We start from the raw sequence: 72,089 nt of genomic DNA, 5'->3' as shown, positions 1-72,089 counted from the left end.
CCACTGACTCAGCACTGTAATTAAAGTTAATAAGGAGCACCTTTGCTTCTGAGCTGTAGAACTGTTTGTTCAAGATATGGGCCATATCCATTGGTTTGAATAGGGAGCGCAAGTGTACGAACTGATCGCTCTCCCGGAAACACGAAAAGTTGAAAACACATAGTCTTTGCTCGGGGAGTGGCTCGGTGAGTGGCTCTACGAACATTGCGATTCTGATGTTAAAAGGATCAATAATGTGCGCATGAGAGCAAGCTAGAAATGTTTGGGGGAAAATAAAAAAATTCCGAAAACCAGAAAAAAATGACTTGAGGTGAATGGGGCGTCTGAGGCGCGACCCGGCACTCAGAGGGCCATAGATGAAATTCTGTAAGTCTCTGTTTTATTTTAGTTGCACTTTACGAAACACGACGAGCGTGGCTACAAACGTGCCAAAAAACATGCATACATTTTAAATATTCTGGCCGTGAGGACGATTCGTTCAGAGAACTTCATTACTTTAAGAACAAGTCTCCCACACTCTAGCTACACTCTAGGACTGGTTTTCCCGCCAAAAATATCCCCAAAATACCCCAAAACACTCTACCTTTGGACTGCGATTGTGGAAGAACGGTATGACGTTTTCGAATACCGTTTGAACCACGATGAAGTCCAAAAGCGTGTGAGCGTTTTTCAAGTTTGAATCGCGTTCCTACGTAAATGTATGCCAGAGTAATGAGGCTATAAAGTTTAGTGAAAAAGTAAAAATGTTAAAGTCAGATCCCATTCATTCTCTATGGGATGAAAGATTTATGAATAAAGTTAAATATTTCAAACAGTATAAACTTTTTTTCAAAATTATTAAAACAACAATGAAACTTCAAACCTCGCTGAACATTTCAAAGTTGGAACGAGGTTTTTATGTGAAAGTATGAAAGACATATAAGAGCACAAAGAATGTGCGCCAGAAAAGTGGGCACTTTTCTACATAGACTCCCATTCTAAGGAGGAAAAATAAAAGTTTAAAAGTTAAATATTTCCAAAAATATGAAATATTTTGAAAAGAAAAATACAAGCAACCATCACTGTAGAAAGCTGAACATGTTGAAGTTGGAACGAAGTTTCTAGCACAAAGTTTGAGGGAGTTGAAATCCGTCGAAGAAAGTGGTCGGACCCTTGGAAGTTATAAAGTTATAAATATAAACTGGGGTATAACAAGCTGGACTCGCCTTCAGCGAGCCCACAATAAATATAAACTGGGGTATAACAAGCTGGACTCGCCTTCAGCGAGCCCACAATAAAGTTACCCTAGAACTATAGTGTGGTTGCCCTGTAAGGGCAACCACACTAACTAGAAAAATATTGTTCCTTCGAAACAATTGTGGGCTCGCTTCAAGCCAGAAAACAATGGCTATAAAAGCACAAAATGTCAAGATCGCAGGCAGTGCTCTCTTTGACGTTACTGACGTCAAAGATTGGTCCATTTTGTTCCAAAAATGTGTTATGCAAAAGTTGACCCGCTGGTGGCGCTATAACAGGCCAATGTGAGAAGGTTGGTATCTGTTCCTTGACCTATTGGGAATGTGCTTGCAAGATTTCACGCACATCCCAGGCTGTGTTCATGATTTGAGGTGTTTTTGGCTTTGGACACTTTATCGCTGCTTGCAGCTATATTTATTATTATTATTATTTTTATTTTGTGTGTGTGTGTGCACTTCATAGGCATATTAGATAAAGGTCCTTAGATTGTGTGTAGAATGTTTCATGCAAATTGCTAAAAAAAATCTTAACGGGTTTAAGCGTTTCACAAACTGCTCAAAATGATATAGCGCCCCCCTTTGGCCAATTGGGGTATGATTGGTTTTAGTGATATTTGGAATAACACTCTACATCTTTGCCAAATGCCATGAACATGCTACTTTGTATGTATGATTTAGAGGCAGAAGAATAATTTGCATAAAAATGCAATATTCATTGAATTATTTAAAAAAGCATGTTTCAATTTTAAAGAAATCCGATCTGACAGATCTTTAGATATTGGTCCAAAGTTCACGTAAAAAAAGTTTTGTGCATGTGACGCGAAAATTTCAGAATAAAAGCCGGTTTACGCGTTTTACAAACTGCTCAAATTGGCAGAAAATCTAAGGGCGGAGCTTACTTAACAACGACACAGATGTCTTCCGCTTGAGTCAAAGCACGCGTGTAACAAGTTGCATGTCTTCAAACGAAACGAGTCAAGACTTATGCCCGTTTGAAGTTTGAATTTTCAAACGCTTCGTATAGTGCCCCCCTTTGGCCAATTGGAATAAGATTGGTTTCAGTGATATTTGGACTAACCCTCTACATGTTTGCCAAATGCCATGAAAGTAACACTTTGCATGTTTGATTTAGAGGCAGAATAATAATTTGCATAAAACCGCAATATGAATTGAATTATTAAAAATTAATGGTTTAACGTACAAACTTCTCACCACATAGACTGTATAGGTATTGGTCCAAAGTTCATGTGAAAAAAGTGTTGTGCAATTGACGCGAAAATCCCAGGAGGAGATAGATTTTTACTGTTTTTCATATAATTCCGAATTGTGGGAGACCTAAAGGTCAGAGGTCAAAAGTTAGAGGGTAAAAGTTGTTCGGCATGAGGAGACGCATAAGTGTATACAGGTTTCATGGCTTTACCTCAAACACAGCATGAGCTATACCTGTTCAAAGTTCGCACTTTCGAAGGCTTCCAACAGCGCCACCATTTGGCCGATTGCTGTATAAAATAATAGCACACGTCGCCACTGTAGGCTGAACACATTGATGTTTTTATTTTCATTTTCTCACTAAGTATGTAGGAGTAGAAAGGTGCCAAAGTATTGAGGAGAACTTACTAGATAAATAAACTAGAAAATGTGCAATTTGGGAAATTGCGAGTGTGGTTGCCCGACCCGCCCCGGCACGAAACGGTTCACTCCTGAGATTGCTTGTGTTTCGTTTTGGGAGGGTCGTTCCCCCTGAAAAAAACACGTTTTGGCACGAAACGGTTACGTTTTGCAGGTTTGTGGCGCCCCCTATGGGTCGAAGTGGAAATGCTTTTGGGGATTTGTTGAATATCCCACCCGCGACTTGTGGTTAAAATTTGATGTTGACTGGACGTTTAGTTCGTGATTTATGGGTATTGCTTGCAAAACGGGCCCCTCCCGCTAAATTTGCAAGCCTGTTACAGACGAACGGTATGGACTATCGAAATATCGCTTGAGTATGTTCATCGCATGGGTCCAGAGATCATGTGTACCGATTTTTGTGACATTTGGAGAAAATATGTAGGAAAAGGAGCAAAAAGTGTGTTTTGAAGAAAATTCAAAATGGCGGAAAATCTATCCTGACGCAAATGGGCGTGGCCTATATGGGGAGATGCGTCATGACCCAAGGAATCCAGGGAAAAAATAATTTTAATTTTCCGACCTACGGTTCAAGAGTTATAGGGCAAAACGTAAAGTGGGGTGTTATAGCGCCACCATGTGGCCGAATGATGTAATTATTTTTTAATTAATTCTTAAAATTATTATGAATCTCCTCTCCAAGTTTTGAAACTTTAGACCCTATGGTTTAAGAGAGAGAAAATAATTGAATGTGAGTTTTTGCTATTCCCATTATAAGTCAATGGGGGAAATTAATTCACTAATAAATTCATATCAATTAAACGATACAACCTTTCTCTTAGAAAAATGATAGCACACGATTCCCGATGAAGCCGGTCGATTTGACATATGGCGCGAGTGTGTGGCGCAAAAACTGTGGGCCGTGAAACGCGCCGAAAAAAAGTTTATCCCCCAAAGAATAAAAACTAGAAAATTTGCAATTTGGGAAATTGCGAGTGTGGTTGCCGCCCCGCCCCGGCGCGAGCGGCGGGTGACGCGCCTCCCTGATAACGTTTGTGTTTCGTTTTGAGAGGGTCGTCCACCCTGAAAAAACGCGTTTTGGACCGAAACGGTTACGTTTTGCATGGTTGTGGCGCCCCCTAAGGGTCGAAGTGGAAATGCTTTTGGGGATTTGTTGAATATCCCACCCGCACCTTTGTTTGACCCGATGGCAGTGCCTCTGGTGTTGTAATTGTGGACATCCTTAACGTTTTTAAAGTATTTTGTCAGGTACATGGGTATGTTAATGGTAGAAAAGGTGGCGTTGGGATCCTGCGTTCTTGATGTAAGGATATGGTTTCTTGTGCTCCTATACATATTATCATGCATTCACCAGTTAAAGTTACTTTCCATCCCTCATATACTATGTGCACAGTGCACAACCCATAACCCACACACTGCACACGGCGGGGATGCACCTCCGGGACCCCGAGGAAAACGCTGGGGCCCGAGGGAGAGGACGTGGGGACGGATACCGTCGGGGCCGTGCGACGCGCGATTAGAAAAGGTGCCGTTGGGATCCTGCGTTCTTGATGTAAGGATATGGTTTCTTGTTTTAAAGAAATAGGCTCCTCCTACAAGTTCCGCAAGGCGATTAAGTTGTCGCGTCTCTCCCGAGATCGTTTGTTTCGTTTTGAGAGGGTCGTTCCCCCTGAAAAACACGTTTTGGCATGAAACGGTTACGTTTTGCGCGTTTGTGGCGCCCCCTAAGGGTCGAAGTGGAAATGCTTTTGGGGATTTGTTGAATATCCCACCCGCGACTTGTGGTTAAAATTTGGTGTTGACTGGATGTTTCGTTTGTGATTTATGGCTATTTTTGGCGAAACGGGCCCCTCTCGCTAACTTCGTAAGCCTGTTCCGGACGAACGGTATGGACTATCGAAATATCGCTTGAATATGTTTATCGCATGGGTCCATAGATCATGTGTACCGATTTTTATGACATTTGGAGAAAATATGTGGGAAAAGGAGCAAAAAGTGTGTTTTGAAGAAAATTCAAAATGGCGGAAAATCTATCCTGACAAAAATGGGCGTGGCCTATATGGGGAGATGTGTCATGACCCAAGGAATCCAGGGAAAAAATAATTTTAATTTTCCGACCTACGGTTCAAGAGTTATAAGCCAAAACGTAAAGTGAGCTGGTATAGCGCCACCATGAGGCCGACTGATGTAATTATTTTTTAATAAATCCTTGTAGTTATTATGAACCTTCCCTCCAAGTGTTGTAACTGTAGGCCTTACCATTTCTGAGAGAAAAATACTGGAATGGGAGAATATTAGAGAATTAATTTTTCCCATTGACTTATAATGGGATACTAATAAATTAATATCAATTAAACTATACAACCTATCTCTTAGAAAAGTAATAGCACACTATTCCCGATGAAGCCGGTCGATTTGACATATGGTGCGAGTGTGTGGTGCAAAAACTGTGGGCGGTGAAGCGCGCCGAATGTGTTTAATCGCCTGGAGCGATTAAACACTAGAAAATGTGCAATTTGGGAAATTGCGAGTGTGGTTGCCTGCCCCGCCCCGGCGCGAGTCGCGGGGATGCGCCGCCGGGACCCCGAGCAAAACGCGGGGGTCCGAGGGAGACGACGTGGGGACGGATAGCGTCGGGGCCGCGCGACGCGCGATTAGAAAAGGTGCCGGTCGGATCCTGCGTTCCTGAAGTAAGGATATGTTTTCTTGTTTTTAAGAAATAGGCTCCTCCCACGAGTTCCGCAAGGCGATTACGTTGTCGCGTCGCTCCCGAGATCGTTTGTGTTTCGTTTTGAGAGGGTCGTTCCCCCTGAGAAACGCGTTTTGGCATGAAATGGTTACGTTTTGCGCGTTTGTGGCGCCCCCTATGGGTCGAAGTGGAAATGCTTTTGGGTATATGTTCAGTATAGCGCCCGCCACTTGTGGTTAAAATTTGGTGTTGACTGGATGTTTCGTTTGTGATTTATGGCTACTTCTTACAAAACGGGCTCCTCACGCTAACTTTGGAAGCCTGTTACGGAAGAACGGTATGGACTAGCAAAATATCGTTTGAATATGTTTATTGCATGTGTCCAGAGATCTTGTGTACCGATTTTTGTGACATTTGGAGAAAATATGTGGAAAAAAGAGCAAAAAGTGTGTTTTGAAGAAAATTCAAAATGGCGGAAAATCCCTCCTGACGCAAATGGGCGCGGCCTATATGGGGAGATGCGTCATGATCCAAGGAATCCAGGGAAAAAGGAATTTTAATTTTTTGACCTACGGTTCAAGAGTTATTAGCCAAAACGTAAAGTGAGCTGGTATAGCGCCACCATGAGGCCGACTGATGTAATTATTTTGCAATAAATCCTTGTCGTTATTATAAACCTTCCCTCCAAGTGTTGTAACTGTAGGCCTTACCATTTCTGAGAGAAAAATACTGGAATGGGAGAATATTAGTGAATACATTTTTCCCATTGACTTATAATGGGATACTAATAAATTAATATCAATTAAACTATAAAACCTATCTCTTAGAAAAGTAATAGCACACGATTCCCGATGAAGCCGATCGATTTGACATATGGTGCGAGTGTGTGGTGCAAAAACTGTGGGCGGTGAAGCGCGCCGAATGTGTTTAATCGCCTGGAGCAATTAAACACTAGAAAATGTGCAATTTGTGAAATTGCGAGTGTGGTTGCCCGCCCCGCCCCGGCGCGAGCAGTGGGGCGCGCCGCCGGGACCCTGTGGAAAATGCAGGGGTCGGAGGGAGACGACGTCGGGACGGATACCATCGGGGCCGTTGAAAAGGTGCCGGTCGGATCCTGAGTTCGTGATGTAAGGATATGGTTTCTTGTTTTTAAGAAATAGGCTCCTCCCACAAATTTTGCAAGGTGATTATGTTGTCACGTCTCTCTCGGGATCGTTTGCATTTTGTTTTGAGATGGTCGTTCATCCTGAAAAACGCATTTTGGCACAAAACGGTTACGTTTTGCGCATTTGTAGCGCCCCCTATGGGTCGAAGTGGAAATGCTTTTGGGAATTCGTTGAGTATCCCACCCCTGACTTGTGGTTAAAATTTGGTGTTGATTGGATGTTTTGTTCGCAATTTATGGCTATTTTTTGCTAAATAGGCCCCTCCCACTAAATTTGGAAGGCTGTTACGGAGAAACGGTATGGACTATTAAAATATCGTTTGAATATGTTTATCGCATGAGTCCATAGATCATGTGTACCGATTTTTGTGACATTTGGAGAAAATATGTAGGAAAAGGAGCAAAAAGTGTGTTTTGAAGAAAATTCAAAATGGCGGAAAATCTATCCTGACGCAAATGGGCGTGGCCTATATGAGGAGATGCGTCATGACCCAAGGAATCCAGGGAAAAGGGAATTTTAAATTTCCGACCTACGGTTCAAGAGTTACAGGCCGAAACGTAAAGTGGGCTGTTATAGCGCCACCATGAGGCCGAATGATGTAATTATTTTTCAGTTAATCCTTGCCTGCATTATGAACCTCCTCTCCAAGTTTTGAAACTGTAGCCCCAATGGTTTGTGAGAGAAAAATAATTGAATGTGAGTTTTTGTGATTCCCATTATAAGTCAATGGGGAAAATTAATTCACTAATAAATTCATATCAATTAAAGGATACAACCTTTCTCTTAGCAAAATGATAGCACACGATTCCCGATGAAGCCGGTCGATTTGACATATGGCGCGAGTGTGTGGCGCAAAAACTGTGGGACGTGAAAGGCGTCAAAATAAAGTTTATCCCCCAAAGAAAGAAGAACTAGAAAATGTGCAATTTGGGAAATTGCGAGTGTGGTTGCCTGCCCCGCCCCGGCGCGAGTCGTGGGGATGCGCCGCCGGGACCCTGAGCAAAACGCAGGGGTCCGAGGGAGACGACGTCGGGACGGATAGAGGCGGGGCCGCGTGACGCGCGATTAGAAAAGGTGCCGGTCGGATCCTGCGTTCCTGAAGTAAGGATATGGTTTCTTGTTTTTAAGAAATAGGCTCCTCCCACGAGTTCCGCAAGGCGATTACGTTGTCGCGTCGCTCCCGAGATCGTTTGTGTTTCGTTTTGAGAGGGTCGTTCCCCCTGAAAAACGCGTTTTGGCATGAAACGGTTACGTTTTGCGCGTTTGTGGCGCCCCCTATGGGTCGAAGTGGAAATGCTTTTGGGGTTTTGTTGAATATCCCACCCGCGACTTGTGGTTAATATTTTGTGTTGACTGGATGTTTCGTTTGTGATTTATGGCTGATTTTTGCGAAACGGGCCCCTCCCGCTAAATTTGGAAGCCTGTTACGGACGAACGGTATGGACTATCGAAATATCGCTTGAATATGTTTATCGCATGGGTCCAGAGATCAACTGTACCGATTTTTGTGACATTTGGAGAAAATATGTGGGAAAAGGAGCAAAAAGTGTGTTTTGAAGAAAATTCAAAATGGCGGAAAATCTATCCTGACGCAAATGGGCGTGGCCTATATGCGGAGATGCGTCATGACCCAAGGAATCCAGGGAAAAAATACTTTTAATTTTCCGACCTACGGTTCAAGAGTTACAGGCCGAAACGTAAAGTGGACTGTTATAGCGCCACCATGAGGCCGACTGATGTAATTATTTTTTAATAAATCCTTGTAGTTATTATGAACCTTCCCTCCAAGTGTTGTAACTGTAGGCCTTACCATTTCTGAGAGAAAAATACTGGAATGGGAGAATATTAGTGAATTAATTTTCCCCATTGACTTATAATGGGATACTAATAAATTAATATCAATTAAACTATACAACCTATCTCTTAGAAAAGTAATAGCACACTATTCCCGATGAAGCCGGTCGATTTGACATATGGTGCGAGTGTGTGGTGCAAAAACTGAGGGCGGTGAAGCGCGCCGAATGTGTTTAATCGCCTGGAGCGATTAAACACTAGAAAATTTGCAATTTGTGAAATTGCGAGTGTGGTTGCCCGACCCGCCCCGGCGCGAGCCGCGGGGATGCGCCTCCGGGACCCCGAGGAAAATGCCGGGGCCCGAGGGAGAGGACGTCGGGAAGGATACCGTCGGGGCCGTGCGACGCGCGATTAGAAAAGGTGCCGGTCGGATCCTGCGTTCCTGAAGTAAGGATATGGTTTCTTGTTTTTAAGAAATAGGCTCCTCCCACGAGTTCCGCAAGGCGATTACGTTGTCGCGTCGCTCCCGAGATCGTTTGTGTTTCGTTTTGAGAGGGTCGTTCCCCCTGAAAAACGCGTTTTGGCATGAAACGGTTACGTTTTGCGCGTTTGTGGCGCCCCCTATGGGTCGAAGTGGAAATGCTTTTGGGTATATGTTCAGTATAGCGCCCGCCACTTGTGGTTAAAATTTGGTGTTGACTGGATGTTTCGTTTGTGATTTATGGCTACTTCTTACAAAACGGGCTACTCCCGCTAACTTTTGAACCCTGTTACGGAAGAACAGTATGGACTATCGAAATATCGTTTGAATATGTTTATCGCATGAGTCCATAGATCATGTGTACCGATTTTTGTGACATTTGGAGAAAATATGTAGGAAAAGGAGCAAAAAGTGTGTTTTGAAGAAAATTCAAAATGGCGGAAAATCTATCCTGACGCAAATGGGCGGGGCCTATATGGGGAGATGCGTCATGACCCAAGGAATCCAGGGAAAAAGGAATTTTAATTTTTTGACCTACGGTTCAAGAGTTATAAGCCAAATTGTATAGTGAGCTGGTATAGCGCCACCATGAGGCCGACTGATGTAATTATTTTTTTAATAAATCCTTGTAGTTATTATGAACCTTCCCTCCAAGTGTTGTAACTGTAGGCCTTACCATTTCTGAGAGAAAAATACTGGAATGGGAGAATATTAGAGAATTAATTTTTCCCATTGACTTATAATGGGATACTAATAAATTAATATCAATTAAACTATACAACCTATCTCTTAGAAAAGTAATAGCACACGATTCCCGATGAAGCCGGTCGATTTGACATATGGCGCGAGTGAGTGGTGCAAAAACTGTGGGCGGTGAAGCGCGCCGAATGTGTTTAATCGCCTGGAGCAATTAAACACTAGAAAATGTGCAATTTGTGAAATTGCGAGTGTGGTTGCCGCCCCGCCCCGGCGCGAGCGGCGGGTGACGCGCCTCCCTGAGAACGTTTGTGTTTCGTTTTGAGAGGGTCGTCCACCCTGAAAAACGCGTTTTGGACCGAAACGGTTACGTTTTGCATGGTTGTGGCGCCCCCTATGGGTCGAAGTGGAAATGTTTTTGGGGATTCGTTCAGTATACCACCCGCCACTTGTGGTTAAAATTTGGCGTTGACTGTATGTTTCGTTTGTGATTTATGGCTATTTATTGCAAAACGGGCCCCTCCCGCTAACTTTGGAACCCTGTTACGGACAAACGGTACGGACTATCAACATATCGCTTGACTTTCTTTATCGCATGGGTCCAGAGATCATGTGTACCGATTTTTGTGACATTTGGAGAAAATATGTAGGAAAAGGAGCAAAAAGTGTGTTTTGAAGAAAATTCAAAATTGCGGAAAAATCAATCCCGGCGCAAATGGGCGGGGCCTATATGGGGAGATGCGTCATGACCCAAGGAATCCAGGGAAAAAGGAATTTTAATTTTTTGACCTACGGTTCAAGAGTTATAAGCCAAAACGTAAAGTGAGCTGGTATAGCGCCACCATGAGGCCGACTGATGTAATTATTTTTTAATAAATCCTTGTAGTTATTATGAATCTTCCCTCCAAGTGTTGTAACTGTAGGCCTTACCATTTCTGAGAGAAAAATACTGGAATGGGAGAATATTAGTGAATTAATTTTTCCCATTGACTTATAATGGGATACTAATAAATTAATATCAATTAAACTATACAACCTATCTCTTAGAAAAGTAATAGCACACGATTCCCGATGAAGCCGGTCGATTTGACATATGGCGCGAGTGTGTGGTGCAAAAACTGTGGGCGGTGAAGCGCGCCGAATGTGTTTAATCGCCCGAGAGCGATTAAACACTAGAAAATTTGCAATTTGGGAAATTGCGAGTGTGGTTGCCTGCCCCGCCCCGGCGCGAGTCGCGGGGATGCGCCGCCGGGACCCCGAGCAAAACGCGGGGGTCCGAGGGAGACGACGTCGGGACGGATAGCGCGGGGGCCGTGCGACGCGCGATTAGAAACGGTGCCGGTCGGATCCTGCGTTCCTGAAGTAAGGATACGGTTTCTTGTTTTTAAGAAATAGGCTCCTCCCACGACTTCCGCAAGGCGATTACGTTGTCGCGTCGCTCCCGAGATCGTTTGTGTTTCGTTTTGAGAGGGTCGTTCCCCCTGAAAAACGCGTTTTGGCACGAAACGGTTACGTTTAGCGCGTTTGTGGCGCCCCCTAAGGGTCGAAGTGGAAATGCTTTTGGGGATTTGTTGAATATCCCACCCGCGAGTTGTGGTTAAAATTTGGTGTTGACTGGATGTTTCGTTTGTGATTTATGGCTGATTTTTGCAAAACGGGCCCGTCGCGCTATCTTTGGAACCCTGTTACGGACAAACGGTACGGACTATCAACATATCGCTTGGCTTTGTTTATCGCATGGGTCCAGAGATCATGTGTACCGATTTTTTTGACATTTGGAGAAAATATGTAGGAAAAGGAGCAAAAAGTGTGTTTTGAAGAAAATTCAAAATTGCGGAAAAATCAATCCTGGCGCAAATGGGCGGGGCCTATATGGGGAGATGCGTCATGACCCAAGGAATCCAGGGAAAAAGGAATTTTAATTTTTTGACCTACGGTTCAAGAGTTATAAGCCAAAACGTAAAGTGAGCTGGTATAGCGCCACCATGAGGCCGACTGATGTAATTATTTTTTAATAAATCCTTGTAGTTATTATGAACGTTCCCTCCAAGTGTTGTAACTGTAGGCCTTACCATTTCTGAGAGAAAAATACTGGAATGGGAGAATATTAGTGAATTAATTTTTCCCATTGACTTATAATGGGATACTAATAAATTAATATCAATTAAACTATACAACCTATCTCTTAGAAAAGTAATAGCACACGATTCCCGATGAAGCCAGTCGATTTGACATATGGCGCGAGTGTGTGGTGCAAAAACTGTGGGCGGTGAAGCGCGCCGAATGTGTTTAATCGCCCGAGAGCGATTAAACACTAGAAAATGTGCAATTTGGGAAATTGCGAGTGTGGTTGCCTGCCCTGCCCCGGCGCGAGTCGTGGGGATGCGCCGCCGGGACCCTGAGCAAAACGCAGGGTTCCGAGGAAGACGACGTCGGGACGGATAGCGTCGGGGCCGTGTGACGCGCGATTAGAAAAGGTGCCGGTCGGATCCTGCGTTCCCAAAGTAAGGATATGGTTTCTTGTTTTTAAGAAATAGGCTCCTCCCACGAGTTCCGCAAGGCGATTACGTTGTCGCGTCGCTCCCGAGATCGTTTGTGTTTCGTTTTGAGAGGGTTGTTCCCCCTGAAAAAAGCGTTTTGGCCTGAAACGGTTACGTTTTGTGCGTTTGTGGCGCCCCCTAAGGGTCGAAGTGGAAATGCTTTTGGGGATTTGTTGAATATCCCACCCGCAACTTGTGGTTAAAATTTGGTGTTGACTGGATGTTTCGTTTATGATTTATGGCTATTTTTGTGAAAACGGGCCCCTCTCGCTAACTTTGGAAGCGTGTTCCGGACGAACGGTATGGACTATCGAAATATCGCTTGAATATGTTTATCGCGTGGGTTCAGAGATCTTGTGTACCGATTTTTGTGACATTTGGAGAAAATATGTGGGAAAAGGAGCAAAAAGTGTGTTTTGAAGAAAATTCAAAATGGCGGAAAATCTATCCTGACGCAAATGGGCGTGGCCTATATGGAGAGATGCGTCATGACCCAAGGAATCCAGGGAAAAAATAATTTTAATTTTCCGACCTACGGTTCAAGAGTTATAGGGCAAAACGTAAAGTGGGGTGTTATAGCGCCACCATGTGGCCGAATGATGTAATTATTTTTTAATTAATTCTTAAAGTTATTATGAATCTCCTCTCCAAGTTTTGAAACTTTAGACCCTATGGTTTAAGAGAGAGAAAATAATTGAATGTGAGTTTTTGCTATTCCCATTATAAGTCAATGGGGGAAATTAATTCACTAATAAATTCATATCAATTAAACGATACAACTTTTCTCTTATCGCAATAATAGCACTCGATTCCCGATGAAGCCGGTCGATTTGACATATGGCGCGAGTGTGTGGCGCAAAAACTGTGGGCCGTGAAACGCGCCGAAAAAAAGTTTATCTAGAAAGAAATAAATAAAGTTTCCCTAGAACTATAGTGTGTTGCCCTGTAAGGGCAACCACACTAACTAGAAAATGTGCAATTTGGGAAATTGCGAGTGTGGTTGCTCGCCCCGCCCCCCTCCCACGAGTTTTGCAAGACGATTATGTTGTCACGTCGCTCCCGAGATCGTTTGTCTTTCGTTTTGAGAGGGTTGAAAAACGCGTTTTGGCCTGAAACGGTTACGTTTTGTGCGTTTGTGGCGCCCCCTAAGGGTCGAAGTGGAAATGCTTTTGGGGATTTGTTGAATGTCCCACCCGCAACTTGTGGTTAAAATTTGGTGTTGACTGGATGTTTCGTTTATGATTTATGGCTATTTTTGGAAAAACGGGCCCCTCTCGCTAACTTCGGAAGCGTGTTCCGGACGAACGGTATGGACTATCGAAATATCGCTTGGTTATGTTTATCGTGTGGGTTCAGAGATCTTGTGTACCGATTTTTGTGACGTTTGGAGAAAATATGTGGGAAAAGAGGCAAAAAGTGTGTTTTGAAGAAAATTCAAAATGGCGGAAAATCTATCCTGACGCAAATGGGCGTGGCCTATATGGGGAGATGCGTCATGACCCAAGGAATCCAGGGAAAAAATAATTTTAATTTTCCGACCTACGGTTCAAGAGTTATAGGGCAAAACGTAAAGTGGGGTGTTATAGCGCCACCATGTGGCCGAATGATGTAATTATTTTTTAATTAATTCTTAAAATTATTATGAATCTCCTCTCCAAGTTTTGAAACTTTAGACCCTATGGTTTAAGAGAGAGAAAATAATTCAATGTGAGTTTTTGCTATTCCCATTATAAGTCAATGGGGGAAATTAATTCACTAATAAATTCATATCAATTAAACGATACAACTTTTCTCTTATCGCAATAATAGCACTCGATTCCCGATGAAGCCGGTCGATTTGACATATGGCGCGAGTGTGTGGCGCAAAAACTGCGGGCCGTGAAACGCGCCGAAAAATAGTTTATCTATAAAGAATAAAGTTTCCCTAGGACTATAGTGTGTTGCCCTGTAAGGGCAACCACACTAACTAGAAAATTTGCAATTTGGGAAATTGCGAGTGTGGTTGCCTTCCCTGCCCCGGCGCGAGTCGCGGGTACGCGCCTCCGGGACCCCGAGCAAAACGCAGGGGTCCGAGGGAGACGACGTCGGGACGGATAGCGTCGGGGCCGTGCGACGCGCGATTAGAAAAGGTGCCGGTCGGATCCTGTGTTCCTGAAGTAAGGATATGGTTTCTTGTTTTTAAGAAATAGGCTCCTCCCACGAGTTCCGCAAGGCGATTACGTTGTCACGTCGCTCCCGAGATCGTTTGTGTTTCGTTTTGAGAGGGTCGTTCCCCCTGAAAAACACGTTTTGGCGTGAAACGGTCACGTTTTGCGCGTTTGTGGCGCCCCCTATGGGTCGAAGTGGAAATGCTTTTGGGTATATGTTCAGTATAGCACCCGCCACTTGTGGTTTAAATTTGGTGTTGACTGGATGTTTCATTTGTGATTTATGGCTACTTCTTACAAAACGGGCTCCTCCCGCTAACTTTGGAACCCTGTTACGGAAGAACGGTATGGACTATCAAAATATCGTTTGAATACGTTTATCGCATGATTCCATAGATCATGTGTACCGATTTTTGTGACATTTGGAGAAAATATGTAGGAAAAGGAGCAAAAAGTGTGTTTTGAAGAAAATTCAAAATGGCGGAAAATCTATCCAGACGCAAATGGGCGGGGCCTATATGAGGAGATGCGTCATGACCCAAGGAATCCAGGGAAAAAGGAATTTTAATTTTTTGACCTACGGTTCAAGAGTTATAAGCCAAAACGTAAAGTGAGCTGGTATAGTGCCACCATGAGGCCGACTGATGTAATTATTTTTTAATAAATCCTTGTAGTTATTATGAACCTTCCCTCCAAGTGTTGTAACTGTAGGCCTTACCATTTCTGAGAGAAAAATACTGGAATGGGAGAATATTAGAGAATTAATTTTTCCCATTGACTTATAATGGGATACTAATAAATTAATATCAATTAAACTATACAACCTATCTCTTAGAAAAGTAATAGCACACGATTCCCGATGAAGCCGGTCGATTTGACATATGGCGCGAGTGAGTGGTGCAAAAACTGTGGGCGGTGAAGCGCGCCGAATGTGTTTAATCGCCTGGAGCGATTAAACACTAGAAAATGTGCAATTTGGGAAATTGCGAGTGTGGTTGCCTTCCCTGCCCCGGCGCGAGTCGTGGGGATGCGCCGCCGGGACCCTGAGCAAAACGCAGGGGTCCGAGGGAGACGACGTTGGGACGGATAGCGGCGGGCCCGTGCGACGCGCGATTCGAAAAGGCGCCGTTGGGATCCTGCGTTCTTGATGTAAGGATATGTTTTTTTGTTTTTAAGAAATAGGCTCCTCCCACGAGTTTGGCCAGGCGATTGCGTTGTCACGTCGCATCCGAGATCGCTTGTGTTTCGTTTTGAGAGGGTCGTTCCCCCTGAAAAACGCGTTTTGGCACGAAACGGTTACGTTTTGCGCGTCTGTGGCGCCCCCTAAGGGTCGAAGTGGAAATGCTTCTGGGGATTTGTTGAATATCCCACCCGCAACTTGTGGTTAAAATTTGGTGTTGACTGGATGTTTCGTTTCTGATTTATGACTATTTTTGGCGAAACGGGCCCCTCTTGCTAACTTCGTAAGCCTGTTCCGGACGAACGGTATGGACTATCAAAATATCGCTTGAATATGTTTATTGCATGGGTCCAGAGATCCTGTGTACCAATTTTTGTGACATTTGGAGAAAATATGTAGGAAAAGGAGCAAAAAGTGTGTTTTGAAGAAAATTCAAAATGGCGGAAAATCTATCCTGACGCAAATGGGCGTGGCCTATATCGGGAGATGCGTCATGACCCAAGGAATCCAGGGAAAAAATAATTTTAATTTTCCGACCTACGGTTCAAGAGTTACAGGCCAAAACGTAAAGTGGGCTGTTATAGCGCCACCATGTGGCCGACTGATGTAATTTTTTTTAAATTAATTCTTACAATTATTATGAATCTCCTCTCCAAGTTTTGAAACTGTAGACCCTATGGTTTGCGAGGGAAAAATAATTGAATGTGAGTTTTTTCGATTCCCATTATAAGTCAATGGGGAAAATTAATTCACTAATAAATTAATATCAATTAAACTATACAACTTTTCTCTTAGAAAAGTAATAGCACACTATTCCCGATCAAGCCGGTCGATTTGACATATGGCTCGAGTGTGTGGCGCAAAAACTGTGGGAGGAGATTCGCGCCGAAAAAAAGGTTACACTAGAAGTCAAGAATAATAATAAACTAGAAGAGAAAATTTCTAAGAAATTTTAAGTGTGCCTGCAGCTCGCTAAGTCTGTGCAACCTTGTGTAGCGGTTGGTGTTAGCATTAGCGTTATTTCATTTGACGCAACCCGCGTGTCTGTATGACAAACGGTTCACGAGATCAAGGGTCACTTCCTGTTTGGTGAGGGGCACTTCCTGTTTGGCGAAATAGGCCCCAATTAAGGTCATGGACGATTAATGAATTAAAGCTGCAAGCAGCGATGACCAGGCCCTCGCAGCTCTACCCACGTCACAAGGCCAGCAGCCAATCAGAAACCAAACAGGAAGTCAGCCATTTCGACTAATTAGTGGCGTTTTGGAGCATTTTTGGCCGTTATCACGGGTCGCACTTTAACGACAGTTTTTTGAGAAAAAATTGTTTTGTGAGAAAAAAAAATTGAGAAAAAAACTTTTGAGAAAAAGAAATTTTGAAAAAAAAATTGTGAGAAAAAAATAATTTTGAGAAAACAATTTTGAGAAAAAAGAATTTTGAGAAAAAAAAAATGTTGAGAAAAAATAAATTGAGAAAAAAAAATTTTGAGAAAAAAAAAATTGAGAAAAAATTTGAGAAAAAAAAATTTGAGAAAAAAAATTTTTGAGAAAAAAAATTTGAGAAAAAAAAATTTGAGAAAAAAAAAATTTTGAGAAAAAAAAATTGAGAAAAAAAAAATTTTGAGAAAAAAAATTTTTGAGAAAAAAAAAATTTGAGAAAAAAAAATTTGAGAAAAAAAATTTTTGAGAAAAAAAAAATTTTGAGAAAAAAAAATTTGAGAAAAAAAAATTTGAGAAAAAAAAAATTGAGAAAAAAAAAATTTGAGAAAAAAAAATTTGAGAAAAAAAGAAAAGGTATGACACCAGCCGCAAGTCTGTACGACAAACGGTTCATGAGTTATAGAGGCACTTCCTGTTTGGTGAAGGGCACTTCCTGTTAAAGAGGGGGCGAGGCTTAATCAATTACAGCTCATCCCTATTGGTCGGAAAAAGACCAAAGTTGTGTGAGCATTTTACATTTTAAATGACGTTGCTAGGCAAAAGTATGGCAGAGTTATGTGGCGCCAAAGTTTCTGGTTTTTTTTCGGAGTCCCCCATTCAAAGTCAATGGAGTTTTTGGGCGTTGTTTTTTGCGAATTACATCGCAATCGTAAAGCGGATCGGAAAGAAAAGTAATAGCACACCATTCCCGGCCGAGCCGCACATTTTGATGTATATATTGCGGGGGTGGCGTAAATCGTGCGGCAGTTATTACGTGCTGAAGTTTCCCCCATTCTAAGTCAATGGGGTTTTTTGGCGTCGTTTTTTGCGAATTACGTCGCAATGGTAATGCGGATCGGAAAGAAAAGTAATAGCACACCATTCCCGGCCGAGCCGCACGTTTTGATGTATATATTGCGGCGGTGGCGTAAATTGTGCGGCAGTTATTACGTGCAGAAATTCGTGGCGAAAGACTTAATTAATGACTTAATGACTTAAGTATGGCGGATTACAATAAGTGTTTTGCTATTGCATAGCAGGCACACTTAATAAAGTTTCCCTAGAACTATAGTGTGTTGCCCTGTTAGGGCAACCACACTAACTAGAAAATTTGCAATTTGGGAAATTGCGAGTGTGGTTGCCCGCCCCGCCGCCCCCTATGGGTCGAAGTGGAAATGCTTTTGGGGATTTGTTGAATATCCCACCCGCAACTTGTGGTTAAAAGTTGGTGTTGACTGGATGTTTCGTTTGTGATTTATGGCTACTTCTTACAAAACGGGCTCCTCCCGCTAACTTCGGAACCCTGTTACGGAAGAACGGTATGGACTATCGAAATATCGTTTGAATATGTTTATCGCATGAGTCCATAGATCATGTGTACCGATTTTTGTGACATTTGGAGAAAATATGTAGGAAAAGGAGCAAAAAGTGTGTTTTGAAGAAAATTCAAAATGGCGGAAAATCTATCCTGACGCAAATGGGCGTGGCCTATAAGAGGAGATGCGTCATGACCCAAGGAATCCAGGGAAAAAGGAATTTTAATTTTCCGACCTACGGTTCAAGAGTTACAGACCGAAACGTAAAGTGGGCTGTTATAGCGCCACCATGAGGCTGACTGACAATATTATTTTTTATTTATTCCTTGAACTGATTATGCATCTCCTCTCCAAGTGTTGAAACTGTAGCCCCTATGGTTTGCAAGAAAAAAAATAATTGAACGTGAGTTTTTGCTATTCCCATTATAAGTCAATGGGTTTGGCCTGAAACGGTTACGTTTTGCGCATTTGTGGCGCCCCCTAAGGGTCGAAGTGGAAATGCTTTTAGGGATTTGTTGAATATCCCACCCGCGACTTGTGGTTAAAATTTTGTGTTGACTGGATGTTTCGTTTCTGATTTATGGCTACTTCTTACAAAACGGTCTCCTCCCGCTAACTTTGGAACCCTGTTACGGAAGAACGGTATGGACTATCGAAATATCGCTTGAATATGTTTATCGCATGGGTTCAGAGATCATGTGTACCAATTTTTGTGACATTTGGAGAAAATATGTAGGAAAAGGAGCAAAAAGTGTGTTTTGAAGAAAATTCAAAATGGCGGAAAATCTATCCTGACGCAAATGGGCGTGGCCTATATAGGGAGATGCGTCATGACCCAAGGAATCCAGGGAAAAAATAATTTTAATTTTCCGACCTACGGTTCAAGAGTTACAGGCCGAAACGTAAAGTGGGCTGTTATAGCGCCACCATGTGGCCGAATGATGTAATTATTTTTTAATTAATTCTTAAAATTATTATGAATCTCCTCTCCAAGTTTTGAAACTTTAGACCCTATGGTTTAAGAGAGAGAAAATAATTGAATGTGAGTTTTTGCTATTCCCATTATAAGTCAATGGGGGAAATTAATTCACTAATAAATTCATATCAATTAAACGATACAACTTTTCTCTTATCGCAATAATAGCACTCGATTCCCGATGAAGCCGGTCGATTTGACATATGGCGCGAGTGTGTGGCGCAAAAACTGCGGGCCGTGAAACGCGCCGAAAAATAGTTTATCTATAAAGAATAAAGTTTCCCTAGGACTATAGTGTGTTGCCCTGTAAGGGCAACCACACTAACTAGAAAATGTGCAATTTGGGAAATTGCGAGTGTGGTTGCCTTCCCTGCCCCGGCGCGAGTCGTGGGGATGCGCCGCCGGGACCCTGAGCAAAACGCAGGGGTCCGAGGGAGACGACGTTGGGACGGATAGCGGCGGGCCCGTGCGACGCGCGATTCGAAAAGGCGCCGTTGGGATCCTGCGTTCTTGATGTAAGGATATGTTTTTTTGTTTTTAAGAAATAGGCTCCTCCCACGAGTTTGGCCAGGCGATTGCGTTGTCACGTCGCATCCGAGATCGCTTGTGTTTCGTTTTGAGAGGGTCGTTCCCCCTGAAAAACGCGTTTTGGCACGAAACGGTTACGTTTTGCGCGTCTGTGGCGCCCCCTAAGGGTCGAAGTGGAAATGCTTTTGGGGATTTGTTGAATATCCCACCCGCAATTTGTGGTTAAAATTTGGTGTTGACTGGATGTTTCGTTTGTGATTTATGGCTATTTTTGGCGAAACGGGCCCCTCTCGCTAACTTCGTAAGCCTGTTCCGGACGAACGGTATGGACTATCGAAATATCGCTTGAATATGTTCATCGCATGGGTCCAGAGATCATGTGTACTGATTTTTGTGACATTTGGAGAAAATATGTGGGAAAAGGAGCAAAAAGTGTGTTTTGAAGAAAATTCAAAATGGCGGAAAATCTATCCTGACGCAAATGGGCGTGGCCTATATGGGGAGATGCGTCATGACCCAAGGAATCCAGGGAAAAAATAATTTTAATTTTCCGACCTACGGTTCAAGAGTTACAGGCCGAAACGTAAAGTGGGCTGTTATAGCGCCACCATGAGGCCGAGTAATGTATTTATAATTTGATTAATTCTTGCAATAATTATGAATCTCCTCTCCAAGTTTTGAAACTGTAGCTCCTATTGTTTGCGAGAGAAAAATAATCTAATGTGAGTTTTTGCAATTCCCATTATAAGTCAATGGGGAAAATTAATTCACTAATAAATTAATATCAATTAAACGATACAACTTTTCTCTTAGAAAAGTAATAGCACACGATTCCCGATTAAGCCGGTCGATTTGACATATGGCGCGAGTGTGTGGCGCAAAAACTGTGGGAGGAGATTCGCGCCAAACTTTTGGTTACACTAGTCAAGAATAATAATAAAGTTACCCTAGAACTATAGTGTGGTTGCCCTTAGGCAACCACACTAACTAGAAAATGTGCAATTTGGGAAATTGCGAGTGTGGTTGCCTGCCCCGCCCCGGCGCGAGTCGTGGGGATGCGCCGCCGGGACCCTGAGCAAAACGCAGGGGTCCGAGGGAGACGACGTCGGGACGGATAGAGTCGGGGCCGCGTGACGCGCGATTAGAAAAGGTGCCGGTCGGATCCTGCGTTCCTGAAGTAAGGATATGGTTTCTTGTTTTTAAGAAATAGGCTCCTCCCACGAGTTCCGCAAGGTGATTACGTTGTCGCGTCGCTCCCGAGATCGTTTGTGTTTCGTTTTGAGAGGGTCGTTCCCCATGAAAAACGCGTTTTGGCATGAAACGGTTACGTTTTGCGCGTCTGTGGCGCACCCTAAGGGTCGAAGTGGAAATGCTTTTGGGGATTTGTTGAATATCCCACCCGCGACTTGTGATTAAAATTTGGTGTTGAATGGATGTTTCGTTTGTGATTTATGGCTATTTTTTGCGAAACGAGACCCTCCCGTTAAATTTGGAAGCCTGTTACGGGCCAACGGTATGGACTATCGAAATATCGCTTGACTGTCTTCATCGCATGTGTCCAGAGATCTTGTGTACCGATTTTTGTGACATTTGGAGAAAATATGTGGAAAAAAGAGCAAAAAGTGTGTTTTGAAGAAAATTCAAAATGGCGGAAAATCCCTCCTGACGCAAATGGGCGGGGCCTATATGGGGAGATGCGTCATGACCCAAGGAATCCAGGGGAAAAGGAATTTTAATTTTTTGACCTACGGTTCAAGAGTTATAAGCCAAAACGTAAAGTGAGCTGGTATAGCGCCACCATGAGGCCGACTGATGTAATTATTTTTTAATAAATCCTTGTAGTTATTATGAACCTTCCCTCCAAGTGTTGTAACTGTAGGCCTTACCATTTCTGAGAGAAAAATACTGAAATGGGAGAATATTAGTGAATTAATTTTCCCCATTGACTTATAATGGGATGCTAATAAATTAATATCAATTAAACTATACAACCTATCTCTTAGAAAAGTAATAGCACACTATTCCCGATGAAGCTGGTCGATTTGACATATGGTGCGAGTGTGTGGTGCAAAAACTGTGGGCGGTGAAGCGCGCCGAATGTGTTTAATCGCCTGGAGCAATTAAACACTAGAAAATGTGCAATTTGGGAAATTGCGAGTGTGGTTGCCTGCCCTGCCCCGGCGCGAGTCGTGGGAATGCACCGCCGGGACCCTGAGCGACGTCGGGACGGATACCGTCAGGGCCTATTCTAAAAGGTGCTGTTCGGATCCTGCGTTTGTGATGTAAGGATACGGCGTCTTGTTTTTAAGAAATAGGCTCCTCCCACATGTTTCGCCAAGCAATTACGTTGTCCTGTCGCTCCCGAGATCCTTTGTGTTTCGTTTTGAGAGGGACGTTCCCCCTGAAAAACGCGTTTTGTACCGAAACGGTTACGTTTTGCATGGTTGTGGCGCCCCCTATGGGTCGAAGTGGAAATGTTTTTGGGGATTCGTTCAGTATACCACCCGGCACTTGTGGTTAAAATTTGGCGTTGACTGTATGTTTCGTTTGTGATTTATGGCTATTTATTGCAAAACGGGCCCCTCCCGCTAACTTTGGAACCCTGTTACGGACAAACGGTACGGACTATCAACATATCGCTTGGCTTTGTTTATCGCATGGGTCCAGAGATCATGTGTACCGATTTTTGTGACATTTGGAGAAAATATGTAGGAAAAGGAGCAAAAAGTGTGTTTTGAAGAAAATTCAAAATTGCGGAAAAATCAATCCTGGCGCAAATGGGCGTGGCCTATATGGGGAGATGCGTCATGACCCAAGGAATCCAGGGAAAAAGGAATTTTAATTTTTTGACCTACGGTTCAAGAGTTATGAGCCAAAACGTAAAGTGAGCTGGTATAGCGCCACCATGAGGCCGACTGATGTAATTATTTTTTAATAAATCCTTGTAGTTATTATGAACCTTCCCTCCAAGTGTTGTAACTGTAGGCCTTACCATTTCTGAGAGAAAAATACTGGAATGGGAGAATATTAGTGAATTAATTTTTCCCATTGACTTATAATGGGATACTAATAAATTAATATCAATTAAACGATAAAACATTTCTCTTAGAAAAGTAATAGCACACGATTCCCGATGAAGCCGGTCGATTTGACATATGGTGCGAGTGTGTGGTGCAAAAACTGTGGGCGGTGAAGCGCGCCGAATGTGTTTAATCGCCCGAGAGCGATTAAACACGAGTGTGGTTGCCTGCCCTGCCGCCCCCTATGGGTCGAAGTGGAAATGATTTTGGGGATTTGTTGAATATCCCACCCGTGACTTGTGGTTAAAATTTGGTGTTGACTGGATGTTTTATTTGTGATTTATGGCTATTTATTGCGAAACGGGCCCCTTCCGCTAAATTTGGAAGCCTGTTACGGACGAACGGTATGGACTATCGAAATATCGCTTGAATATGTTTATCGCATGGGTCCAGAGATCTTGTGTACCGATTTTTGTGACATTTGGAGAAAATTTGTGGGAAAAGGAGCAAAAAGTGTGTTTTGAAGAAAATTCAAAATGGCGGAAAATCTATCCTGACGCAAATGGGCGTGGCCTATATGGGGAGATGCGTCATGACCCAAGGAATCCAGGGAAAAAATAATTTTAATTTTCCGACCTACGGTTCAAGAGTTATAGGGCAAAACGTAAAGTGGGGTGTTATAGTGCCACCATGTGGCCGAATGATGTAATTATTTTTTAATTAATTCTTAAAATTATTATGAATCTCCTCTCCAAGTTTTGAAACTTTAGACCCTATGGTTTAAGAGAGAGAAAATAATTGAATGTGAGTTTTTGCTATTCCCATTATAAGTCAATGGGGGAAATTAATTCACTAATAAATTCATATCAATTAAACGATACAACTTTTCTGTTATCGCAATAATAGCACTCGATTCCCGATGAAGCCGGTCGATTTGACATATGGCGCGAGTGTGTGGCGAAAAAACTGTGGGCCGTGAAACGCGCCGAAAAAAAGTTTATCTAGAAAGAAATAAATAAAGTTTCCCTAGAACTATAGTGTGTTGCCCTGTAAGGGCAACCACACTAACTAGAAAATTTGCAATTTGGGAAATTGCGAGTGTGGTTGCCTGACTCACCTGGACGCGAGTTGCGGGGTGTGCTGGCGGGACCCCAGGAAAATGGTTTATCTTGTGCAGTAGTTCAGTGGAACAGTTGGTTTAATAGATATCAAAATACATTCTTATCAAAGCAACCTTTCTGAACCTTAATCTTTAGAGATTAGCACAATATGATTTGATATTGTGTGATGTTGAAAATACTTTGTATAGAGTACATAATCTGCATAAAATTCTACATGCATTAAAACTCTGAACTCTGACTGGGGGGCTTTGGTAAAGAGGTGGATTAATGTAGTCTAATCATCGTCCTAACAATGGCCTGCAAATCAAAATATGAATGTTTGATGGCATGTCATTAAAATCTATCTTGACATGGCACACTGACTGACCATTACAAAAAGGTGGCAGTAGCCTGTCAATATAGGGCTATGTTTTCCCCACACTTGTATTATATTATGTCTAATTATGACTAAGATTCAGCACCTTTTATTTGCCTGGGCTGAGAATAGATATAAAATACCCTGTATTGCACTTGGGAACGTCTCACCTTATAATACAAGTGGAGCCAATGTTGAAACATGTCAAAGAGTTTAGTGGCTGTGTTGAAGCCATACCATTTGTATGCTGTATGATCGATACTGCTCAGCATGTCAGGCACATTATTGAATGGTGTCAAAATGACAATGCAAAACTATTGTTCAGGCTACTTTGTGACAAACTTTATCAGAGAGGTTGGATCCTTGTTGATCGCTTCACCATCTTGCACACAGTACACGGATTGAAGTCCATCCAGCAGGGATTGAAGTCCATCCAGAGAGCATGGATTAGTCAGGACACCATCAATACAAGTTTTGACTCTTGCAAGGATCAAACAGTTATGTGGAACCATGTAAAATACATTATAACACCAGATTGTAGAGGCAAGAATAATTGGAAGTTAACAAACCTTTAAACTGAATGTTCATGGGCTTGTGTATAATGGATTTATTCAAAAGAATCACTTTTTGTTCAAGTGGTGAATAACAATTCTGATTGTGGATAGTAATTCAAAAACCCAAAACACATCTGTATTCATAGTAAATGTCAGACTAAATAGATTACTAAACATATAGATTAACTTTCAAAACAGATTCACTTTTCAAACACATGGTAAAAAGAATAAGAGACACAAACACAGTAGCAGATATAGTTTAAAATGTTTATTAACAAACTGTTATTAGTACCTTTACTTTATGCAACACCATAAATATCTGTGCTATTATAATCAATGGTTAGTGGTTATGATTTTACTTTATGCAACACCATAAATATCTGCGCTATTATAATCAATGGTTAGTGGTTATGATTATATTTAACAATGTTATGGTTCAATTGTAAGATTTGTATGTTATGCTAACAGTTTTACTATTGACATATTTTACTATGGTTTATATTGATGTCAGATTGTTATTAGTACTATTATTGTCAAAACTAAAGTGGTGGAAAGTCTTACAAAATATTTAAGTGCTTGGCTTTAAATCTCAGCTGTTTTTTTACTCCACTACATCTTATCAAACATTATATTTTACTTTACAAATGTTGATTACTATCATAATACATTAACCACTACATTTACAATTACATTTTGACTATTTGCTATTTACAAATTTTGATTATTAACATTATACATTAACCACTACATTTTTAATTACATTTTGACTATTTGCTATTTGAAAATGGCTGTTTTTCTACACATTTATGCAAGCTAAACATTTGTAGTAGTTACCAAAACTGCAAAAAATATATATTTTAACCCTTCATTACCTATTTTAGATTTTCCAGGGTGAAGCGAAAAACCCCTGCCTCCTAATTTCAGAGTGCAGGGGGAAAAATGGTTCACCGACCCCTCAACGGCGATCAAGCAAGCTCCTGGAAAATGTATTTAAATAATAACTAACATTATGCAACTGATGAACAAATGTAGGTATTGTTTAGTTACTATTTTTGTAAATATTAACACAATACATTACTTCATTGCTAATTAAATGTTGACTATTGAAACCTGTGAAGTGTTACATTTTGCATGCATATTTTTAGACGTGTGCTATTTTCTGTACATTTTGATGCCAATACTTTTGTATGTTTAATCAAATAAATTTGGAATACTGAACATTACATTTACTTACTAGAAGACTATTTCTATCTACTTTTAAGTCAAACATTTGAGTACTTTTACCACCACTGTAAATATTTATTTCTAACTTTTGAGTCAATTAAAGATGTTGAACTGTTAACTAACATTCTGTAATTGATTAACTAATTTAGTCTAACCAGGTGTTGCAGGCCTAAAAACAAACAGTGGGTTAAGAAATGATCAATATGCACATGCAAATATAAGATGGGTCATGAACAGGCAGTATAAAATCAAAGTGGCATTTGGTTAAAGATGGTTAGTCCATGTTTTTGTAATCCAATTTAGGGATGGCCAATAATGTCATTCTATGTGAGCTTATATAAATTCAGTACCACATGTCCATGAGCCAGAGCAAAAATTAAATGAACAAAGACATATTATTTTCAAAGAACATTCCTGAAAAGTAGAAAAAGGTTAAAGGCAGAACAATTCAAACATCTGTTAGCACTGTAGAATCACTCAACGGCATCTGAAAAACAGGGAAAAAAGTGTTAGTATATTTAACCAATGCAGACGGTTCACAATCAACATGACATGACTGAAATAAAGTATTCAAATGAAGAAACAGAAATTAGAATTTACCCCTGTAAAGCAGAAAAGTGTTAAAGACATAACAAGTGTATAACAAGGCCACAATAAGAAATGTACTCGCAACTCAACCTTTTATTGATATAGTACATGTAACATTACAATGGTCAAGGTTGTACATTGATTAAACAAACATTACATAATGTAGATCAACATGACATGACTGAAATAAAGTTATCAAATGAAGAAACAGAAATTAGAATTGACCCCTGTAAAGCAGAAAAGTGTTAAAGACATAACACGTGTATAACAAGGCCACAATAAGAAATGTACTCGCAACTCAAGATTTTATTGATATAGCACATGCAACATTACAATGGTCAAAGTTGTACATTGATTAAACAAACAATACATAATGTAGATTAGTACACAACAATCACATAATGTAGATTAGTACACAATCACAGAAAGCAATGGGTTGGTTGGTTGGTGTTTAGGTGAGTAGGTCAAATCAGATTTGAGTTTTGGGAAATCGATTTCCATTATTTGAGGGCTATGTGTACCAGTAAGTGCTGCATCTTGTGCATTGTAATGTATTACTGGTCTGATTTGACCTTTGTGGGACTAGAGCCTGCCAGAGTGTGTTGATGAACAAAGTTCATCCATATCCCCCATAGCATCTCTGGTGTCCACCTTTGGGCAGATATCACCGTAAGTTCAAGTGTCATTGTGCGATTTTAAGTGGAGTTATATATATTTTACATTTAAAATGTAGTTATATATATTTTACATTTAAAACCAACCCAAAGCGTTTCCATGAGAAGAAAACCTATAGAACAGTCTATTCACAAAGGATTGGCCCTAACCCTAGTTATGAACATTTTAGTGACATCAGAGGCCCGACACGATGCTTTTATTGTGAAGCCAAGCGTTCCTGAACTTCTTTACTCCTGGAGGTTTCTGCATCAGGAATATAGCCGATCTGCAAGCCCGCGACGCGTTGAGCTTGTAGAAAAGTAGGTCTGCGTGCTGCCAGTGTTTGCAAGCACGTCCTGCAGTCTATGCACTAGTCATCTTCGGTGGACAATACGCAATACACAGGATTGTGATAGCTGTAGTATGTACGTAGCACTCCAGACTGTAGACATTGCTGTGGTCTTGAGATGTACATGTGATCCAACAGCGTGTTCTTTTCTGTGGTGGCCTCCTTGATGAGTTGTGCATATCCTCTGGACTCTAGAAGCCTTGTTATGGGCCCAGGAAAACCGTTCAGTAGGTCTTCGTTGAAGTCTCCACAGACTACGATGGGCTGGTGATCCATAACTTCCAAGGAGTCCAGAAGCGCCTTCAGGTTCTCCATAAATGGGTTACCATAATGTGGTGGTCTGTACACCGCAGCGATCAGAAGCTTGACAGGGGACTCGATCTTTACTGCCACAAACTCAAGGTTTGTCACATTGTGAAGGTAACGCTTTTCACTAGCCTGGAAATGGTCCCTCACATACACAGCGACGCCACCGCCGTTCTGTTCTGCACGTTCAGGTAGCTTTGCATATGACACGTGTCTGTTGCGGCTGAACATGGTGTAGCCGTCCAATTGCAGACTGTCAGCCACAAAGGAGCCAGTGAGATGAGTTTCTGTCAAGCACAGGACATCTGAAAGTGTCAGCTCGTGGTGTCGTTTGAGGTCCTGAATGTGAGCCGGTAGACTTTGAGTGTTGTGGTGGACAATCGTCAAAGTTTGGGCTTGGGCCGTCGTCTCTCGAAACTTCAACAGTGGCATGACACTGTCCAGAGACGCAGTCTTCATGGACTCCAGGGCAGCTGTGATTTCAGGATCAGCCCAGATTCTCTTCTCATCAAAGTCAATGATGTGCAATCCTTGCAGTGTCGTTGTCCTACTGAGGGCAACGTAGGCCATCCCTGGTAGGAAGACCGCTTTCAAGGAAACCACTGCGGATTGTGTAGTCTTCCCTTGGACTTTGTGAGACGTGCAAGCATATGCCAGCTTGATGGGAAATTGCCTGCGAATCACTTTGTGGTTACTCAGGTTTTCCTCCATCCTCTCGACGTACACCTGTGTGGCGCCAGGCGTAGTTCTCCGGTACTTCAGTCCTGCTTCAGGCTTGTCTAGCACCAGCCAAAGCTTGGTTACTGTAGTTCCGTCCCTGTCGACCCGCATGTCAACACCATCAATCTTGCCAAATGTGCCGTTTACAAGGCCATCCTCCACATCTATGTTCCTAGTGATCATGACAGGGGCGCCTTCTGCAATTTGCAAGTTGTCCTCAAGATCCTTGTACTCTTTACCTTTGTTGGGTTTTGAGCGTCGAGTCATGCGGTGACTAATTTCGTCTCTCTCGTAGTCTTCTGCAGGTATGTCAACGATGTGAGTGTGTAGCAGAGACAAAGTGTCCGTGTTGTGTTTTTTAACCTGAGGGTTGGTTGCGAAGATGTGCAAAACATCCTTAGGACAATGTTGATCATCAGTCAGTCTCTCACCAAGGAGTGCTCTGTCTGCATCGCTCAGCCGTTCCCTCTTGTCCTTGACTCTCAACCTATTCAGAAGTTGTGCATAGGGCACGTCATCCTTCTGTCGCATGATTTCTGTCAACGTGACCATCTCAAAGTGTTCACGCAGAAGATCCGGTTTGCCTTCTTCTGGCACGCAGAGCGGTTTTCCGCTTGCCGTTGGAGGGAGCTGGTAAAAGTCACCTACTGCAAGTACCGACATGCCACCGAAGGGTTTCTTACTGCCTTTGATCTCTTGCAGTCTCCAGTGAACGTAGGTAAACAATTGCTTTGAAACCATCGAGATCTCATCGATGACGATGATCTCTGCATTTCCCAGCTTTGCCCTCACATCATCCAAACTGTTTCCCAGCCCTTTGTAGGGTGGGTTGAGGCTTCTGGGCAACTTCAACAGGGAGTGCAGTGTGTTACCCCCGATGTTGTACGCTGCAGTTCCTGTAAACGCAGACAGCAACACCATGGGCATGGATGCATCTGCGTCTTCATACAGTCTGGGGAGTCGACGGAGAATCCTTGTTGCCTCACCGAAGATGCACCTTATCAGGTGTGATTTGCCAGTTCCAGCACCCCCAGTGACAAAGAAGAAGAACGGCTCGGGGTTCTGCTCAAGTATGCTCTGAAAGCACCAGTCACGTACAGAGTGAAACACGGAGGCTTGTGTCTGGTTGAGGTTTTGACACATTGTACGCAGATAATCCAGGCTCATTTGCGGGGCTACTACTCTATGTGCAGGAATTGTACCCACCTCATGATTGCTGAATTCTGGCACATCATCTCGTTCTTCCACGTCCAGCGGATCCTCGTCTTGTTCGGCAAGACATTCCATGCGATCCAGCTCGTTTTCTGGGGCAATGTTGGCCCAGGCATTTTCAACTGGGCCATTTTTCCAGAACTCCTCCACGGCCTCTTCCACCGCTTGACTGTACTTTTCGAACCTCTTCTTGTTCTCAGCAACAATCGTTTTCGCGGGCCAAATCTCGTCTGTTCCGGGCAATCTCACACACGCGGACTCGTAGAATTCCTGGTATGTGGGGAATGCTTCGGTTTTGAGGGTCGATTGATAGCGATGAGGCAGGTAGACTTTAAGCAAGTTGCCATAGAATTTCTCTGGCTCCTTCTTTTCCGAGAATTTTGCATATCTGACAACTGCATCCTTGCCCTGGCGCTTCTTAATGGTTCCCATGTTGTCAGACAACTTCACGCAACTTTCGGCTTTTGCTTGTTGGCCGTAGACCACCCTGTACTTGGATGCAAAGTCTGCTAGACACATGTTGTCAAACTCTGGTGTTTTGGGCCTGGCGTTGTACTTGTCCAGATATCCCTTCATCCACACTTGGTCCGAGTCGTCTGGTCTTTTCTTCAGCGCAGCGAGGGGGAGACTCATTTTCATTGCATCGTCATCCGTCGGGAGGAAGATAACGTCACGGGAGCATTTCTTCAACGGCATGCTGCAAGTCCTGGCCACTGCCTCCTGAGAGCTAACCTGCCTGTTTTTCACATAGGTTTGAACGAGTTGGTTCATGGCATCCCTCTCGGTGACTTTCGTCGGATCGATGCCAACTACTACCTGTTTCAGAAGTTCGCCCATCTCATGTTCTGCCTTGGATATGTAGGAGAGCATGTATGTGATTGCGATATGGTGATCCAGAACAAACTGGATATCCATGTTAGCATTCCAGGCCTTCAGGAAAACTGGGTTGTAGTTGTTCACAAAGCAGTCCTTCACGCCGCGCTTCATGAGGAGCACGCGGTTCTTCCTCATGTCTTCAAGACAGCTGTCGTACTCTTCGCTGGTCATATTGCACTTTGCCAGCAAGTCCGGCAGATCTGTCACTCCTGACGCAGAGTCCAGCAGCAGGTCGAAAATTGGTTTGAGTTTCGCCATAGCAGCTTCTGCTCTTGCCGTCTGTTTTTTGCCAATGCCTTCGGCACGCTTTGCCTTTGGTGCACTTTGGTTTGCGCCTTCATCCATGTCTTTGTTTGCTTCGCTTTCATCTTCTGTGCCACAGTCATTTCCAGTTGGATCAACCGCCTTTGGGTTTATTATGCAGGTTTTGTCCACTGGTGGCTTTGGAAATCCAAACCTGCATGTCCTCCTACCTTTCCTACAGGACTTTGTATGGTTTCGGCTGTGCATCTGAACCTGTAGGACAATTTGGTAAAGCACAGGATCTTCGTCCGGATCAGGCAGCTGGCACGAAATGTAGCGGTCTGCAAACTCGCAGATCTTCTCCTCTGAGTCAACGCCAAGGACGGGGGCGCCGTCGACCCACATTAATCCATGGAGGTGCGGGGACCCTCTGGCCTGAAACTCTATACGATGGAAGCAGTCGATGACGCGTCCTAATGGTAGAGCTTCTGAACGCACCAAGTTTGTGTAAGCGGAACGAACTCGCTTGTCAAACATTCGCATAGTTGTGACTGCGTTGCTTCTGAGAATGTCGCATTTCTCATTCCAGTCCAACTTTTCAAAATCCACGATCTGACCTTGCTGTGCTTTTATTGCCCTGATGACCTCTGGCCATCTGAACTCAGCCGCACTTATGGTCAAAAAGAAGGTGGGTGGGCCTAACTGACGGACCATGGCAAACAAGTCCAACAATGTCTTGTGCCAGTAAGCTGGAGTCCCTCTAATTGGTGACATGAATCGTGTTGCGTCTTTGTTTCTGACCAGTCTCTCGACTTCAGCCTTGTCTTGCAACATCTTGTTGGTGATCCTGCGACCATCCTTGGTTAAAGGTTTTCCTTTCTTTAACTGAAATGAGATGGTGGTTTTCGCAATGTGTGTCTCTGAGACACAATGTGCAAAGAAGAGAAAGCTTTGGTCTTTAGCGAACCGACCGTCAACACTGAAAAGTCTTGTGTTAAAGTAACGGCTTGGGGACAGTGGGATCCTTCTCTTCACGTCCAACGTGTTTGCTCCAGTTGGAAACAAAGTAGGGAAGGCCTTTGCTTCAAGGTTAGGGACAGTGCTGTAGCTGACAGGCCTGTTGCCTTCGGCGGGGGCAATGCTAAATATGCCATCTCCATAGGTCATCAATTCTTGTCCTATGTCATCTGCCTCCAAGCAACTGTCTAGGCCATGTCCAGGTCTCAGCGCATCTTGCTCATCTTCAGCACTGGGGGGATCTTGATCCACTGCCCGCGATGCGTCGAGAGCTTCAGTAGACTCCGCTACTTCCATCATTTCGGCCTCATCACAACTGTCCATGACTTCGTCTGTGGGCAGGTTTTCAACCTGGCCCTCCACATCGTCGTCATCGTCTCTGATTGGGATGTCTCTGTAGTTTGGGTTAATCTGGTTGAGTGTCCTCGCGCCCAGTATAACATTCCTCATATTGACAGTGTGAAACAAATAATGGCCTTTGTGCCGCAAACTCCGCTTTAGCTTCATTCGGTACAATCCGGATGAGCCGAGCCTTCTCGGTAAGGCGTTTATTGTGGTTTCCATCTGTGATGGCACACACACCACAGCACCATGTAAAGCCCCCTGTTTGCCTTTAGGAAGCGTGAGAATCTTGGCAAACGGTATGTGCAAAGCTAGGATTTGCCTTTCCAGAACATTCAGGTTGCTGAGCTCTGGGGGAATGGGTGCTAGCTCTAAATTGTTTGCGACAGCCAAGGCTGGCATTCTTCCAGCTTTCAGGGTGACCCGACAGCACTTGCATATCCACTCGTGATGCCTTTCTTCGGGGACAGTGCAGTCTTGCGGGCCTCCACATTGATCGTCACACGAATGGACGTATTTGCCTGTCAAGCAGGCGGCAACCAGCTTGCGGTTTTGTGTGAAGTCGGACCGATGGCAACAATAAACTTGTTCCGAGAAAAGCGCCCGATGGCACGTTGTGCACACATAAGTCGGGCCATCTTCTATGTCTTTCTGGAACGTGGCTATAGCGATTTCTTCTAACCTTTTCTGTTTTGCAGCTGCTATAGCAGCAGCTTCAGCTTCCCTCTCCTTTTCGTCATGTCTCAGTCTGAGCTGGACTTGACACAACACATTGTACCTACGTCTAACTTTCAATGCAGCGCGGACACGGCGGCGCAACTTGAAATACATGTCCGTTTTGCATTTGTGGGCCATGTAAAACTTCATGTGTTTCCTGACCTTCTCCCTATACTCAACATCTTCATTGAACCTTCTGTTGCCATATCCCTTCATCTTGACCTGATGCTGCTTTCTGAACAGCTCATCTTCCCTATACCTTTTGTTGCCATGTGCCTTCCGCTTGAGCTGATGCTGCTCTCTGAATTCCTCATATTCCCTGTACCTCTTGTTGCGATATCTCTTCTGCTTGTCCTGATGGTTCCCTCTAAACTCCTCATCATCCCTGTACTTCCTGTTGGCATATGCCTTCTTGTAATTATTTTGCCGTTCCCTGAATGTTCTCTCACTTATTATTCTCATGGCCATGTATTTCTGCATATAGGCCTTCCTCTGAGACCTAGGTTTTTCCTTACGATCAGATTTCAGCTGAGCCTCTCTTTCCCTTCTCATCATTCTCCGTCTACGTTCTTTATTCACTTTTCTGGCCCTATCAGGTGTTGTATCCGACATCACTATTGGGGATGGTTCATAGCCAACCTGCAAAGAATGTTTGGTGGTTGGATGACCAGTGTCAGATTCATCCTTGATAGTCAGATCAACAGGCTCTTTTTGATGCAGGTTGACAGGATGCATATGCATAGTTGACGGACGTGGTGACAGAGCACTTGTGTGTACAAATGTCACTGGCATGAAGTCAAACTGCATGTGGTCAATGCGTGACGAATGCAAGAAGTCGTTTAGCGTGTCAATCTGAGCAATGAGATCTTCTAAGCGAGTGAAGGTCATCATTACAGCTTTGCCTCCGTTCCATTCAGGCAAAGGTAGGCCATCAACACTTCTGTCATGAGAGTCAAACAGTCCATATCTTCCAGAACTGTCTCTAAACACAGCAATGGTGTACGGTGATACTGTAAGGAGAGCAAATTTGACATTTTGAGACAGACACTGAAGTCTTTCCTTAAGATTCAACCACCAATGTTGTCGGTGAGGCTCTCCCTGATCTCTCATATAGCCCATTTCTATGTTCTCTCTTTGGACAGAGTACCTATTGTGTTGGGTTTCCACAGTGAGTGGCGTTTCCTCCATAGATAGATGTTCGCTCCTAAATTGCCCTTGCCTTTTTATTTTTTCTATTGTTCTTTTATACAGACCATCTCCCTTGTCCAATATCTTGTCAAGATCATCCGTCTTCAAGTCCAGACCTTCATTTAGATGTGCCAGAAATGCCAGAGCCATGCATGTACACTGACGATTCTGTGACATTAAGGAAAATGAACGATGATTCTGGCTTTTGGATGCTTGCACAGATATCACAGAGGGTGGCGCGATGCATGGTTGTTGTACAGGGTCATTGTCGGAGAATTCCATGTCCTCGCATGGTTGTTGTCCATGGTCATCATGAGAAAGTTCCATGTCCTCGCCAATGTTGACTTTTTCTTCAACATCAGACTGTGCCTGTAGCTGAGGCTCCATGGCTGGACTAAAAGTTTCTCGTTTCTCTTCATCCTCCTCAGCGCAACCATTTGGTGATCTTTTACGTTTCCTGTCAGCCCACACTTTACTCATATGGATCGATCTTTGTTTTTTTCTCGGCATGATGTCAACGTTCTAGGTCTAAATTTGTGAAATATCCTCTCTTTAGCAAAAGAAAAACCTTCAAATATGTAGTACTAATCACATATCACTAAGCATAAAGAATCAACTTAATGTGTGTGTGTGTGTGTGTGTGTGTGTGTGTGTGTGTGTTAAACTAACCTTGTAGTAGTGTCACTCTGGGAAGGTCGGTCGGTCAATTGCAGCCGTGTCCAGATGTCTAGCCGCAGAACAGAAGAGCCCACCGGCCACAGCTGTAAATAATTTAAAAATACAGTATTTTAGATACAGAGTTAAACTGAACATCAGACCTGCCAACCCTGGGAAATTTTTTTGAGTACTCATGCGCGGGCACGGAGTGCCCGCGCGGCGCCCGCAGCGCCCGCGCAGCGGGCGCGGCGCCGAATTTTTGTTGTTTTCCCGCACAAAACAGCGTATATTTTGTAGCACATTGCATGTCTTGACTTACACTAATAGGAGGAGGCAAGATGTTAGAACAACCTTTTAAATAAAAATGCCATTTGGTCTGGAGAAAAAGTAGGCTAGTATTACCACCAGGCAATACAGTAATGTTGCTTTGGCAATATTGTTGACAAATCTTTAATAAAATATACTAACTGCACTTGCTCAGAGTTAGTTAACAATAGACTAGCAAAACAGTCTCACCAGTGACTTAATGAATGAACATACATCAACATAATCATGTTATTCAAATAGCCAAATAGCTTTACATTGTCAGGTAGGCTATTTACCTTTAAATATTTACCTGTGTCTTTGTTAAACATTGTTAATTGAGCAGCCTAAATAAAACCACCTTTCTGTGCATGATTTGCATGAAGTTGAAAGTATTCAACTCATGTAGGTTTCTAGTGCATTCATTAATTGATATATAGGCCTACATTGTGTATAGATCAAATACCGTCTAGTCTGTATATTCATTCATAGAGGATACAGGCTACTCATTGTTAACAAACCATTAATGTCTTCATATATTCACAGGTGATAAATAACTTGTTCACCTTTAATGTTTTTGACAATACACATAGTCCCCCTAATTCCTCCATTCATACTCATTTAGAGATAGTGGAACAGGGAGCCCAGTATTTTATTTTCATTCGTTTGGATCTTTACTCTAAAGCCTAATCATGGTCAATGTATGCTACAGTTCATTGTACCTGGTCACACGTTTTGACATTTCCCGACTTCGCTCACGTGCAACACCGTCGTATGACGAAGTATAACACAGGCTTCATACACAACAAGCTGTCGCGGGGGCGACCGCAGTTTAATAGTATAATATTATTGATTCACTTGATTAAAACCCTAACCGCGTCGCGGAGAGGAGCGACAACACCATAACAACCATTTCATTCTCACCATCGTGGCTGCTGACATGTGAATTCACCTTAGCTGAGTGTTATCTTAATATATTACCTGTTAGTCAGACTACTCGTTGCACGGCAGCATTGTAGGGGCGACACCGATGAATCGCACAACACGGCCATTCTCCGTTTATCTTCTTTATAAATTAATCGTATTAATATCGCCGTTGTACAAACCGGGCGGCGATAGCCATGAGATGAGATGAGTAGCTTCTTATTATAACTCTATGATGAGTACTGTAGCGTAAGTGTACATGCTGCACCGCGCTGAAAAACCAAAACAAACGCATGGCATCCGGTTCAATTCTTCTTCTGCCGAAAAAAACGAGCATATCTTCTGTTCTAGTGCTCCCCAGCGCCATGCGCCCCATTCACACACCTTTCAAGTGGTGCCTGGGAGGAACTACACGGCAGGTTGCAAAAATCTTTGCCTCGTTTGCTGCTGCAGAATGTGTTGTTATACCACGCCGCGGGCCGCGCCCATTCCCCGAAATTGCGTAGCAATGAGGGGAAATATCGTACCTGCGTACAGAGCCTTAAAATGCGTGCTTAGTACGCAAAATGCGTACGGGTTGGCAGGTCTGGAACATACATGTACTAGTAAGTCTCCCTAATCGGGAGAAAAGCGACCGTAACGGTGCATACACAAACTTAATAATAAGCAGCGATGACCGGGCCCTCGCAGGTCTACCCACGTCACAAGGGGCAGCAGTTACACTATTACACTATTGCCCTATTAAACTATTACACTTATTGCACTATTACACTTATTGCCCTATTACACTTTCACACTTTTACACCTATGAAACTATTAAACCATTACACTTATTGCGCTATTACACTATTACACTTATTATGCTAATACACTATTACACTTATTACACAATTACACTTATTACACTATTACTTTATTACTTTTTGTTGGCTTCCTTCTGTCTCCTAAGACAATGGAGTATGCGCCAGGGATTAGTCAACTTTATTACACTATTACAATAATAAACTATACACTTATTACAATACTACACGATTATACTTATTCCGTTATTACACTATTGCACTTATCGCCCTATTACACTTATTTCACTATTAACCTTAATACAATATTACACTTATTACACTATTTCACGATTACACTTATATACAGGTACGGTTTAGTAGGAGTTGTGTCCCCTCAGCCATCGCCTGATTTAACAATCTGCTAAGCAAGCGCATCCGTCGCTAGGATTGTTTTTCTGTGAATAGTGGGGACCTGATGATCTGTCTTGTCACTCTTGTGATGTTTTGTGTTATATGGTTTTGTGTTGTTTTTGTGTTGAACAGACTGTGAAGACAAATTTCCCCTCGGGGACAATAAAGATTATTATTATTATTGCGCTATTACACTTATTGCACTATTACACTATTACACTTATTGTGCTATTACACTATTTCACTTATTACAATATTTCACTTATTACACTATTACACTTATTGCGCCATTACACTATTGCACTTATTACAAACCATTGAAAAGATATAGTAAATAGGAACTATCAATAATCAACCGATCAGAAGAGGGGCGGGGCTAAGTTACACCAATGAAGGACAAGTACTTTAGACCAAGTCCAATGACACCACCCAAAAGTCTGAGCGACAAACCGTTGAAAAGATATAGCAAATAGTACCTGTCAACTATCGACCAATCAGAATAGGGGGCAGGGCTAAGTTACACTAATTAAGGACAATGAATCTGAAACAAGTCAAATGGCATCACCCATAAGTTTGTACAACAAACCCTTGATGAGTTATAGCCAAAAAAGCAACAATCAAGTTTCGATGGCCGGGCCCTTGCATGGCTATTACACCATTACCCTATTAAACTATTACACTTATTGCACTATTACACTTATTGCCCGATTACACTATCACACTTTTACACATATTAAAACTATTAAACCATTACACTTATTGCGCTATTACACTATTACACATATTACACATATGCTATTACACTATTACAGTTATTACACTAATACACTTATTACACTATTACTTTATTACACTATTACAATAATGAACTATACACTTATTACAATACTACAGTATTACACGTATTGCGTTATTACACTTTTACACTCTTGCACGTATTGCCCTATTACACTTATTGCACTATTAATCTTATTACACTATTACACTTATTGCGCTATTTCACTATTGCACTTATTGCACTATTAATCCCTGTGCACTGACTTTCGTACGTGTATGTGAAACTTTATTCTGTAACCGTCTATGCGGAAAATGATGTAGGGGGCGCTATTGAGCCATTAGGCCACGCCCCCTTTTGATTATTTTTAAATACGTAATTTTTCGCCACTTGTGATGTGTGTGCAAAGTTGCACAACTTTTGGAGTATATTTTGCGCCTCAAAAACGCGATTCTTTATTGGGAATAATAATAATTAAAGCTGCAAGCAGCAATGACCGGGCCCTCGCAGCTCTACCCACGTCACAAGGGGTAGCAGCCAATTAGCGTTAGAATTTTAGATTCAGCATTAGCATTTGTTAGCATTAGCATTTGTTAGCATTAGCATGTGTAAGCATTAGCATTAGTTAGCAGTAGCATTTGTTAGCACTAGCATTTTTAACATTAGCATGTGTTAGCATTATCATGTGTTAGCATTAGCATGTGTTAGCATTAGCATTTGTTAGCATTAGTATGTGTTAGCATGTTAGCATTAGCATTTGTTAGCATTAGCATTAGCATGCGTTAACATTAGCATGTTAGCATTAGCATTTGTTAACATTAGCATGCGTTAGCATTAACTTTAGCATGTTAGCATTAGCATGTGTTAGCATTAGCATTTGTTAGCATTAGCATGTTAGCATTAGCATGTTAGCATTAGCATGTGTTAGCATTAGCATGTGTTAGCATTAGCATGTGTTAACATTAGCATGTGTTAGCATTAGCATTAAAATTAGCATGTTAGCATTAGCATGTGTTAGCATTAGCATTAGCATTTGTTAGCATTATTACGACAAACGGTTCATGAGATATAGAGGCACTTTGTTTGGTGAAGGGCACTTCCTGTTTGGCAAAGGAAGTGCCAATTATGGTTAAGGACTCTCAATCAAGTCATATGACATCAGTGACGAGTCTGTACGACAAACGGTTCATGAGTTATAGAGGCACTTCCAGTTTGGTGAAGGGCACTTCCTGTTTGGCGAAGGAAGCGTCAATTAAGGTTAAGGACTCTTAATCAAGTCATATGACATCAGCCACGAGTCTGTACGACAAACGGTTCATGAGTTATAGAGGCACTTCCTGTTTGGTGAAGGGCACTTCCTGTTTGGCGAAGGAAGCGTCAATTAAGGTTAAGGACTCTTAATCAAGTCATATGATACCAGCCACAACTCTGTACGATAAACGGTTGATGAGTAACAGCCAAAAAAGGGGACAATCAAGTTTCGGCAAATCAGAAGAGGGGGCGGGGCTTAGTTAAACCAATTAAGGTGAAGGACACTTAGTCAAGTCATATGATACCAGCCACAACTCTGTACGATAAACGGTTGATGAGTAACAGCCAAAAAAAGGAACAATCAAGTATGGACCAATCAGAAGAGGGGGCACTTCCTGTTTGGTGAAGGAAGTTTGACGCTTCGCCAGGGGCACGCCGTTTTACGAAAACTCACGATTCGCACAACTTTTCATCGTTAAGGTGTCTTGAGTATGCCGAGCGAACTTGAAGTTGATCCGATTAACCCCCTAGGAGGAGTTCGTTAAAGTGCGACACGTGAAAACGCGCCAAAACGCCACTAATTAGTCAAAATGTCTGACTTCCGGTTTGGTTTCGGACATGGCGCCAAGAGACTTTTTTGTGAGTTCGGACATGATACAGGTGTGTACCGATTTTCGTACTTGTAGGTGAAACCGTATAGTGGGGCTGTTGTGTTGAAATTTTGTAGGGGGCGCTGTTGAGCCATTAGGCCACGCCCCCCCCTTTTTTATACGAAATTTCTCGCCACTTGTGATGTGTGTGCAAAGTTGCGCAACTTTTGGAGTACGTTTTGAGTACTATTTTTACACACAATCCAGGAGCATTGACAGGCCTGACACACACACACACAATCCAGGCCATTGACAGGCCTGACAAGGCTCGGCTGACACAAACACAGTACGTCGTCAATTCACCATACAGTAAAGGAGGAGGGGAGCGCACTTTTTATGATCTATATACCAGTTTGCTTGTTTCTCTCGCATAAATCTGGCAACACTCTTCCTTCCACTGTCCAGTGTTTTGTTTTATATACCAGTTTGCTTGTTTCTCTCGCATAAGTCTGGCAACACGCTTCCTTCGTCCCTCCACTGTCCACAGTTTGGCTAATGGCTAACACTAGCTCCGGTAGAACTGGTCGTTTTAAACTCTATAAAGGGAATTAAAAATGCTATCCTTAGATCGCCAACATGTGTTGTCCCTATACTCCCATGGACTTTGTTTGGAATTATCTTTGTTGTTCTTCAGCAACGTTTGACGTTACGTGAGTTATCACGCACACACACATGCACACACACACACACACACACACACGCACACACACACACCACACTCGCCTGGCCTGGCCTCAGTGTGAAGGAATGGCACTCTCTGCTGGACAACATATTTCATTACACTACCTTTTAATGCAGTCCACACAGCTCACAGCACTGCCTAGATTTTTAATTATTTATTTTTATATTGGATAAATTTCACCGATAAGATATAAACCGATATGCCCAAATAAGGCCATATGGGGCCGATAATATCGGTGGCCGATATATCGGTCGCTCACTAATGTTGATTACATGACTTTAGAGATACTGTGTACCGCTTTGTGATTTTAGGCCAAAATCTGTAGGAGCAGTGTCCAAAAATGTGATTGAAAAGAATCAGCCTGATGGTGGTGCTAAAATGGGACAGATCCATGTTGATTAGAGTCTAGTACACAGTATGTCTAGAGTCTAGACATACTAGACATACTGTGTACCGCTTTGCATGATTTTAGGGCAAAACCTGTAGGAGCAATGTGCTTTTTTGCAAGGCCTCAAGGTGGCGCTAGAAGAGGGCCACTTGAGAAATGAGGTGGTTTGGCAGCCAAGGAGTGTGTGTGCAAAGTTTGGCATGGATAGGGGCAACGGTGACGGAGATATGAGTAGGGTAAAAGTGTGACAGACTGAAGGCCGGTGGAGGTTTGGATAGTAACTGTAACATGCACATTTGTTTGTCCGTCACATTTGGGGTTAATTAAATTTTTGTCATTTTGCAGATACTCCAACTCCAACTATAGTTAACTCTAAAGTTAAATCATTTCCCGAACTAATATTTTCATCAGGCAAGAGAATTTTTTCTTTATATTTTTTAGAAAATTGGAAAATGGCAAGGGCAGGCAAGGAGACATGTTTACAGCTTGTAGATCGGCTGTTTTTGCTACTTGACATGAAGCAGATCATTCATTTACAAAGTTATAAATCCAGAGATAAGAAGTTTCTGGCCGACAGTATATGCAATGTGGCCTTCTGGAGTGAGTGGAGAAATATTGCGGCCCTCTCCATCATCAAAGTTGACCACTCCTACTATAGAGGTACTGTGTAACGATATGCGTTATGTTTGTACAAAATCTGTAGGAGTACTGTAAAAAGCACCTCCTGGTAGCACTATGCCAGGCCCATGTGAAAATGTGGGGCAGAGGTTCTGCTGAACTGCTGCTTACAGACAGAAACACAAAACACAAACAAGGTGCAAAACGTATTTTCAAACATACTAAAATCCATTATGCACATGTGGAAAGTTTGTCCGTCACATTTGAGGTTAATTACAATTTTGTCATTTTACATCAACTATAGATTTTTTTTTAATTGGAAAATAGCAAGGCAGGCAGGGAGACATGTTTAGAGCTTGTAGATCGGCTGTTTTTGCTACTTGGCATGAAGCAGGTTCATTTACAAAGTTAAAATGCAGAGATAAGAGGTTTCATGCCGACAGTATATGCAATGTGGCCTTCAGGAGTGAGTGGTGAAAAATTGCGGCCTTCTCCAATAACAAAGTTGGCCACTCCTGCTATAGAGGTACTGTTTAACGATATGTGTGATGTTTGGACAAAATCTGTAGGAGTACTGTAAAAAGCACCTCCTGGTAGCACTATGCCAGATAAGCAACTGTCACTTCGCATACACAAAGAAGGCAGTCGTAGCCAATCAGGAGGGAATATGGGGATTTGGGACAGATCCATGTTGATGACATGACTTTAGAAATACTGTCTGACAGCCGGTGGAGGTTTTGATAGTAACTGCGACCTAACGGCAATTAATGGTTTACATACTAAAATCCATTATGCACTTGTCATGGATATGAGTAGGGGAAAAGTGTGACGTGCCGGACAGACAGACTGACTGACAGGCGGTGGAGGTTTTGATGGTTAACTGCACCTGACGTCGCAATTAATGATTTACATACTAAAATCCATTATGTGCATGGAAAGTTTTTCCGTCACATTTGGGGTTAATTACAATTTTGTCATTTTACAACAACTATAGAAATCAAAAGTTCAATATTTCCCAAACCAATATTTGCATCATATGGCAAGAGATATCGTGTAGCAATTCTTTTTTTAGCTTGCAGATAGCTGTTTTTGCTACTTGACATGAAGCAGGTCATTCATTTACATTCAAGTTAAAAAATAAGTTTCTGGCCGACAGCATATGCAATGTGGCCGTCTGGATGAGTGGAGAAATATTGCCATCATCGAAGTTGGCCACTACTGATATAGAGGTACTGTGTAACGATATGCGTGATGTTTGGACATGGTAGCACTATGCCAGGCATATGTGAAAAATGTGGGGGAGAGGTTCTGCCCTGTCATCCAGGGAGTGTGTGTGTGGTCAGTTTCGCTGCTCACAGACAGAAACAGACAGAAACAAGGTGCAAATCATATTCTCAGACATGCCTTTGGCCTGGGGGAGAAAATAAAGTGTGCGCTAAAATAATATAGAAAATGTATCTTCAGAATTGTAATGGCATCGAGGACATACATTCTGGTGTCAACCCCAATTATTATTCATTTAGTAGACCCTCCAGAAAAACTTGATTCTGTAATCACTTAGGTGTCAAACAACAAACCTCAACAAACCACATGTGTATCTCTGCATCTACACATCCTAGAGTGCACTCAGCAGTTTGGGAATGTGTTCGTTCAGCGACCCCTCAACACCTAAGTCCACACAGGCACTAAGATAGATAGATAATAGACTGGGGACCTAAAACTATGACATCAGTCTATATAAAGGTATTACAATTGAACTGTAGCTTTCAACTTTTTCAAGCCACTTCCCCCCAGACTAATCATATTTGAAATGGGGACCCCTCATGCTGACAAGCCTAAGTGCTTGTCAATTTAGTTTGACCCTGCACCACAGATAAATATGGTGAAATAGCTGATTTGCAAACTCACTACACCTCTCATTGAACTGGGGAGACCCCACCCCTAAAAGCACTTGGAATTACAGACATGACATTTAGTTTTGACTCTTAGGGATGAGCAACCGGGAACCACTATCAGCTAATAGTGATATACAGTATATATGTATGGGTCAATTTAGATCCCCTGAAAACTTGGGTCAGGATTTACACAGTATTTTTAGAATCAACCTCAGTCCTAAATGGGTGAAGTATACTACTAAGTAGGCTAATGCAGATGTATTTGCCAGTGGTACAAATTCAAAATAAGTATGGAATCATCCATTTACTTTCAAAATGTGTTTGTAAATGTCTGCTTGAACAGTACTGCTGAGTCTGCTTAGCTAGTAGATCTGCTATTTTTGGCTAATGTTCTACTATAATAGGGATTCTAGGGTTTAAGTGGTTAATCCTATCACACAAGGATTTGGCGGCCCCCCTGTAGTAACTCTGAGGACCCCCTAGGGGTCCCGGACCCCCTGTTGAAGACTCCTGTTCTAGTACATTAAATTAGTCCTCTGCATCTACTTGGGATGTCATTAACGGTTAATTTACCAGCTGGTTAGCCGTCAAGTGTGGGGGTCAGCAGCAATGACTGCATGTCTACAGTTCTAGTTTTTTTTATTTATACAGCGGGTCCCATGTCCAAAATAGCAGATCTACAAGGTCAAAATGTGTTGCATGAGCCTGCAGTTGTCAGCAAATACAAAAATCCACTGCCATGCACATTTCTCATGGATGTTATAGTTGATCTTCAGAGACATGAATGGAGATCACTGTTACATCTGAAACTATTTGATTTGCGTGTGTCAGTTAAAACAAACCTTGCAGTGTCAGTCAGTCTGGGAAGGTCGGTCCGTCACCAACAGCCGTGTCCACCAAAAGAACAGAAGAATCTGTCGTCGGGTCACAGCTGAAAATAATTCCAAAAATACTGTATTTTAGACCCAACTGAAGATACATGCATTATTGATTTACACACTGAAATCCATTGTGCACATGTGACTTGGAAAGTCATATTTTAAGTAGTTATTAACAATTGAATTCACCCTTTGTTAGCCTTCTGGTTGGTCCCTGACTGAGCAACCAGCAGGCTCTATGTGCCTTGTTCTGCCTTTTTAAAAATAAAATAAAAAATAACCGATCTACAAGCTCACAACGCCTCGCAGTGCAAGACGTTGTGAGGTCTGCTATTTTTGGCTAAAGTTCTCAGAATATGGACGCTAGGGTTCAAGTGGTTGATATAGAAATGGAGAAAAAAAGCAGGCTTGTCCCACCCTGGTTCTGCATTTTTATGTTGAATTTGCTAAAACATAATTTTTGAAGAAGAAATAAAAACATAAAAACATGCTGAGTCACTATACTGTCACTGAGCAGCTTCTGTCTCTGCATCTACACATCCTAGCTAACGGAGTGCACTCAGCAGTTTGGGAATGTGTTCGTTCAGCGACCTCTCAACCCTAAGACCACAGGCAGGGTATAGACTGGGGACCTAAAACTATGACATCAGTCTATATAAAGGTATTACAATTGAACTGTAGCTTTCAACTTTTGCAAGCCACGTCCCCCACCCCAGACTAATCATATTTGAAATGGGGACCCCTCATGCTGACAAGCCTAAGTGCTTGTCAATTTAGTTTGACCCTGCACCACAGATAAATATGGTGAAATAGCTGATTTGCAAACTCACTACACCTCTCATTGAACTGGGGAGACCCCACCCCTAAAAGCACTTGGAATTACAGACATGACATTTAGTTTTGACTATTAGGGATGAGCAACCGGGAACCACTATCAGCTAATAGTGATATACAGTATATATGTATGGGTCAATTTAGATCCCCTGAAAACTTGGGTCAGGATTTACACAGTATTTTTAGAATCAACCTCAGTCCTAAATGGGTGAAGTATACTACTAAGTAGGCTAATGCAGATGTATTTGCCAGTGGTACAAACTCAAAATAAGTATGGAATCATCCATTTACTTTCAAAATGTGTTTGTAAATGTCTGCTTGAACAGTACTGCTGAGTCTGCTTAGCTAGTAGATCTGCTATTTTTGGCTATTGTTCTACTATAATAGGGATGCTAGGGTTTAAGTGGTTAATCCTATCACACAAAGATTTGGCGGCCCCCCTGTAGTAACTCTGAGGACCCCCTAGGGGTCCCGGCCGGACCCCCTGTTGAAGACTCCTGCTCTAGTACATTAAATTAGTCCTCTGCATCTACTTGGGATGTCATTAACGGTTAATTGACCAGCTGGTTAGCCATCAAGTGTGGGGGTCAGCAGCAATGACTGCATGTTTACAGAAGTGTGGGGGTCAGCAGCAATGACTGCATGTTTACAGTTCTAGCTTTTTTTATTCATACAGCGGGTCCCATGTCCAAAATAGCAGATCTACAAGGTCAAAATGTGTTGCATGAGCCTGCAGTTGTCAGCAAATACAAAAATCCACTGCCATGCACATTTCTCATGGATGTTATAGTTGATCTTCAGAGACATGAATGGAGATCACTGTTACATCTGAAACTATTTGATTTGCGTGTGTCAGTTAAAACAAACCTTGCAGTGTCAGTCAGTCTGGGAAGGTCGGTCCGTCAACAACAGCCGTGTCCACCAAAAGAACAGAAGATCTGTCGTCGGGTCACAGCTGAAAATAATTCAAAAAAGACTGTATTTTAGACCCAACTGAAGATACATGCATTATTGATTTACACACTGAAATCCATTGTGCACATTTTAAGTAGTTATTAACAATTCACCCTTTGTTAGCCTTCTGGTTGGTCCCTGACTGACCAACCAGCAGGCTCTATGTGCCTTGTTCTGCCTTTTTAAAAATAAAATAAAAAATAACCGATCTACAAGCTCACAACGCCTTGCAGTGCGAGACGTTGTGAGGTCTGCTTTTTTTGGCTAAAGTTCTCAGAATATGGACGCTAGGGTTCAAGTGGTTGATATACAACGGGTAATGTGACAAAGGCCCTGACAGTATGACTCAGACATATGGGTTGGATTGACAGTGAGGCACAGGTGTGAAACAACAAAGCTCTCGTACAGGGGTCTTCAACGTTTTCAGGCCAGGGACCCCTTGGCTGAGAGTGAGATGAAGCAAGTACCCCCAATACAAATTGTGTAAAATTGTGTTGCCGAATAAAACTGTTCATAGATTTCTTAGACAGACTTGTTTGATAGCACTGTCATCCTATTGTCATGTGTATTTTCATACATTTAACCACTTGAACAGTCAAATATTTTAATCTTTTTCCCACTACAAACCTCTTTGCCAAAAATAGCCGATCTACAAGCTTACAAAGTCTCGCAGAGATCGGCTATTTTTGGCTAATGTTCTACTAGAATAGGGATGCTAGGGTTCAAGTGGTTAATGCAAAAAACATGATCCTATCACACAAAGATTTGGGCGGTCCCCCTGTAGTGACTTTGAGGACCCCCTAAGGGTCCAAGACCCTGTTGAAGACTCCTCTTGTACATGAAACGAGTCCTCTGCATCTACTAGGGATGTCATTAACGATCAGCTGGTTAGCCGTCAAGTGTGGGGGTCCAAAATAATCATAATTAACTGGGGACCCCCCACCCTGACAAGCACTTTGTATAACACGGTTATATTGTGAAATCATATTTAAACTGGGGACCCCCCACCCTGACAAGCACTTTGTATATTGTGAAAATAGCCGATCTACATGCTGTGAGCATGTAGATCAGCTATTTTCACAATTTCTGTCTCTAATATTTGACAATTTGGCCAACGTTTAATTTGACATTTTAGGAGTATTAAAAAGTCATTAAATTGTAACTTTAGAAATGTGCAGATACCCTCTATTCCCTTAAACTTTGGTTTGTTTACTGTTGAGTGAGAAAACAATGCTGCACATTCAGTTAATCATCTAGAGACCCCCCAAAATAATTTGGGAATCCCCCTGGGGGTCCCGACACACAGGTTGAGAACCACGGGCCTATGTGAAACATTTGGGGCAGTGGGAAACAGTCATGTATCATGTTGTGGTTCTGTTATGGCATCTATGGAGTGTGTGCACGGTTTCATGTTGATCGGTACCAGAGATTAGCAGTCAACAGACACATGGATGGACAGGGTGCAAAAAATATTCTCTGCCATGCCTTTGGCCTGGCAGAGACAACATTTGCTCAAATATTTGATTGTGACAGTCAGTTAAAACAGTAAGCTAATGCAAATGGATTTGCCAGTGGTACAACTTTACAAAATGTGTTTGTAAGGGCCTTTGCACACAGGAGCATAGCATTTTTTTCCATTAGCCAATGAGTTTTTACCACAACCTTATCATAGATTCCATATAGCTGATCTACAAGCTCACAACAAACCAGGGGTCTTCAACATTTTCAGGCCAAGGACCCCTTAGTTGAGAGAGAGATGAAGCAGGGACCCCCACAACCTTATCATAGATTCCATATAGCTGATCTACAAGCTCACAACAAACCAGGGGTCTTCAACGTTTTCAGGCCAAGGACCCCTTAGTTGAGAGAGAGATGAAGCAGGGACCCCCACAACCTTATCATAGATTCCATATAGCTGATCTACAAGCTCACAACAAACCAGGGGTCTTCAACGTTTTCAGGCCAAGGACCCCTTAGTTGAGAGAGAGAGATGAAGCAGGGACCCCCACAACCTTATCATAGATTCCATATAGCTGATCTACAAGCTCACAACAAACCAGGGGTCTTCAACATTTTCAGGCCAAGGACCCCTTAGTTGAGAGAGAGATGAAGCAGGGACCCCCACAACCTTATCATAGATTCCATATAGCTGATCTACAAGCTCACAACAAACCAGGGGTCTTCAACGTTTTCAGGCCAAGGACCCCTTAGTTGAGAGAGAGATGAAGCAGGGACCCCCACAACCTTATCATAGATTCCATATAGCTGATCTACAAGCTCACAACAAACCAGGGGTCTTCAACGTTTTCAGGCCAAGGACCCCTTAGTTGAGAGAGAGAGAGATGAAGCAGGGACCCCCACAACCTTATCATAGATTCCATATAGCTGATCTACAAGCTCACAACAAACCAGGGGTCTTCAACATTTTCAGGCCAAGGACCCCTTAGTTGAGAGAGAGATGAAGCAGGGACCCCCACAACCTTATCATAGATTCCATATAGCTGATCTACAAGCTCACAACAAACCAGGGGTCTTCAACGTTTTCAGGCCAAGGACCCCTTAGTTGAGAGAGAGATGAAGCAGGGACCCCCACAACCTTATCATAGATTCCATATAGCTGATCTACAAGCTCACAACAAACCAGGGGTCTTCAACGTTTTCAGGCCAAGGACCCCTTAGTTGAGAGAGAGATGAAGCAGGGACCCCCACAACCAAGTTTGGGCGGAAACGGTGCTGTCTTTCACAATAAAACACCACCAGTTAGCTCATAGCCGTCAACTTGCAAAAGTACTTTTTCAGCCGTTTTAACGGCAAACGCCCGGGGCAGGACTCAACTTTATAACGAACTAAAAAGCTAACCTAACGTTAGCTTCGTTTAGACGACAGCAAAGGCATTAGCGCTGCTTTCGAGTTAGTTTATACAACATGGCAGTTTGCTATCAAGCTAACGTTAGCTTAAACACGACGCAGAACAAAAAGAAATGATCATGTTAAAGAAAGTTAATTACCTCAGTGTTGTAGGGTCCTGCGGGGAAAAGGAAAGATGTAACAATATCCAAGTAAATCAAATGGAATCGCTGTAAAATAGTAGCAATAAATCTGTGTGTAGTGTCTGTCTCGTCTCAACCAGGGTCTCAACACCAAACAAACAGCACGACAGCGTAAAGCAGTCTGAGGGGGCGTGTCCTCTGGTTTTAGAGCAGAAGCTTCTAGAATCAGCCAAAGAACCCTGGAATTCCGGTCTGTTGATTGGCTTGAGCCAATGACGTAGCAGGAAGTGTATGAGCTTGTAGTCCTCTCCTCCTCTCCCAAGGTTTTTTTATTGCCATTTTATGATTTATTATAACTTATAAGTATACAGGAAAGTGTTATTAACATTACTGTCCTGTTTAAAAATGAATGAATAAACAGTAGCATAACCAAGGTTACTCTTCTGTAGATAGATTAGAGATAGATTGTAACATTTAATTATCAATAAATATCCATTAAATAATAAAAAAGATCGCTTTTATCCATTTAATAATAAAAAGATCGCTTTGTAAAATACAATTTATTTATTATTCAAAAGTAAGAAATACATTGTAACATTTAATTAACAATAATTATCCATTAAATAATAAAGAAATATCACTTCATATAATACACTTTATTTATTATTAAAAAATAAGGCACAGACCTTTCATGTTTTTGTATGACCCGCCCACTAATGGTGGATTGATTTATTTATTGATTGATTGATTGATTGATTGATTGATTGATTGATTGATTGATTGATTGAAGACTTTATTAGACGTTTGCATGTAGGAAAAGGTACAGTTTCATGACGGTACAGTTCACTGGTCTGGTACAAGGTCAACTAAAAGGAGATCTAAGCACTTGGCTTATTTGCACAGGAAACCATCATGTAACCTTGAATGACAGACGAATAGAAGACAGTGCATGCAGTATAGTAAAAAAAAAAAAAATATATATATATATATATATATATATATATATATATATATATATATATAGCAAACATATAATTTTCCGATTGTCTGTCTGTCTGTCTGTCTGTCTGTCTGTCTGTCTGTCTGTCTGTCTGTCTGAATGAATGAGTGAGTGAGTGAGTGAGTGTCTGTCTGAGTGTCTGTCTGTCTGTCTGTCTGTCTGTCTGTCTGTCTGTCTGTCTGTCTGTCTGTCTGTCTGTCACAGCGTTTCTCCTCAGTGGCTGGAGCAATTGATCTGAAATCGCATCACCATTAGCATATGAATACACCTGACTAACTGTGAAGCCCGTTTGTCACTTTCACAAATCATATGCTGTATATTAGCATTTTTATGGTGTATCTATATCTATTCTGCATCTAGCATGAGGCATATCTATTCTGCATCTAGCATGAGGCAACATGTTTAACCAGCTCTGTGTGTGTGTGTGTGTGTGTGTGTGTGTGTGTGTGTGTGTGTGTGTGTGTGTGTGTGTGTGTGTGTGTGTGTGTGTGTGTGTGTGTGTATAATCGCATCACCATTAGCATATGAATACACCTGACATAACTGTGAAGCCCGTTTGTCACTTTCACAAATCATATGCTGTATATTAGCATTTTTATGGTGTATCTATTTCTATTCTGCATCTAGCATGAGGCATATCTATTCTGCATCTAGCATGAGGCAACATGTTTAACCAGCTCTCTCTGTGTGTGTGTGTGTGTGTGTGTGTGTGTGTGTGTGTGTGTGTGTGTGTGTGTGTGTGTGTGTGTGTGTGTGTGTGTGTGTGTGTGTGTGTAATCGCATCACCATTAGCATATGAATACACCTGACATAAGGTCAACTAAAAGGAGAAAGCGGCAGAAAGCGCTGTTCTTCTATTCTCTCTTGTCAGTTGTCAACTTGTAGATCAGGGGTTCTCAACAGGGTGTCCTCAGAGTTACTACAGGCCGGGGCCATCCAAATCTTTGTGTGATAGAAGCTTTTTTTCTCCATTTCTTTATCAACCACTTGAACCCTAGCGTGTGTGTGTGTGTGTGTGTGTGTGTGTGTGTGTGTGTGTGTGTGTGTGTAATCGCATCACCATTAGCATATGAATACACCTGACATAAGGTCAACTAAAAGGAGATCTAAGCACTTGGCTTATTTGCACAGGAAACCATCATGTAACCTTGAATGACAGACGAATAGAAGACAGTGCATGCAGTATAGTAAAAAAAATAAAAAAAATAAAAATATATATATATCTATACTATAATTTTGCGAATGTCTGTCTGTCTGAGTGTCTGTCTGAGTGAGTGTCTGAGTGAGTGTCTGTCACAGCGTTTCTCCTCAGTGGCTGGAGCAATTGATCTGAAATCGCATCACCATAAGCATATGAACACACCTGACATAACTGTGAAGCCCGTTTGTCACTTTCACAAATCGTATGCTGTATATTAGCATTTTTATGGTGTATCTACTATCTATTCTGCATCTAGCTTGAGGCACATCTATTCTGCATCTAGCATGAGGCAAAATGTTTAACCAGCTCTGTGTGTGTGTGTGTGTGTGTGTGTGTGTGTGTGTGTGTGTGTGTGTGTGTGTGTGTGTGTGTGTGTAGGCAGGCGGGTGTGTGTGCAGGCGGGTGGGCGGGCGGGCTGGGGGGGGGGGACAGTATCTCTGTAGCCATTAAACGAAACGGGTTTCTTACATTGATGCTCCTACAGTACATCATGCAAGCACCAGTTAAAGTTACTTTCCATCCCTCATATACTGTGTGCACAGTGCACATCCCATAACCCACACACTGCACATCATTTTGGAGCTCATATCTTTGAACGGGTAAGGGCTAGTATATATATATATAGCAAACATATAATTTTCCGAATGTCTGTCTGTCTGTCTGTCTGTCTGTCTGTCTGTCTGTCTGTCTGTCTGTCTGTCTGTCTGTCTGTCTGTCTGTCTGTCTGTCTGTCTGTCTGAATGAGTGAGTGAGTGAGTGAGTGTCTGTCTGTCTGTCTGTCTGAGTGAGTGTCTGTCTGTCTGTCTGTCTGTCTGTCTGTCTGTCTGTCTGTCTGTCTGTCTGTCTGTCTGTCACAGCGTTTCTCCTCAGTGGCTGGAGCAATTGATCTGAAATCGCATCACCATTAGCATATGAATACACCTGACATAACTGTGAAGCCCGTTTGTCACTTTCACAAATCATATGCTGTATATTAGCATTTTTATGGTGTATCTATATCTATTCTGCATCTAGCATGAGGCACATCTATTCTGCATCTAGCATGAGGCAACATGTTTAACCAGCTGTGTGTGTGTGTGTGTGTGTGTGTGTGTGTGTGTGTGTGTGTGTGTGTGTGTGTGTGTGTGTGTGTGTGTGTGTGTGTGTGTGTGTGTAATCGCATCACCATTAGCATATGAATACACCTGACATAAGGTCAACTAAAAGGAGAAAGCGGCAGAAAGCGCTGTTCTTCTATTCTCTCTTGTCAGTTGTCAACTTGTAGATCAGGGGTCCTCAACAGGGTGTCCTCAGAGTTACTACAGGCCGGGGCCATCCAAATCTTTGTGTGATAGAAGCTTTTTTTCTCCATTTCTTTATCAACCACTTGAACCCTAGCGTCCATATTCTGAGAACTTTAGTCAAAAATAGATCGTAACCAGGCCTGGAATTTCGTCATTTTAGGGGCAAGGCCACTTGGCCTTTGGGGTTGTCCATGTTTTGAGGGCACAAAGGCCAAATGCCAGGGCAGGGAGGCCATCAAATAAAACAAGATTTTAGTCCATTGAAATAATTATTTGAATTTAAGGGTTACATTTCTTATGTAGAATATCTGCTGTGAAATAAATAAATACATATTTACAATCTGATGCTCAGCCCTGCACAAATCAAAGAAACTGGATTGGTTTAAAAATGGGGACTCAACAAGACACTGGTGTCCACATGACAAGAAAGACACTGATGTTTACATATTGACAACACAGAGGAGAAAGTAGTACAGTCAGCTGGGCTGGGGCATTAAGGCCAATGTGGCCTCAGGGCATGACATTTTTTGGAGGGGCACAAGGCCAAACTGAGGGTTAACGGCGGCCATGGCCTTCATGGCCTCCCTGAAATTCCTGCCCTGATCGTAACATTTAATTATCAATATATATCCATTAAATAATCATGATTTTGTATGACCCACCCACTAATGATTGATTGATTGATTGATTGATTGATTGATTGATTGATTGATTGATTGATTGAATATAATAATATAATATAACATTGAATGACAGACGGATAGAACAGAGTACTATGCAGTAGATATAGTCAGAGAAAAAAGGGAAATTGAAAAATATATACAGTAGATAATTACAAAGAAGAGTCAGGGGGAGGCAGGGGCGTCAAGTATTGCAGGGGTATGCAGCTGCCATACCCGGGGTCCAGGGGGGAAAATAAAAGTTACTTTTAAATATACATCCATGAATGTTTCTTTGTCTATCTGCGCTGGTTATTATGTTGTTAAATTACAGTAAAATAACTACAAATGCGAAATTTAACATAATGGTCACTTAAACAAGGTATTGTAATTATATTCTCCACACTTGTATTCTCCTCATCTTGACAAAATGGTATATTCCCAGGTCCCACAGGTCAGCTGCACAGGTGAAATGCATTATTGTTAATTGTGGCACGTTTAACTAACAGGCTAAGTTTAGCTGCACTTGAAAAACCATTCCAGGCTGGCATATCCAGCCCAAGAAACCGTTGAAACCAGTTTCCCATTTTTTTTCAGACTTTGTGGAAATAGCCGATCTACATGCTCACAACGCCTCGCAGCGTGAGGCGTTGTGAGCATGTAGATCGGCTATTTTCACAATAGAACCGCGTTATCCAAAATGTCATGCCTATGAGGACTCCCACCTTTGCCATACCCTAGCTTTTGCAGTATAGCTGGAGAACGAGTTTGACCCTTTGTTTGACCTGACTCTGGGTTGAATGTGATCTGTGGCAGTGCCTCTGGTGTTGTAATTGTGGACATCCTTAACGTTTTTAAAGTATTTGGTCAGGTACATGGGTATGTTAATGGTGTAGGCGCGTGCGTGCGACACCTTTGGTGTCTGTCTGAGTGTCTGGCCCTGTAACAGCGTAACCGTTTCATGCCAAAACGCATGGCCCCTGTAACAGCGCTGTAAGCAATCAACTGGAAAAGTTTCATTGTGGTAGCTATTAGTTTTTTTTTTACCCTATTCACCTGGTGTCTGTCTGAGTGTCTGGCCCTGTAACAGCGTAACCGTTTCATGCCAAAACGCATGGCCCCTGTAACAGCGCTGTAAGCAATCAACTGGAAAAGTTTCATTGTGGTAGCTATTAGTTTTTTTTTTACCCTATTCACCTGTAGTGTCTCGCCTTAAGAAATAGGCTCCTCCCACACATTTCACAAGGCGATTACGTTGTCACGTCTCTACCAAGATTGTTTGTGTTTCGTTTTGAGAGGTCGTTCATCCTGAAAAACACGTTTTGGCATGAAACGGTTACGTTTTGCACGTTTGTGGCGCCCCCTATGGGTCGAAGTGGAAATGCTTTTGATGAATCGTTGAGTATACCATCCCCGAATTGTGGTTAAAATTTGGTGTTGACTGGATGTTTCGTTTATGATTTATGGCTATTTTTGGCAAAACGGGCCCCTCTCGCTAACTTCGGAAGCGTGTTCCGGACGAACGGTATGGACTATCGAAATATCGCTTGGTTATGTTTATCGCGTGGGTTCAGAGATCTTGTGTACCGATTTTTGTGACGTTTGGAGAAAATATGTGGGAAAAGGAGCAAAAAGTGTGTTTTGAAGAAAATTCAAAATGGCGGAAAATCTATCCTGACGCAAATGGGCGTGGCCTATATGGGGAGATGCGTCATGACCCAAGGAATCCAGGGAAAAAATAATTTTAATTTTCCGACCTACGGTTCAAGAGTTATAGGGCAAAACGTAAAGTGGGGTGTTAAAGCGCCACCATGTGGCCGAATGATGTAATTATTTTTTAATTAATTCTTAAAATTATTATGAATCTCCTCTCCAAGTTTTGAAACTTTAGACCCTATGGTTTAAGAGAGAGAAAATAATTGAATGTGAGTTTTTGCTATTCCCATTATAAGTCAATGGGGGAAATTAATTCACTAATAAATTCATATCAATTAAACGATACAACTTTTCTCTTATCGCAATAATAGCACTCGATTCCCGATGAAGCCGGTCGATTTGACATATGGCGCGAGTGTGTGGCGAAAAAACTGTGGGCCGTGAAACGCGCCGAAAAAAAGTTTATCTAGAAAGAAATAAATAAAGTTTCCCTAGAACTATAGTGTGTTGCCCTGTAAGGGCAACCACACTAACTAGAAAATGTGCAATTTGGGAAATTGCGAGTGTGGTTGCCCGCTCCACCCCGGCGCGAGCGGCGGGGATGCGCTCCCGAGATCGATGTAAGGATATGGTTTCTTGTTTTTTAAGAAATGGGCTCCTCCCACAAATTTTGCAAGGCGATTTTACGTTGTCACGTCGCTCCCGAGATCATTTGTGTTTCGTTTTGAGAGGGTTGTTCCCCCTGAAAAACGTGTTTTGGCCTGAAACGGTTACGTTTTGTGCGTTTGTGGCGCCCCCTAAGGGTCGAAGTGGAAATGCTTTTGGGGATTTGTTGAATATCCCACCCGCAACTTGTGGTTAAAATTTGGTGTTGACTGGATGTTTCGTTTTTGATTTATGGCTATTTTTGGCAAAACGGGCCCCTCTCGCTAACTTCGGAAGCGTGTTCCGGACGAACGGTATGGACTATCGAAATATCGCTTGAATATGTTTATCGCGTGGGTTTAGAGATCTTGTGTACCGATTTTTGTGACATTTGGAGAAAATATGTGGGAAAAGGAGCAAAAAGTGTGTTTTGAAGAAAATTCAAAATGGCGGAAAATCTATCCTGACGCAAATGGGCGTGGCCTATATAGAGAGATGCGTCATGACCCAAGGAATCCAGGGAAAAAATAATTTTAATTTTCCGACCTACGGTTCAAGAGTTATAGGGCAAAACGTAAAGTGGGGTGTTATAGCGCCACCATGTGGCCGACTGATGTAATTATTTTTTGATTAATTCTTAAAATTATTATGAATCTCCTCTCCAAGTTTTGAAACTGTATCTCCAATGGTTTGCGAGAGAAAAATATTTGAATGTGAGTTTTTGCATTTTCCCATTCAAGTCAATGGGGAAAATTAATTCACTAATAAATTCATATCAATTAAACGATACAACGTTTCTCTTAGCAAAATGATAGCACTCGATTCCCGATGAAGCCGGTCGATTTGACATATGGCGCGAGTGTGTGGCGCAAAAACTGTGGGCCGTGAAACGCGCCGAAAAAAGGTTTATCTAGAATAATAATAACTAGAAAATGTGCAATTTGGGAAATTGCGAGTGTGGTTGCCTGCCCCGCCCCGGCGCGAGTCGTGGGGATGCGCCGCCGGGACCCTGAGCAAAACGCGGGGGTCCGAGGGAGACGACGTCGGGACGGATAGCGCGGGGGCCGTGCGACGCGCGATTAGAAAAGGTGCCGGTCGGATCCTGCGTTCCTGAAGTAAGGATATGGTTTATTGTTTTTAAGAAATAGGCTCCTCCCACGAGTTCCGCAAGGCGATTACGTTGTCGCGTCGCTCCCGAGATCGTTTGTGTTTCGTTTTGAGAGGGTCGTTCCCCCTGAAAAACGCGTTTTGGCATGAAATGGTTACGTTTTGCGCGTTTGTGGCGCCCCCTATGGGTCGAAGAGGAAATGCTTTTGGGGATTCGTTGAATATCCCACCCGTGACTTGTGGTTAAAATTTGGTGTTGACTGGATGTTTCGTTTATGATTTATGGCTATTTTTGGAAAAACGGGCCCCTCTCGCTAACTTCGGAAGCGTGTTCCGGACGAACGGTATGGACTATCGAAATATCGCTTGGTTATGTTTATCGCGTGGGTTCAGAGATCTTGTGTACCGTTTTTTGTGACGTTTGGAGAAAATATGTGGGAAAAGGAGCAAAAAGTGTGTTTTGAAGAAAATTCAAAATGGCGGAAAATCTATCCTGACGCAAATGGGCGTGGCCTATATGGGGAGATGCGTCATGACCCAAGGAATCCAGGGAAAAAATAATTTTAATTTTCCGACCTACGGTTCAAGAGTTATAGGGCAAAACGTAAAGTGGGGTGTTATAGCGCCACCATGTGGCCGAATGATGTAATTATTTTTTAATTAATTCTTAAAATTATTATGAATCTCCTCTCCAAGTTTTGAAACTTTAGACCCTATGGTTTAAGAGAGAGAAAATAATTGAATGTGAGTTTTTGCTATTCCCATTATAAGTCAATGGGGGAAATTAATTCACTAATAAATTCATATCAATTAAACGATACAACCTTTCTCTTAGAAAAATGATAGCACACGATTCCCGATGAAGCCGGTCGATTTGACATATGGCGCGAGTGTGTGGCGCAAAAACTGTGGGCGGTGAAACGCGCCGAAAAAAAGTTTATCCCCCAAAGAATAATAATAATAATAAATAAAGTTTCCCTAGAACTATAGTGTGTTGCCCTGTAAGGGCAACCACACTAACTAGAAAATGTGCAATTTGGGAAATTGCGAGTGTGGTTGCCTGCCCTGCCGCCCCCTATGGGTCGAAGTGGAAATGCTTTTGGGGATTTGTTGAATATCCCACCCGCAACTTGTGGTTAAAATTTGGTGTTGACTGGATGTTTCGTTTGTGATTTATGGCTATCTTTGGCGAAACTGGCCCCTCTCGCTAACTTCGTAAGCCTGTTCCGGACGAACGGTATGGACTATCGAAATATCGCTTGAATATGTTTATCGCATGGGTCCATAGATCATGTGTACCGATTTTTGTGACATTTGGAGAAAATATGTAGGAAAAGGAGCAAAAAGTGTGTTTTGAAGAAAATTCAAAATGGCGGAAAATCTATCCTGACGCAAATGGGCGTGGCCTATATGGAGAGATGCGTCATGACCCAAGGAATCCAGGGAAAAAATAATTTTAATTTTCCGACCTACGGTTCAAGAGTTATAAGCCAAAACGTAAAGTGAGCTGTTATAGCGCCACCATGAGGCCGAATGATGTAATTATTTTTCAGTTAATCCTTGCTTGCATTATGAACCTCCTCTCCAAGTTTTGAAACTGTAGCCCCAATGGTTTGTGAGAGAAAAATAATTCAATGTGAGTTTTTGTGATTCCCATTATAAGTCAATGGGGAAAGTTAATTCACTAATAAATTAATATCAATTAAACGATACAACCTTTCTCTTAGCAAAATGATAGCACACGATTCCCGATGAAGCCGGTCGATTTGACATATGGCGTGAGTGCCTCCTCACCCTGCTCCCCTCTGGGAGAAGGATGCGGCACCTAGGGGCCAAGACAGAGCGCCACAAAAACAGTTTTTTCCCCTCAGCTGCCAGGCTGCTGGATGACGCTGGTTTCCCTTTTTCCCTTGCCCCTTAGGGACATCAGCAATATGTTGCACTATTGAACACTACTGCACTTTATTTATATTATTTATTATTTATTTCTGCACGGTGTTGTTTTGTGTTTGTTGTTTTTCATGTTATCTGTGAAAAAAATATTGAATGCACACTGGTATGTTACCAAAGCAAATTCCTATGTGTGATACACAATGGTAAATAAAGGAATCTGAATCTGAATCTGAATCTGAATCTGTCTGGCGCAAAAACTGTGGGCCGTGAAACGCGTCAAAATAAAGTTTACACGGAAAAATAAAGTTTCCCGAGGACTATAGTGTGTTGCCCTGTAAGGGCAACCACACTAACTAGAAAATGTGCAATTTGGGAAATTGCGAGTGTGGTTGCCCGCTCCACCCCGGCGCGAGCGGCGGGGATGCGCTCCCGAGATCGATGTAAGGATATGGTTTCTTGTTTTTTAAGAAATGGGCTCCTCCCACAAATTTTGCAAGGCGATTTTACGTTGTCACGTCGCTCCCGAGATCATTTGTGTTTCGTTTTGAGAGGGTTGTTCCCCCTGAAAAACGCGTTTTGGCCTGAAACTGTTACGTTTTGTGTGTTTGTGCGCCCCCTAAGGGTCGAAGTGGAAATGCTTTTGGGGATTTGTTGAATATCCCACCCGCAACTTGTGGTTAAAATTTGGTGTTGACTGGATGTTTCGTTTTTGATTTATGGCTATTTTTGGCAAAACGGGCCCCTCTCGCTAACTTCGGAAGCGTGTTCCGGACGAACGGTATGGACTATCGAAATATCGCTTGAATATGTTTATCGCGTGGGTTCAGAGATCTTGTGTACCGATTTTTGTGACATTTGGAGAAAATATGTGGGAAAAGGAGCAAAAAGTGTGTTTTGAAGAAAATTCAAAATGGCGGAAAATCTATCCTGACGCAAATGGGCGTGGCCTATATAGGGAGATGCGTCATGACCCAAGGAATCCAGGGAAAAAATAATTTTAATTTTCCGACCTACGGTTCAAGAGTTACAGGCCGAAACGTAAAGTGGGCTGTTATAGCGCCACCATGAGGCTGACTGACAATATTATTTTTTATTTATTCCTTGAACTCATTATGCATCTCCTCTCCAAGTGTTGAAACTGTAGCCCCTATGGTTTGCTAGAGAAAAAATAATTGAATGTGAGTTTTTGCTATTCCCATTATAAGTCAATGGGTTTGGCCTGAAACGGTTACGTTTTGCGCATTTGTGGCGCCCCCTAAGGGTTGAAGTGGAAATGCTTCTAGGGATTTGTTGAATATCCCACCCGCAACTTGTGGTTAAAATTTGGTGTTGACTGGATGTTTCGTTTCTGATTTATGACTATTTTTGGCGAAACGGGCCCCTCTTGCTAACTTCGTAAGCCTGTTCCGGACGAACGGTATGGACTATCGAAATATCGCTTGAATATGTTTATTGCATGGGTCCAGAGATCCTGTGTACCAATTTTTGTGACATTTGGAGAAAATATGTAGGAAAAGGAGCAAAAATTGTGTTTTGAAGAAAATTCAAAATGGCGGAAAATCTATCCTGACGCAAATGGGCGTGGCCTATATGGGGAGATGCGTCATGACCCAAGGAATCCAGGGAAAAAATAATTTTAATTTTCCGACCTACGGTTCAAGAGTTATAGGGCAAAACGTAAAGTGGGGTGTTATAGCGCCACCATGTGGCCGAATGATGTAATTATTTTTTAATTAATTCTTAAAATTATTATGAATCTCCTCTCCAAGTTTTGAAACTTTAGACCCTATGGTTTAAGAGAGAGAAAATAATTGAATGTGAGTTTTTGCTATTCCCATTATAAGTCAATGGGGGAAATTAATTCACTAATAAATTCATATCAATTAAACGATACAACCTTTCTCTTAGAAAAATGATAGCACACGATTCCCGATGAAGCCGGTCGATTTGACATATGGCGCGAGTGTGTGGCGCAAAAACTGTGGGCGGTGAAACGCGCCGAAAAAAAGTTTATCCCCCAAAGAATAATAATAATAATAAATAAAGTTTCCCTAGAACTATAGTGTGTTGCCCTGTTAGGGCAACCACACTAACTAGAAAATGTGCAATTTGGGAAATTGCGAGTGTGGTTGCCTGTTCGCCAAGCGATTACGTTATCCTGTCGCTACCGAGATCCTTTGTGTTTCGTTTTGAGAGGGTCGTTCCCCCTGAAAAACGCGTTTTGGCACGAAACGGTTACGTTTTGTGCGTTTGTGGCGCCCCCAAAGGGTCGAAGTGGAAATGCTTTTGGGGTTTTGATGAATATCCCACCCGCAACTTGTGGTTAAAATTTGGTGTTGACTGGATGTTTCGTTTATGATTTATGGCTATTTTTGGCAAAACGGGCCCCTCTCGCTAACTTCGGAAGCGTGTTCCGGACGAACGGTATGGACTATCGAAATAGCGCTTGAATATGTTTATCGTGTGGGTTCAGAGATCATGTGTACCGATTTTTGTGACATTTGGAGAAAATATGTAGGAAAAGGAGCAAAAAGTGTGTTTTGAAGAAAATTCAAAATGGCGGAAAATCTATCCTGACGCAAATGGGCGTGGCCTATATGGGGAGATGCGACATGACCCAAGGAATCCAGGGAAAAAATAATTTTAATTTTCCGACCTACGGTTCAAGAGTTACAGGCCAAAACGTAAAGTGGGCTGTTATAGCGCCACCATGAGGCCGAGTGAGGTATATATAATTGGATTAATTCGTGCAATAATTATGAATCTCCTCTCCAAGTTTTGAAACTGTAGCTCCTATGGTTTGCGAGAGAAAAATAATCTAATGTGAGTTTTTGCATTTTCCCATTCAAGTCAATGGGGAAAATTAATTCACTAATAAATTAATATCAATTAAACGATACAACTTTTCTCTTATCGCAATAATAGCACACGATTCCCGATGAAGCCGGTCGATTTGACATATGGCGCGAGTGTGTGGCGCAAAAACTGTGGACGGTGAAACGCGCCGAAATAAAAGTTTATCTAGAAGAATAAATAAACTAGATTGGGTCTCCCATATTAGACTGGATCAAAGCCTGGCCCATCTGAAAAAAACAGATCTACAAACCCTCCGTAATATGGTTGATGTTAACTAACTATTAACTAACATAGTCTTAACTACTGATAGATTAAGTTAGTTAAATAATGGCTATTCCAACATTACTTGCTGATTTTTCAAATTCATGATTAACTGATGTTTAGTTAATCAGGAATAAAGCCTTAGTTAAGCCAAAAATAGCTGATCTACAAGCTTGTAGATCTGCTATTTTTGGCTAAAGTTATCCTCAGAAAAGGGGTGAGGGGATTGTTCATTTATTCTAAAAGAATGGTCCTATCACACATAGATTTCGTGCCTTTCCCTGTAGTAATTCTGAGGACCCTCTAGGGTAGCCTGACACTTCAGTCCGCACATCACCCCCCCCTGCTGGTGGGTGGTTTGTAGTGTGGACTGAAGCTGCACACATTTTAATCTATTTCGAAGGCGCCCGAAGAGCGGGCGCATTGAATGGGCCAATCAGGGTTGTATGCTTGGGGCACGTGTGTGGCTGCTCCGGTCCCAGCCCCCTCCAAACAGAGCTCTTGAGCTCACGTAAGACTCACTCGTGGACTCTGATTGGTGTCCTCTGCCCACGTGAGAGTCTAGTGGACTCTGATTGGTCCGTGAAAACTGTCATGGCGGAGTCAGACTTGACTCGTATTATTTTAATAAACTATGAAATAGTGCCGTTTCTTCACGTTTTAATACCATTTTGCACTAACGTAAACATGCAGACATATAATATGTTATGAGAAATAACGTATTTTTGCAATGTCACGCCACGTCGCCGTCGCGCGCGTGTGTGTGTGTATGTGTGTGTGTGTGTGTGTGTGACGTCAATAGGCTTTAGCCCCCCCCCGCCGAAATGGATTGTCTGCCCGGAATGTCAGACTCTCTCCCCCCACGTAGTGTGGTGTTGAGATGTCGGACGCTAGCAGTCAGGCAACCTCTAGGGGTCCTGGACCCCCTGTTGAAGACCCCTGGTGTAGATGCACACAAGGTGTATTTTCATTACTTACATTAATATAGCCTATAATAGCCTACATTACATCTGCCCATGTCTAGAGAAACAGATAAAGTAAAACTGATAATTAAGTTACTGGGCCTAATTAGGTGTAGGCCTACTGGTGTAGCCTACTTGTCAACAACCAATTGATAGCTCTTCTATGGACTATAATAGAAATGGAATTAACATGTTAAGTGGCCCTTAATAGCTCGCATATCCCGAATTTCAATCTGAAAGAACGTGGAAAATGTGTTAGGACAATTAGAAGTACACTAGAATAGAGACATATATCATACACATATTTTTTAAATACATTTGTGTATGGCTGCCTCAGCCTTCTGTATAATGGCGATCTATGGCGAATTGGCTGGGAGAGGGTTAACGGCTGGATTGAAGCCATCATATTGCCTATCATCTTTGTCCTATAACTATTACTGAGATATGTCAATATCACAATGCATGTGTTTGGACTACATTGTGAAACCTTTTTCTTCCAGGAGTTTTGGTCCATGTTGATGTCACCATCACAGTACAGGCGCAGATGTCCACTCCATTCAGCAGGCACAGATGGGTTATGTCTCACAAAATGTTCAAATACAAGCTTATACTCTTACAAGAAGCAAACATCCAATATGTCCTTAAGTATGTAAAAATTATGTTGTCAAAATAGCTTATCTACAATACTTGTAACCAAAATTTTATATACTTTAATTAATGATTAATGTAGTCTAATCATTGTTCTAACAATGTTGTGATGGCATGTCATTAAAATCTGTCTGACCTGACACACTGACTGACCATTTCAATAAGTTTGCTGAAGCCAATATAGGGCTATGCTTTCCCTACACTTGTATTATATTGTCATATTATTACTACGAGATTCAGCACCTTTATTTTCCTGCACTGATAATAGATATAAAACACCCTGTATTGCACTTGGGAACGTCTCACCTTATAATACAAGTGGAGCCAATGTTGAAACATGTCAAAGAGTTTAGTGGCTGTGTTGAAGCCATACCATTTGTATGCTGTATGATCGATACTGCTCAGCATGTCAGGCACATTATTGAATGGTGTCAAAATGACAATGCAAAACTACTGTTCAGGCTACTTTGTGACAAACTTTATCAGAGAGGTTGGATCCTTGTTGATCGTTTCACCATCTTCCACACAGTACACAGATTGAAGTCCATCCAGCAGGGATTGAAGTACATCCAGAGAGCATGGATTAGTCAGGACACCATCAATACAAGTTTTGACTCTTGCAACGATCAAACAGTTATGTGGAACCATGTAAAATAAATTAGAACACCAGATTGTAGAGGCAAGAATAATTGGAAGTTAACAAACCTTTAAACTGAATGTTCATGGGCTTGTGTATAATGGATTTATTCAAAAGAATCACTTTTTGTTCAAGTGGTGAATAACAATTCTGATTGTGGATAGTAATTCAAAAACCCAAAACACATCTGTATTCATAGTAAATGTCAGACTAAATAGATTACTAAACATATAGATTAACTTTCAAAACAGATTCACTTTTCAAACACATGGTAAAAAGAATAAGAGACACAAACACAGTAGCAGATATAGTTTAAAATGTTTATTAACAAACTGTTATTAGTACCTTTACTTTATGCAACACCATAAATATCTGTGCTATTATAATCAATGGTTAGTGGTTATGATTTTACTTTATGCAACACCATAAATATCTGTGCTATTATAATCAATGGTTAGTGGTTATGATTATATTTAACAATGTTATGGTTCAATTGTAAGATTTGTATGTTATGCTAAAGTTAACAGTTTTACTATTGACATATTTTACTATGGTATATATTGATGTCAGATTGTTATTAGTACTATTATTGTCAAAACTAAAGTGGTGGAAAGTCTTACAAAATATTTAAGTGCTTGGCTTTAAATCTCAGCTATGTTTTTTTACTTTTACTCCACTACATCTTATCAAACATTATATTTTACTTTACAAATGTTGATTACTATCATAATACATTAACCACTACATTTACAATTACATTTTGACTATTTGCTATTTACAAATTTTGATTATTAACATTATACATTAACCACTAACCACTACATTTTTAATTACATTTTGACTATTTGCTATTTGAAAATGGCTGTTTTTCTACACATTTATGCAAGCTAAACATTTGTAGTAGTTACCAAAACTGCAAAAAATATATATTTTAACCCTTCATTACCTATTTTAGATTTTCCAGGGTGAAGCGAAAAACCCCTGCCTCCTAATTTCAGAGTGCAGGGGGAAAAATGGTTCACCGACCCCTCAACGGCGATCAAGCAAGCTCCTGGAAAATGTATTTAAATAATAACTAACATTATGCAACTGATGAACAAATGTAGGTATTGTTTAGTTACTATTTTTGTAAATATTAACACAATACATTACTTCATTGCTAATTAAATGTTGACTATTGAAACCTGTGAAGTGTTACATTTTGCATGTATATTTTTAGACGTGTGCTATTTTCTGTACATTTTGATGCCAATACTTTTGTATGTTTAATCAAATAAATTTGGAATACTGAACATTACATTTACTTACTAGAAGACTATTTCTATCTACTTTTAAGTCAAACATTTGAGTACTTTTACCACCACTGTAAATATTTATTTCTAACTTTTGAGTCAATTAAAGATGTTGAACTGTTAACTAACATTCTGTAATTGATTAACTAATTTAGTCTAACCAGGTGTTGCAGGCCTAAAAACAAACAGTGGGTTAAGAAATGATCAATATGCACATGCAAATATAAGATGGGTCATGAACAGGCAGTATAAAATCAAAGTGGCATTTGGTTAAAGATGGTTAGTCCATGTTTTTGTAATCCAATTTAGGGATGGCCAATAATGTCATTCTATGTGAGCTTATATAAATTCAGTACCACATGTCCATGAGCCAGAGCAAAAATTAAATGAACAAAGACATATTATTTTCAAAGAACATTCCTGAAAAGTAGAAAAAGGTTAAAGGCAGAACAATTCAAACATCTGTTAGCACTGTAGAATCACTCAACGGCATCTGAAAAACAGGGAAAAAAGTGTTAGTATATTTAACCAATGCAGACGGTTCACAATCAACATGACATGACTGAAATAAAGTATTCAAATGAAGAAACAGAAATTAGAATTTACCCCTGTAAAGCAGAAAAGTGTTAAAGACATAACAAGTGTATAACAAGGCCACAATAAGAAATGTACTCGCAACTCAACCTTTTATTGATATAGTACATGTAACATTACAATGGTCAAGGTTGTACATTGATTAAACAAACATTACATAATGTAGATCAACATGACATGACTGAAATAAAGTTATCAAATGAAGAAACAGAAATTAGAATTGACCCCTGTAAAGCAGAAAAGTGTTAAAGACATAACACGTGTATAACAAGGCCACAATAAGAAATGTACTCGCAACTCAAGATTTTATTGATATAGCACATGCAACATTACAATGGTCAAAGTTGTACATTGATTAAACAAACAATACATAATGTAGATTAGTACACAACAATCACATAATGTAGATTAGTACACAATCACAGAAAGCAATGGGTTGGTTGGTTGGTGTTTAGGTGAGTAGGTCAAATCAGATTTGAGTTTTGGGAAATCGATTTCCATTATTTGAGGGTTATGTGTACCAGTAAGTGCTGCATCTTGTGCATTGTAATGTATTACTGGTCTGATTTGACCTTTGTGGGACTAGAGCCTGCCAGGAGTGTGTTGATGAACAAAGTTCATCCATATCCCCCATAGCATCTCTGGTGTCCACCTTTGGGCAGATATCACCGTAAGTTCAAGTGTCATTGTGCGATTTTAAGTGGAGTTATATATATTTTACATTTAAAATGTAGTTATATATATTTTACATTTAAAACCAACCCAAAGCGTTTCCATGAGAAGAAAACCTATAGAACAGTCTATTCACAAAGGATTGGCCCTAACCCTAGTTATGAACATTTTAGTGACATCAGAGGCCCGACACAATGCTTTTATTGTGAAGCCAAGCGTTCCTGAACTTCTTTACTCCTGGAGGTTTCTGCATCAGGAATATAGCCGATCTGCAAGCCCGCGACGCGTTGAGCTTGTAGAAAAGTAGGTCTGCGTGCTGCCAGTGTTTGCAAGCACGTCCTGCAGTCTATGCACTAGTCATCTTCGGTGGACAATACGCAATACACAGGATTGTGATAGCTGTAGTATGTACGTAGCACTCCAGACTGTAGACATTGCTGTGGTCTTGAGATGTACATGTGATCCAACAGCGTGTTCTTTTCTGTGGTGGCCTCCTTGATGAGTTGTGCATATCCTCTGGACTCTAGAAGCCTTGTTATGGGCCCAGGAAAACCGTTCAGTAGGTCTTCGTTGAAGTCTCCACAGACTACGATGGGCTGGTGATCCATAACTTCCAAGGAGTCCAGAAGCGCCTTCAGGTTCTCCATAAATGGGTTACCATAATGTGGTGGTCTGTACACCGCAGCGATCAGAAGCTTGACAGGGGACTCGATCTTTACTGCCACAAACTCAAGGTTTGTCACATTGTGAAGGTAACGCTTTTCACTAGCCTGGAAATGGTCCCTCACATACACAGCGACGCCACCGCCGTTCTGTTCTGCACGTTCAGGTAGCTTTGCATATGACACGTGTCTGTTGCGGCTGAACATGGTGTAGCCGTCCAATTGCAGACTGTCAGCCACAAAGGAGCCAGTGAGATGAGTTTCTGTCAAGCACAGGACATCTGAAAGTGTCAGCTCGTGGTGTCGTTTGAGGTCCTGAATGTGAGCCGGTAAACTCTGAGTGTTGTGTTGGACAATCGTCAAAGTTTGGGCTTGGGCTGTCGTCTCTCGAAACTTCAACAGCGGCATGACACCATCCAGAGACACGGTCTTCATGGATTCCAGGGCAGCTGTGATTTTAGGATCAGCCCAGATTTTCTTCTCATCAAAGTCAATGATGTGCAATCCTTGCAGTGTCGTTGTCCTACTCAGGGCAACGTAGGACATGCCTTCTAGGAAGACCCCTTTCAAGGAAACCACTGCAGATTGGGTAGTCATCCCTTGGACTTTGTGAGCCGTGCAAGCATATGCCAGCTTGATGGGAAATTGCCTGCGAATCACTTTGTGGTTACTCAGGTTTTCCTCCATCCTCTCGACGTACACCTGTGTGGCGCCAGGCGTAGTTCTCCGGTACTTCAGTCCTGCTTCAGGCTTGTCTAGCACCAGCCAAAGCTTGGTTACTGTAGTTCCGTCCCTGTCGACCCGCATGTCAACACCATCAATCTTGCCAAATGTGCCGTTTACAAGGCCATCCTCCACGTCTATGTTCCTGGTGATCATGACAGGGGCGCCTTCTGCAATTTGCAAGTTGTCCTCAAGATCCTTGTACGGTTTACCTTTCTGGGGTTCTGAGCGGCGAGCCATGCGGTGACTAATTTCGTCTCTCTCGTAGTCTTCTGCGGGTATGTCAACGATGTCAGAGTGGAGCCGAGTCAAAGCGACCTTGTTGTGTTTGTCAACCTGATCGTTGGTTGCAAAGATGTGCAAAACATCCTTAGGACAATGTTGACTGTCAGTCAGTCTCTCACCAAGGAGTGCTCTGTCTGCATCGCTCAGCCGTTCCCTCTTGTCCTTGACTCTCAACCTATTCAGAAGTTGTGCATAGGGCACGTCATCCTTCTGTCGCATGATTTCTGTCAACGTGACCATCTCAAAGTGTTCACACAGAAGATCCGGTTTGCCTTCTTCTGACACGCAAAGTGGTTTCCCGCTTGCCGTTGGAGGGAGCTGGTAAAAGTCACCTACTGCAAGTACCGACATGCCACCGAATGGTTTCTTACTGCCTTTGATCTCTTGCAGTCTCCAGTGAACGTAGGTAAACAATTGCTTTGAAACCATCGAGATCTCATCGATGATGATGATTTCCGCATTTCCCAGCTTTGCTCTCACATCATCCAAACTGTTTCCCAGCCCTTTGTAGGGTGGGTTCAGGCTTCTGGGCAACTTTAACAGGGAGTGCAGTGTGTTCCCCCCGATGTTGTACGCTGCAGTTCCTGTGAATGCCGACAGCAGCACCATGGGCATGGATGCGTCTCTGTCTTCATAAAGTCTGGGGAGTCGACGGAGAATCCTTGTTGCCTCATGGAAGATGCACTTTATCAGGTGTGATTTGCCCGTGCCAGCACCTCCAGTGACAAAGAAAAGGAACGGTTCGGGGTTCTGCTCAAGTACGCTCTGTAAGCACCAGTCCCGTACAGAGTGAAACACTGAGGCTTGTGTCTGGTTTAGGTTTCGACACATTGCACGCAGAAAATCTAGGCTCAATTGTGGGGCCACTACACTATGTGCAGGAATTGTACCCACCTCACGAGTGCTGAACTCTGGCGCATTGTCTCGTTCTTCCTCTTCCAGCAGATCCTCGTCTTGTTCGGCAAGACATTCCATGCGATCTAGCTCGTTTTCTGGGGCAATGTTGGCCCACGCGTTTTCAGCGGGGCCATTTTTCCAGAACTCCTCCACGGCCTCTTCCACCGCTTGACTGTACTTTTCGAACCTCTTCCTGTTCTCAGCAACAATCATTTTCGCGGGATAAATCATGCCTGTTCCAGGCAATTCCACGCACGCAGACTCGTAGAATTCCTTGTACGTGGGGAACGCTTCTGTTTTGAGGGTCGATTGATAGCGATGAGGCAGGTAGACTTTAAGCAAGTTGCCATAGAATTTCTCTGGCTCCTTCTGTTCCGAGAATTTTGCATATCTGACAACTGCATCTCTGCCCTCGCGCTTCTTAATGGTTCCCATGTTGTCAGACAACTTCAAGCGACCTTCGCCTTTTGCTTGTTGGCCGTACACAACCCTGTACTTGGACGCAAAGTCTGCCAAACACATGTTGTCAAACTCGGGTGTTTTGGGCCTGGCGTTGTACTTGTCCAGATATCCCTTCATCCACACTTGGTCTGAGTCGTCTGGTTTGTTCCGCAGCGCGCTGAGGGGGAGACTCATCTTCATTGCATTGTCATCTGTCGGGAGGAAGATAACATCACGGGAGCATTTCTTCAACGGCATGCTGCAAGTCCTGGCCACTGCCTCCTGAGCGCTAACCTGCCTGTTTTTCACATAGGTGTGAACAAGTTGGTTCATCGCATCCCTCTCGGTGACCTGCGTCGGATCGATGCCAACCACTACCTGTTTGAGAAGTTCGCCCATCTCATGTTCTGCCTTTGAAATGTAGGAGAGCATGTATGTGATCGCAATATGGTGATCCAGAACAAACTGGATATCCATGTTAGCATTCCAGGCCTTCAGGAAAACTGGGTTGTAGTTGTTCACAAGGCAGTCCTTCACTCCGCGCTTCATGAGGAGGACGCGGTTCTTCCTCATGTCTTCAAGACAGCTGTCGTACTCTTCGCTGGTCATATTGCACTTTGCCAGCAAGTCCGACAGGTCTGTCACTCCTGACGCAGAGTCCATCAGCATGTCGAAAATTGGTTTGAGTTTCTCCATAGCAGCTTGTGCTCTTGCCGTCTGTTTTTTGCCAAGGCCTTCGGCACGCTTTGCCTTTGTTTTGGTTGCGCTTTGGTTTGCGCCTTCATCCATGTCTTTGTTTGCTTCGCTTTCATCTTCTGTGCCACTGTCATTTGCAGTTGGATCAACCGCCTTTGGGTTTAGTATGCACGTTTTGTCCACTGGTGGCTTTGGAAATCCAAACCTGCATGTCTTCCTACCTTTCCTACAGGACTTTGTATGGTTTCGGCTGTGCATCTGAACCTGTAGGACAATTTGGTAAAGCACAGGATCTTCGTCTGGATCAGGCAGCTGGCACGAAATGTAGCGGTCTGCAAACTCGCAGATCTTCTCATCCGAGTCAACGCCAAGGACGGGGGCGCCGTCGATCCACATCAACGCGTGAAAATGTGGGCTTCCCCTGGCTTGGAACTCGATACGATGGAACCAGTCGATGACGCGTCCGAAAGGTAGAGCTTCTGAATGTACCAGTTTTTTGTAAGCGGATTTAACTCGCTTGTCAAACATTCGCATGGTTGTGACTGCGTTGCTTCTGAGAATGTCGCATTTCCCATTCCAGTCCAACTTTTCCCAATCCACAATCTGGCCTTGCTGTGCTTTTATTGCGATGATGACTTCTGGCCATCTGAACTCAGCAGCACTTGCGGTCACAAAGAAGGTTGGTGGTCCTAACTGACGGACCATGGCAAACAAGTCCAACATCGTCTTGTGCCAGTAAGCTGGAGTCCCTCTAATTGGTGACATGAATCGTGTTGCGTCTTTGCTTCTGACCAGTCTCTCGACTTCACGCTTGTCTTTCAACATCTTGTTGGTGATCCTGCGACCATCATTGGTTAAAGGTTTTCCCTTCTTTAACTGAAAGGAGATGCTGTTTTTTGCAATATGTGTCTCTGAGACAAAGTGTGCAAAGAAGCAAAAGCTTTGGTCTCTAGCGAAACGACCGTCAACATTGAAAAGTCTTGCGTTGAAGTAACGGCTCGGGGACAGACGGACCCTTCTCTTCACATCCAACGTGTTTGCTCCAGTTGGAAACAAAGTAGGGAAGGCCTGCGCTTCGAGGTTAGGGACAGTGCTGTAGCTGACAGGCCTGTTGCCTTCGGCGGGGGCAATGCTAAATATGCCATCACCATAGGTCATCATTTCTTGTGCTATGTCATCTGCCTCCAAGCAACTGTCTAGGCCATGTCCAGGTCTCAGCGCATCTTGCTCATCTTCAACACTGGGGGGATCTTGATCCACTGCCTGCGATGCGTCGAGAGCTTCAGCAGAATCCGCTACTTCCATCATTTCAGCCTCATCACAACTGTCCATGACTTCGTCGGCGGGCAGATTTTCAACCTGGCCCTCCACATTGTCGTCATCATCGATTGTGACCGCTGTGTAGCCTGGGTGAGTCACTTTGAGTGTCCTCGCGCCCCGTACAACCTTCCTCATATTAACAATGTGAGACAAATGATGGCCTTTGAACCGCAGACGTCGTTTTAGCTTCATTCGGTACAGTCCGGATGAGCCGAGCCTTCTCGGTAAGGCGTTTATTGTGGTTTGCACCCGTGATGGCACACACACCACAGCACCAAGTACAGCTCCCTGTTTGCCTTTAGGAAGTGTGAGAATCTTGGCAAACGGTATGGCCAAAGCTAAGAGTTGCCTTTCCAGCACATTCAGATCACTGAGTTCTGGGGGAATGGGTGCTAGCTCTAAATTGTTTGCGACAGCCAAGGCTGG

At 42.4% G+C, this 72,089-nt stretch overlaps 1 protein-coding gene across 1 annotated transcript; it reads right to left on the bottom strand.

The window, feature by feature from the left end:
- Window positions 1–25,143: 25,143 nt before the first annotated feature.
- LOC308296193 (uncharacterized protein) lies at window positions 25,144–49,439 on the bottom strand. Its single transcript, XM_080739363.1, has 4 exons — window positions 49,292–49,439; window positions 46,197–46,284; window positions 44,460–44,548; window positions 25,144–35,042 (listed from the first exon to the last, which is right to left on the bottom strand). Exon 4 carries the CDS (start codon window positions 34,789–34,791, stop codon window positions 27,682–27,684), a length of 7,110 nt encoding a protein of 2,369 aa, XP_080595489.1. The 5' UTR covers window positions 34,792–35,042; window positions 44,460–44,548; window positions 46,197–46,284; window positions 49,292–49,439; the 3' UTR covers window positions 25,144–27,681.
- Window positions 49,440–72,089: the final 22,650 nt, after the last annotated feature.

This window comes from Nannobrachium achirus (genome assembly GCF_963921795.1).
Source record: "Nannobrachium achirus genome assembly, chromosome: 12".
In the NCBI taxonomy this organism is placed as follows: Eukaryota; Metazoa; Chordata; class Actinopteri; order Myctophiformes; family Myctophidae; genus Nannobrachium; species Nannobrachium achirus.
Note: the sequence above shows the minus strand (reverse complement) of the source record. Positions and strands in the feature narration are given on the sequence as shown.

Bases quoted from the DNA above. Each gene is read 5' to 3' on its own strand.
- LOC308296193 (XM_080739363.1), bottom strand. From the start codon at position 34,791: ATGCCGAGAAAAAAACAAAGATCGATCCATATGAGTAAAGTGTGGGCT.